General features: G+C 39.9%; 3 protein-coding genes, 1 long non-coding RNA gene and 1 pseudogene across 4 annotated transcripts; 4 read left to right on the forward strand and 1 right to left on the reverse strand.

Annotated features, from left to right (window-relative positions):
* The first annotated feature begins 5,952 nt into the window (after window positions 1-5,952).
* LOC122141020 lies at window positions 5,953-6,925 on the forward strand (annotated as a pseudogene).
* A 10,002-nt stretch (window positions 6,926-16,927) lies between these two features.
* On the forward strand, window positions 16,928-18,106 carry LOC109089510 (trace amine-associated receptor 4-like). Its single transcript, XM_019103575.2, has one exon. It carries the CDS (start codon window positions 17,087-17,089, stop codon window positions 18,104-18,106), a length of 1,020 nt encoding a protein of 339 aa, XP_018959120.2. The 5' UTR covers window positions 16,928-17,086.
* Window positions 18,107-37,106: 19,000 nt separating this feature from the next.
* Window positions 37,107-38,199, forward strand: LOC109061247 (trace amine-associated receptor 4-like). The gene has a single exon (XM_042747135.1). The coding sequence runs from the start codon at window positions 37,107-37,109 to the stop codon at window positions 38,121-38,123; it is 1,017 nt and encodes a 338-aa protein (XP_042603069.1). The 3' UTR covers window positions 38,124-38,199.
* Window positions 38,200-43,149: 4,950 nt separating this feature from the next.
* On the forward strand, window positions 43,150-45,073 carry LOC109061240 (trace amine-associated receptor 4-like). Its single transcript, XM_042746955.1, has one exon. It carries the CDS (start codon window positions 43,918-43,920, stop codon window positions 44,935-44,937), a length of 1,020 nt encoding a protein of 339 aa, XP_042602889.1. The 5' UTR covers window positions 43,150-43,917; the 3' UTR covers window positions 44,938-45,073.
* Window positions 45,074-64,927: 19,854 nt separating this feature from the next.
* On the reverse strand, window positions 64,928-66,228 carry LOC122141076. The gene is made up of 2 exons (XR_006157528.1): window positions 65,604-66,228; window positions 64,928-65,491 (listed from the first exon to the last, which is right to left on the reverse strand). It is a non-coding gene; the product is annotated as an uncharacterized LOC122141076 (long non-coding RNA).
* Window positions 66,229-72,089: the final 5,861 nt, after the last annotated feature.

Raw genomic sequence — 72,089 nt, forward strand, 5'->3', positions numbered from 1 at the left:
GTACCTCTTAACACCTCTTTTAAAAAAAAAAAAAACTAACAAACAAAACAAAACACAGATCATAGATCATACATTTTGTCTATAGCCTATAAAACAGCTTTGTATGAAGATTTCACTACATGAGGATTCTGAATGTCAGACACAAGACAGGAACACAGAGGTAGGTGAACGTGTAGCAGTATTTATTGTGACAGAGGTTTCAGACACAGGTGAAGCAACAGGAATAGTCTTGACACGAAGATGGTTGGAACTTAGCTCTGGTTGTGATGGAAGTAGATGACTCGCGACTGAATCGGAAGGCGGCACAGAGGAACTGACAAGGAAGGAACAACAGGTATCCAGGGGAACAACAATGGTAGCGAGGATTCAGGTAAGTACATGTGGGTCAATGCTAGATCAGACAAGGAGTGAGGGGAAGTGATAGTCCTTATATGAGAGCCTGGTGATGATGGACAGGTGCTCAGAATTCTGGTGATTGTGAACGAGTAGGCGTGGCATGTGGAGAGGGTGTAGGCTGTGACTCCGTGACACTGAATGGGATTTTTTTAGGGAGCCATTAAATGACTTGAGACTCGACTCGGACTCATGACCAAAGACTTCAGACTTGACTCAGACTCCAGGTTAAAGACTTGAGACTTGACTCAGACTCCAACTTAAAGACTTGTGAACATCTCTAACATGAGGATGAGTAAATGAGACAGAATTTCCATTGGGTAAATGAAACTTTAACGGTATTTTCTCTCAGCATAGTCCCAATCAGAATCAGTTTATTTTTTTTATTTTTTTAAGGTGCTGCTGTTACATACATACATACATGCATACATACACATCTGACATGAGAACAGAATAAAAATAAAATAAAATTAGTAAGACTTAGCAATAAATAATGCGTATGAATCTGGAACAGTAGATTGATTTATGTACAGATATGTGCAATTTTACTCTATATAGAACTGTATAAATATAGAGATATGCATATGTGTTACATAATACTTGAGAAAGGCAATCATTTAAGATGTCGAAATGATTTCGGAAAAATCAATTACAGAACACAGGTATGATATCATAGTACTGAGAAAACGGTTTTATCCTAGATGTCTAGTGCAAGAGATCTATAGCGTCTGCCCTGAGGGGAGAGTGCAACAGGTTGTGCGCGTGGTGAGAGGGTGCCTTTGAGATGATTTACCAGTTGCGCCGTTTCTTCACTCTGGGTTGTACATTCCTGAAGACGGGCAGGTGCCACCAATGATCCCTTTCTGCTGTCCTAACAGTCCGTTGCAGTCTTCTTCAATGTGATATGCAGGCTCTCCCAAACCTGACAGTTATAGAAGAGGCCACATAACTCAACTCATAATAGCCAAGAAAACTTTCCATCTGTGCCTGTGCAGGTTGAACTTTTTCAACTGACAGGAAGGAATAACAACCCTTGCTTGGCCTTTGTCACAATGGAGTCAATGTGAATGTCCCCATTCAAAATACTGATAAGATGGTTGTGCCCGGAACCTTAATGACGACCCACTTGCAGCCATCAGTAAACTGTTATCGATGGTATTGCATGGGGGGAGAGACAAGGGGTTTCTCCTGAGGCCACGATCATCTCCACTGTTTTTAAGCGTGTTGAGCTTCCAGTGTTGAGACTACACACATTACACAAACAGGCCAGCTCCTTAACATCCTGGCCTGTAAACAGACTCGTCGCCGGTCCTGGATGAGGCCGATTAGTGTTGTGTCATCTGCAAAAAACCCCTTCAGGAGCTTTGACAGAAGGGGCTTTAGAGGTCCAGTCCATTTGTGGTAAAGGAGAAGAGCAGTGGCTAGAGCACACAGCCCAGAGGAGCTCCTCGGTGCTGCTGAGTGCGGGTGTTTGAGAGTGAGGGTTCCCAGCCTCACTAGCTGCTTGCCTGTATTATCCACTGCCAATAAATGGATGTGGGTACAGAGGAGCTGTGTGATTTAGGGTTCTGAAGTGTGTCGCGGGATTATGGTGTTGAAAGCAGAGTGGAAGTTCCACAAACCAGATCCTTGCATAAATTCCTGGTTTGTCCAGATGCTTGGAAGATGTAGTGCAATCACATATTGCACTGTGCATCATCCACAGACCGGTTTTTTGCTCTGTAGCACACTACAGGGTGTGGGGAAGGTCCAGCAGGGTCCAGTAAATTCCCTTCAAGTGCCACAAGCACCATCCCGCTCGAATAACTTCATGACCACAGAGTTTAAATCAATTGGTCGGTAGTCAGTAAGATCAACTGATACATTTGTTGGTCTTGGGTACAGGGATGAGGTGGAGCCCTTGAATCAGGATGGGGACTTACAAAGTCAGCTTACAGAGACCTGTTATAAAGAATCAATGTGAAAATTGATGAATACTGACAGCAGCACAGGCTTTGAGGGCAAGCTGGAGAGACACTGTCTTGGGCCTTTGGCTTTCCTGTAGTCGTCTTCTTTTCCTGAATACTTCACATTTCTCATCCTCTTGCACAGATCTTGAGTACAGTCTTGAGAAAACAATAGGGGTAGGAGGTAGAGGGTGTTGATGGCTCTGCTAATGCTGTGAATTGGGCCGAGCGTGTGGTGAGTATCAGACCCTGGGGCTTTTTGCTTTTCAAACCGCGCGTCGCGCTGCTCTGACAAATAACGCCGGATTTCAGGTAGTCAGCCAGGTGTGTTGATTGGCCTCAGTGCTGGTGGCATGGCGGGTCTTGTTAGCGGGTGAGGGGCTTCAGAGCCATTCCACACTGATGTAAAACTCATTACTTTGAAAGCTGTTTGGTTATTAGCATAGGATCAGAGCAGTTTTTAACTTTGCCACTTTTATCTCCCTGTTCCAGTGTTGTATTTTACCTGTTTGTACGAGTCTTTGCCCCACTAACCATCCGTAGTCATCCTCTTTGGCCTGGCCGAAGCTGTTTTGAGCTTTGCATTGCATCTGAACCAGGTTTTGGTCGTGGTTAAAATTAAATAAGTCTTGTGTGGGAACACACTTCCTCACAGTGAACTGATGTAGGATGTCACGGTGTCAAGTAAGCTCATCCAAATCAGTGTCTGCAGCCGTCAAACTACTCCAGCTCGTATAGTTACCTAAAGCAGGACCTGTAACTTTGCGCTGCTATCATCAGCAGGTCCATCTCTTACAACAATTTTACTACTGGCCTTAGCAGTTTTCTGGAGGTAGGCTGTAGAAGATGAACGAAACAGGTAAGCAAGTAATCCCCGTGCAGTCTCTTGGGAGAGAGTGGTATGGCATCCATTTAAACAGTGGTAGCAGTGGTCCAGTATATTGGCTGTCTCTGGGTTGGGGCACTGTGATGTTCTGTCTATTTTATAGACGTTCACACGGGTGAGATTAGCTTCATTATAATCACTCTTGAGAATGATCATGAAAGAGTCCAGATAACATTGTTTTGTGTGTGTGATCTGATGGGGCCAACAGTTTTTTTCTAGCGCAACGCTCACACGTGCCTCAAGAGTTCATGTACACACTCACCAGAATAAATGATATGAAAAACTCCCGCTGTGAATAAACCAAGGCTTGCAGTTAATGAAGAAAGCTTTCCAAATTTGGCAACCACATCTTCTTTTAAGAACTGTCACATCTGTACACCAGCCTTCACTGACTATGAAAAAACATAATCCACCGCCCACTCTCTCTCCTCATCGTTTTCCCGATGACGGCGGGTGACGACGGTCTGCTCTGAACATGCTGGAAAGCCCGTTAGAAGTAACGCACTGTCTGGATTGCTCCGTTCAGCCAGTTTTCTGTGAAGCAGAGCACAGCGGAGTTTAAAAAAAGTCCTTGTTTTGTGCGTGTGAGTGAGGTAGTAGTTCATCTGATTTATAGGGAGCGGAGATTCACCAGATGAAGCTCATCGGCGCGGCGTCCTAAAATCCCCACTCTCAATAATTTAACGAGCATGCCGGCGTGCTTCCCTCGCGCTGCGTCGCCTTGGAGCGGTTGTATAGGAACGCAGCACCTCGGACTAAACATGTCCAGTATAGTAAAAGCATCTGAATGCTCGCAAATGTCAGCAGAAAGTTATTTGTTGTGCTATCTCTGATGTCCAGGAGTTCGTTCCTAGTAAAGCTGATCGGGAAAATATTGCTTAAAACAGGACAAACTAACAAAAAAGAGTACCAAGGACCAACTAACCATGGCTTTCCATCTGCGGCGCCAACCAGAAGACCTAAATGATGCTTTACGTCATATTTCATCCATAAATGGAAATTATATCAATCATTTACTCTTCCTCATGTCCTTCCAAACCTGTATGACTTTCATTTTTAGACCAAGGAGGGTATTATTGTGTTGTGTAAAATGGGCTCTGTTTTTTTTTTTTTATATACATTGAAAGTCACTGGGGTCTCATGAGGTGTGGACATAATCTGACGAGTCTTTATTTCTCATGCTAAACACTATCAAACAAAAGTAAATGCACCCCCAGTTGAATCTGTAATAATAGTATATAGGCGAAGCCAGTTTGCATCAAAGGTTTCTATTTAAATGTTTGAAGGAAATCATTCTTTTGATCTCTCTGAACACAATGACCAATTCAGAAGTGTTTAAGTTAGAATCCACTTGATACCACTCAAATCGTTGGTGTTTTTGACTGGTTCTTGCACACTCATGAATCCTCTCATTATAACAAAGTGGTAGACACAATGTAAATAATAGAAATCATTGCACAGTTTAGAAAACTTCATTGCTTAAAACATGGGCTTCGTTTTACATTTTGGCATTAACATGCGACCTGTTATCAGAATGTTGTCCACATACACATTGAAAAGACAAGTGTAAACGCACTTCAGAAAGGAATGTTATCCGATCAGCGTGTCCTGGTCCAGAGGGTAGTGATCGGATCTCGGTGTAATGTAAACGCAATCCAGCCATCGTGTCTGCATTTCGCAGGGTGGGACGTCACGCAAACGCATGCCCCCTCTCTTGCGAACTGTCAGAAAACAAAAGATGGAGAAACACCCGTGTGGAGGACTAGTGAGACTCCTACACTTCTCTTTGATTTGTTAAAATATCCCGTGACTGAAAATGCTTTTCAAAAGAAAACCCACCACTTCAGGTTGACATTGCACTGGGCAATTCTCTGCAGACTTATTTAAATATTGCATGGGAAGGACAGATCCGATCGTTTATCTAGATAGAAAAGTCAGTTGATGTTGCCAAGTGTAAACGCGCCGTGTTCTGACTGACTGATGATCCGATTGTGTAAACACAGCCATAATGTCATGAGATTGAGATGTACTAAGATTTACAGTTTTTTTAGTAATTGTAAAGAGAGCACTTTTTGTGCGCTTTCTAGGCCCATACAATCCCATTCAGAATTTTAATAAAAAGTTGCTTTTTATGGTGGCAAGAGGACCAACGGCCACATACATGCTGTGAAGTTTTAGGTGCGGACATCTGCATGTGAATGTGGGATACGCTCTCAAAACTGCAGTGACTGACATAGTGATAGTTATACCAAGGGTGGGAAAAAAAATAAATGTCCGAATAGGTTGTACACCCTCACTAATGGTTTAATGATGTCTCCATCCCATTTATTGATCTTCAGATCAGGCACACAGTTGAAATATGAATTTTCTCATTTTAATTTCCTGAGATCATGTTGTTTTTGTAAATATGGGTAACAGTGACAGGTTTAGGGAGGGTTACCTCAAATCTGAGAGTGTATATATATAAACAAATCTGAGATGCTCTGTGTGCATTTTGAGAGTTAAACTAGTTGGGGCATGTACTATATATATGTTCACATTTCTCTTTGGATATTGGTCTTTACCAAACTATAATCTGCAAAAATTATTCTGTTTTATACTTTGGTTTATAGTTAACTGCCTTTTTTTTACAGTAACAAAGGAGTTTATCTCAGCATCTAGAGTGGATGTGATGGACTTCTAATGAACTGACACTCAGATTGTTTTTCTCTGCTATCCCCTCCGACCGGACTCCTGTCTGAAAGTACCTCGTTATGTCATGGTTAAAGTGGCAATGTATGCTTTCTTGGTGCTGATGATCCTCACAACAGTTTTTGGGAACCTGCTGATCATCATCTCCATCTCTCACTTCAAACAGCTTCAGTCTCCAACTCATCTGATCGTTCGCTCTCTGGCTGCCAGTGACTGTCTGCTGGGCTCTCTTTGGTCAGCCGTACAGCATGGTGTGATCTGTTGAAGGCTGCTGGTATCTGGGAGAATTTGTATGTAAAGTTCATTCTACTTTGGACATGACCTTTTGTATCTCCTCAATACTGCATCTCAGTTTAATATCTGGTTGACAGGTACTGGGCCATTTATATGACCCTCTGAGGTACAAAATAAGGGTCACAAACAACACTGTGACTGTATTTACTACCTTCATTTGGCTGTTTTCATTTCTCTACAGTTTTTCTATTGTGTTTTCAGGTGTAAACAAATTGGTTTGGAGTCGTTCATCATGCCAGTTTTTATTGTGCGGGAAGTTGGTTTGTTTTGGTTTTTAACAAGCAATGGGGGTATTATATGTCCAATCTCACATTTTTCCTTCCCGGGGACGATTATGAGCTCTCTGTATATGAAAATCTTCTATGTTATGCACGAAAACAAAGTTATGTCAAAAAGAGTGACTGGAGGGTTGAAGAGCCAAAGCTCTGCTCACAGAGAGAGAAAAGCAGCTAAAACTCTGGCCATTGTCATGTGTGTTTTTTTGTTCTGCTGGCTGCCGAATTTTACTGCTGCTGCTCTTGACCCTTTTTTTTAATTTTTGGACCCCAGCTGTTGTTTTGATGGCTTTGTTTTGGTTTGGATATTTCAACTCGACTTGTAACCCCTTGATTTTATAGATTTTTCTACCCTTTGTTTTTCAGAAGGCTTTTTAAGATTCTTCATATCCACTTATATTTGTGGCATCAAACATTCTAACACATTGATATTTGAATGAATACTGCTCCCACACTTATTTCAGGCATCACAATAAATAATTTATTTTCATGTAATTCTTTTCAATTTCATATATGCTGGAACAGTTTTGCAAATATGTTTTACTGGAGGCAATGATTTTTAAGTAATCTGGTGTAAAAACCATGCATGCACAAAATATATTCCATTTATTATGAAAAAAAAAAAAACATTTTATTATTTTTTTGTGAAATAAACATTATAAATTGCTTTTAATACATTCAACACTTTGGACCATATTTCAGTGGGTTTACATTAAAACTGTCTCCCTTTCAAAAAACAGTCTTGATTGCCAGAAAACCAGTTATAATTTGACAGTTAAAATATATAGAAATTTTATTAAAGATATCACCTGTTGAGTGTGTGTAGATGGTCTATTTAGTTGGATGTTGGAGCTCTAAAAAAAAGCAATTAATTGGCTCTGAAAGAATTTTTTTTTGACAGTTACAGAATTAAAAAAAAAAAAAAAGTGTGTGTGTGTGTGTTTGCGGGGGGTGGATAAAGAACACTAAGCTCTTAAAAAAAGAGAAACTCTTATCACAAAATGGTTTTTCAGGACAGTTTGAGTCTAAATAGGTTACTATTTGCAGAGAGCCTGTCACAGTCATCAGCTGGTGTGCTTATGACAGCCACCAGAGGGCACTCTTCAGGATCATTGTTGGTTTGTTTTTGGACTTCAGTTCCCAGTCACCCCTTGCACTGATTATTGTTCCATTACCTTCAGCTTTTTGTAATTTTTTCTATTACAGTAGCTCTCACCGTTATATATACCAATACATATTATATATGTAGCTCACCTAGTCTTTTGTTTGCTGGAGTATTTCGTTCTATTACTTTCTGTTTTTTGTTTGTGTATGTTCCTTAAACTCAAAATATTAATAACCAAAAAACATTACACAATTAAACACCACAAATCATTTTAAATGTTGATTTTTTTTATTTATTTATTTATTTAATTTTTTTGCATTCCATGAAATTGGTATGATTTGGACTTTTAGATTTTTTACCAAAAAATATTACTTTTTTGAACACCCCACAGCATTAATGACATATTTAACTTCCTGAAAAACATATTTTCCCACCTCAGGCATCAAATCCCTATTATTGGTAATTATTTATGGGCACTATAAATCTTCAACCCGTTATGGACACTATGGGAGCACTCTGAATACGATCACAAAATGAATTTGTAATGAAATCACCATTTTCCTATGAATCAGATGTCCCTCACACTAATTCAGTATTTGCAAATATAAAAGTTACATAAAATCTCACAGTTTTGCTATACTAAATCCTGAAATGGAATTTTTTATGACAGCAACCTCATCATTTTTGATCAAAGAAGTGGGTTAACTTCAGAATTTGAACTAAAATTAGTTTTTTTATGATTGCTCTGAACATTTCAGACTGAGTTCAACAAACATTAAATTACTTTTTCATGAACTTAAAAAAATAATTAATAAAAATGTAGGTTTGACGGGATTGAGACTAGGGTAACGGGGTTGAAGATGGTAAACGGGGTTGAAGAGACAAATACATCTTAACATGTAAGTAGTTGTTTTTTACTCAAATTCCCTGTAAGATTTTCACACTGTATTTTATTATGTGACCAAGAAAGACAACAGATATAAATTGCAATTGAACTGAGTTTTATTAACCCAACTGCAGGAAAAACAACAATAACATAGTACATATTAGAAGATTATAAACTGACTGAATAGGTCTTCAAAATAAAACATATAACTTGTGTGGCATTCAATATCTGGCCCACACCTCTTTCAAGATCTCCACATGGAGAAGCACATGAAGCACACAGGCTCTGGTTTCCCAGCAACATACAACACCCCTATACAGTGTATCCGGAAAGTATTCACAGCACTTCACTTTTTCCACATTTTGTTATGTTACAAACTTGTTCCAAAATGAATTAAATTATTTTCCACAAAATTCTAAAAACAGTACCATAATGACAATGTTAAAGAAGTGTGTTTGAAATCTTTTGCTTATTTATAAATCACATGTACATAAGTATTCACCAGCCTTTTGCCATGACACTCAAAATTGACCTCAGGTGCATCCTGTTTCCACTGATCATCCTTGAGATGTTTCTACAACTTGATTGGAGTCCACCTGTAATAAATTCAGTTGATTGGACATGATTTGGAAAGTAAAACACCTGTCTATATAAGGGTCCCACAGGTAACAATGCATGTCAGAGCACAAACAAAGCCATGAAGTCCAAGGAATGTCTGTAGACCTCCAAGAGAGGATTGTATCGAGGCACAGATCTGGGGAAGGGTACAGAAAAATTTCTGCAGCATTGAAGGTTCACAGAAGCATGTAGTCTCTGTTACCCTTAATGGAAGAAGTTTGAAACAACCCAGGACTCTTCCTAGAGCTGGCCTCCTGGCCAAACTGAGCAGCTGATGGAGAAGGGCCTTGGTTAGACTGGTGACCAAGAACCTGATTGTTCATTCCATCTCCATGATCATATGTGGAGATAGGAGAAACCTACAGAAGGACAATCATCACAGCAACACTCCACCGATCTGGGCTTTGACAGTTGGCAAGACACAATCCTCTTCTCAGTGAAGACACATGAAAACACATTTGCCATTTGCAAAAAAGCACCTAAAGAACCCTCAGGCTACCTCAGGCAAGATTTTATGGTCTGATAAACCCTCAATTTCAAGCATCATGTTTGAAGGAAACCAGCTCTGCTCATCACCTGCAGAGTACCATCCCAAAAGTAAAGTGTGCTGGTAGCAGTCTCATGCTGTGGGGCTGTTTTTCAGCGGCAGGGACTGAGGGACTCGTCAGAGTAGAAGAAAAGCTCAATGCACCAAAATATTTGAGATAGAATTAAAGGGATACAGCACCCCAAAATGAAAATTTTGTCATTAATCACTTACCCCCATGTCGTTCCAAACCCGTAAAAGCTCTGTTCATCTTTGGAACACAATTTAAAATATTTTGGATGAAAACCGGGAGGCCTGTGACAGTAAATTAGACTGCCATGTTAATAACCAGTGTCAAGGTCCATAAAAGGTATGAAAGTTGTCGTCAGAATACTCCATCTGCCATCAGACGTGCTATCTGGGTTATATTAAGTGACAGGAACACAGAGCAGACCGTTGACAAAGGAATTATTGAATAAAGTCATTATTTTTGTTTTCTTCACTTACAAAAAGTGTTCCCGTCACTTCATATAACCCAGATTGCACATCTGATGGCAGATGGAGTATTCTGATTCGACTTTCATACCTTTTATAGAACTTGACACTGTTATTTATTTGGCAGTCTATGGGACAGTCACAAGCCTCCAGGTTTTCATCCAAAATATCTTTAATTGTGTTCCGAGGACGAACGGAGCTTTCACGGGTTTGGAACAACATGGGGGTAAGTGATTGACAAAATTTTCATTATGGGGTGGAGTATCCCTTTAATGAATTGATTGAGATAGCATTAATGAAAATGATTCAGAATCTCTGACTGGGCAGAAGGTTCACCTTCCAACAGGACAACAACCCTAATCACACAGCCAAGATAACAAAGAAGTGGGTACAGGACAATTCTATGAATGTCCTAGGGTAGCCCAGACTAGAACCCAACTGAACAACTCTGGAGAGATCTAAAAACCAGACTCACCGACACTCCACATCCAACCTGATGGCGCTTGAGAGGTCTTGCAAAGGAGAATGGGAGAAACTGTCCAAAAATAGATGTGCCAAATTTGTAGCATCATACTCAAAGACTTGAGGCTGTAATTGCTGCCAGAGGTGCTTCAACACAGTATTAAGCAAAGGCTGTGAATACTTATGTACATGTGTTGTGTGTGTGTGTGTGTGTGTGTGTGTGTGTGTGTGTGTGTGTGTGTGTGTGTGTTTTATAAATTTGCAAAGATTTCAAACAAACTTTGTTCAAGTTGTCATTATGGGGTATTGTTTACTGAACACTGACACACACACACACACATACACACACAACACGCACACACACACACACACATACACACACACAAACATAGCTTTGACATGGACATTACTACATTCAACATATGCATGTGGTATTAGATTCTTGATCAAATATAATAATTTATTTAAATTACTGGATAACTTCAGAATCAAGGTGTTAAGAACATAACTCCATCACAATCTCACAACCCCGTTATGATCAAATAAATAATGGGGTTGAGTGTGACGGGATTGTGATTTTTTTTTGCCTCAAAACTGCCCCTGCCCTAAATGTAAGTGAATAAACAGGAGAGCATATGGTATCATGTATATTGTTAAAATAACAAAGATAATTTTCACAAGTAATCGTTTTCTATCTTTATTAGATGTAACAGGGTTGAGTCATTAAGCTTGACAATCACAATATCACAATATTGATAATGTTATGGTTATAAAGGAGGTGGTAACTTGCCTATGTCTGCTCACAATGTTGCTCAGAAGAGTTATATGGTGCCACTTCCTATTAATGATGTCACATAAGGATCAGTTCATTATTTTTATGGGGGGAGAATGATTTGTGTAACGGGGTTGAGGGGTTACTGAGGTACGGAACTAAATAATATTATTTTATTGAATAACCATGAAATTTACAGTACAAAAAAGACATGAAAAAACAAAAAAACACAAAAAAATAATAAAAATAATAACATAAAGTATGGACTTTTTTCTAATTTTATTATTCATATCCCAAGTACACTTTTATAGAAGGCCATGAGGGAAAAAAGGTGGTGTCCACTGAAAAAAACAACATAATTTCTAATATATAGATAAAATGTATGTCATGTTTTTAAAACCTATTAAAGGAGACATTTCAATTAATACAAAAAGATTTTAAAAATAGATTTTGGTGACCCAATAGATAAAATACACTTAAAAAGGTCAGAGGGACTCAAATTGTACCGATTTTGTGGAATGACTCAACTGTTGTATTTTTTTAATGTACTTCTATTCTTAGTCACATCTTTTAGAAGAAAAGGGCTTTTGTGTCCCACAGCAAACAAAGTAAATATTACATGGCAAGTAATGGTTAAACGATTACAGAAAAGATTTTCATTTTAAAGTTTTAAATTTTAGTCTTGTTTAACATTATGAACAGACAAACACAAAAATTGGTTCTTCAGCAGTTCTTTGTGGTGGTTAAGGTGCTATATAGTACCACTGCCATACAAAGAACCTACTAAGGCCCTGCATAGTTCTTTAAAGGTTCTATATCTCTCAGTTTAGTTGGGGAAGGGGTTAAAAACAACATTAAAATACAGTGTATTTTCTGAAGATAACGTGGTTCTCAACCTTTTTGCCCCCAAGGCCCCCCATAAGGAAATATTCCAGGGCCCCCACATGAGACTTTTTGACCTCAGAAAAGCATAAGTGATTCACAACAGCTTTTGCTGTATTCAAATCCTGTTGATAGCAAAAATATAAAAAAGTGTAGTAACACATCTAAAATTTAAGGAGGAGAATGGGGTTCCTCTTATGGTTCTACATAGCACCATCTTTAAAGATAGATGCTAAATAGCACTAAAAATGGTTCCGCTATGATTACGTGCCAATGAACCAATTTTAGAGTTATTTTGCACAATTTTTTTTAGAGTGTATTCTTTAACTACGAGTTGGCAGCAGAAATCACACAAAACAAAACGAAATGGTATCATTTCATATTAAGCATAAATGAATAAACATAATTTAAAGGGGTCATATGATGTTGCTAAAAAGAACAACATTTTCTGTATTTGGTGTAATGAAATGTGTTTATACGGTTTAAGGTTCAGAAAACACATTATTTTCCACATACTGTACATTATTGTTGCTCCTCTATGCCCCGCCTTCTGAAACACATTGATTTTTACAAAGCTCATCGTTCTGAAAAGCGAGGTGTGCTCTGATTGGCCAGCTATCCAGCGCGTTGTGATTGGCCAAATGCCTCAAGCATGTGACAGAAATGTTATGCCCCTTTACATACTGTGATGCCGTGTCCTAGCGCGACGAGACAAAAACATTAAAACCCATTATAAATGAGGCATTTGTTGCATCCAGTGGGGACATAATGCGCGAATTCAAAAAATACAGCCAGAAGAAGCCTTACATCAGCCATTGGCTCTTGTGTGTCTCATGACCGATTGCATCATGCTACGGGAGTATCTTTTTGAATGATGTGATGTGAGTGCGTTAACAGAGTGGGATCATTTTAAGCAATTAAAACCTTATGTTTTACTCTTTTCTTTCTCATAAAGATATCGTATGGCTTCAGAAGACTGGGAATGCAACACAACATGATTGTAATGCTTTTATACCGCTTGTTTATGGTTGGTTTTTGCAATAAATACCTGTGACTGTACTTTTATTTGCCTGTTACAAGTTTTATATTGTTCAGAAGTGGATAGGTTAAGGGTAGGGGTGGGATTACATGCTCCAATGAAAGTATAAATTTATATAAAATTATTTATATTTAATGCAAATGCATGAAAACCATTAAATTAAAACAAACAACCAAAAACAATGGAAGACCCTGTGCTTCGAGAAATGACGCTAAAGGTGTACCTTGAGCATCAAAAAGGGATGCCAAGGGGTCCTGACCAAGCATCAATATATGATGAGTTGGAGTGAGACTGTGTTGGGCATGGACTAGTTTTATCTTTTATAAAGAATATCTCTTTGGATTTGAGACTTTAGTTTTTGCAACTTTACAGATCTTCTTTATGAACCAAGAGCTTGTAACACCCCAAAGAGAAAGGAAAACTTGAAATCACATCAAGTCAAGTTACAAATCACCACAGCACATGTGCCTTGGTGAGTGAAATTCTTGGGAGCGTGCTCCAGAAATTGCAGAAACAATTAACAAAGAAAAATTAACATATAACCATACAGACTTTAACAGATGACAATGTGCAATATGCACATACATATAGTCAGTACACACAGTGTATTATTAGACATACTTACAGTTAGCACTACACATTATACGCAATATGTACATACATACAGTTAGCACTACACATTATACACTACACAGAATGTACACATTCCACATTATGTAAACATATATACGCATGAAAATATGCTACGGTGCAACAGAGTATATGTGAACTGGATAAAGAAATGTCATTGATGTGCATCGGATGGTATCCAGTGGTAACGGGTAGGTTATTGTATTAAATGCAGTGTGTATGTATAGTCCAGTGTTGAACTGTTGAAGTTAAAGTGCAGTGTGTTGCATACCATATTGTGGGAGTATGCTGTAAGGTGTATTAGTTCTGACTGTTCATTAGTCTGATAGCCTGAGGGAAAAAGCTATCCCTCAGTCGGCCAGTGCGAGATTGGATACTGCGAAGACGTCTTCCTGAGGGCAGCAGAGAGAGCAGTGTGTGGGACGGATGGCTGGAGTCACTGATGATCCTCCGGGATTTCTTTATACACCGCCTGGTGTAGATGTCCTGGAGGGAGGGAAGCTCACCTCCAACAATGTGGCTGGCAGTTCGCACAACCCTTTTCAGAGCTTTATGGTTGCCAGCGGTGCTGTTTCCAAACCAGGCAGTGATGCAGCCCGTCAGTGCAAGTGTAGAATGTTCTGAGGATGCTGGGGCTCATTCCAAACTTCCTCAGCCATCTCAGGAAGAAGAGCCTTCTTCAGCACTGCGTCAGTGTGTGTAGACCAGGTGAGATCCTCACTGATGTTAACGCCGAGGAACTTGAAGCTGCTTACCCGCTCCACAGGTGTCTTGTCGATGGTGATGGGTTTGTGTTTTATGCTCTGTCTTCTGAAATCCACCACCAGCTCCTTGGTCTTGTCGATGTTAGTGAGAGGTGGTTCTCCTGACACCATTTAGTCAGGGTGCTCACCTCCTCTCTGTAGGCCGTCTCATCGTTGTTGGTGATCAGGCCTATCACCGTTGTGTCATCAGCGAATTTGATGATGACGCTGGAGCTGTGTGTGGCTGTACAGTCATGTGTATACAGGGAGTACAGGAGTGGGCTGAGGACACAGCCCTGAGGAGCACCAGTGTTGAGGGTGCAGCAGGGATGAAGTGTTGTTGCCCATTCTGACCACCTGACTTCTGCCTGTCAGGAAGTCCAGGATCCAGCTGCGCGGAGATCTGTTTAGTCCCAGAGTCTGGAGATTTGCAACAAGTGTGGCGGGCACTATGGTGTTAAATGCTGAGCTGTAGTCCACAAACAGCATTCTCACATAGGTGTTCTTATTTTCCAGGTGGGAGAGAGCAGTGTGTAGGGTGAAAGCAATATCATTGTCTGTAGAATGGTTGCTGCGATATGCAAATTGTAGCGGATCCAATGAGGCAGGCAGCACAGAGCAGATGTAATCTCTGACAAGTCTCTCAAAACACTTACTGAAGATGGGTGTGAGAGCAACGGGCCTCCAGTCATTTAAGCACGTGATTTTGTTTTTCTTTGGTATGGGCACAATGGTAGATTTTTTGAAGCACAAGGGAACCACAGACAGACAGAGGGAGAGGTTGAAAATGTCTGTGAAAACACCGGCTAGTTGGAATGCGCATGCTCGGAGCACACGGCCTGGGATGCCATCAGGACCCGCAGCCTTGTGGATATTCCCCTGTCGGAACCTCTTCTGCAGCAGCCACGGGAGCACTTCCGTGTGGGCAGTGTTGTGAGACTCGAAACGAGCATGAAAGTTATTAAGCTCATACGGTAGAGAGGTGGCAATGTTCACAGTAGCTGGTTTATTCCCTTTAAAATCTGTGATGTTATTGATGCCCTGCCACATGCTTATTGCATCGTTGGTGTTGAATTGTTCTTCAACTTTGTTTTTATATTGTCTTTTTGCGGCTGAGATCGTAACTGGCTTCTTTGTGATCATCAGCGTTTCCGGATTTAAAAGCAGATGTCCGCGCTGACAAGGCTGCTCGAACATCGATATTAATCCACGGTTTTTGGTTGGGGTAGATGCTGATTGTTTTTGTCGGCACTACAAAAACAATGTAAACAGCTGTGATTGTGACCGCTGTAAATTCCTTCGGTAGCCAGAATGGTCAACACAGATGCATATGAAATTCCAGATCAGGGGAGCAGAAGGATTTAATAGAGTGTAGGTTCCTTTCATCACACCACGAGTTGTTGATAAAGAAACAAACGCCCCCACCTGAAGAACCCCTGTGCACGGAGAACCCCGTAAGCTTCGACGGCTGAGTCTGGAACCACTGCAGACATCCAGGTTTCTGTGAGGCAAATAATGCAGCAGTCCCTTGTTTCTCGTTGGTATGAGATACATGCCTGCAGTTCACAGACTTTGTTGTCTAGTGCCTGAACATTAGCCAGCAAAATGGTTTGAAGAGAAGGTCGGAGGGGACAACATCTGAGTCTGACAAGGATACTGGCTTTCTTCCCCCTTTTCCGGTGGCATTTCTTTTGTTGCGACTGTGCGGCCCAGACAAAGGGCTCTGATGCGGTGTTTGTAAACAAAGCGCCAGTGTTCAAGAACTCAAAGTCCGCACTGCTTTTCGCGACATAGGAACCTATGTTTAAAAGCATGTGTCTGTCATAGACAGTCATACAAACAACATCCAACACGTAGGACAACAAAATAACAAGTAAAACAAACGAAAAACTGCAAAGTTTACTCGGCACTCGCAACACGGCCACCATGCTCGCAGTCATCTTGGATCTATCCATTGCCATTAATATGACAACTGAATGCAATATAATAAAAATATTAATGTGCCAATTGCAGTATTCATAATAATTAATGTGTAAGTCTATAAAGTTGTTCATATATGAATAATTTACATTTTATGTGTTTAGATGCTGTAAATACATTATTATTGTACATTTCAGCATCTATGCAAATATAAGTAAATGTACATTTTATAGAACCACATTTTGCATAAAATACATGATACTCCCATAGTGTATCTAATGCTCACTTATTTTTTCATTTTAATCTCCAGAGCTAATGTTGTTTTTGTAACTATGGGTAACAGTGTCAGGAGTAGGAGGGTTGCTTCAAATATGAGGGTATTTATGGACAAAACTCAGCTGCTGTATATTTAGGGAGTTAAAATAGACGGACATGTACTATATATTTATATTTATCTTTACTAAACAAATGTTGATAATTGTCAACCTTTTAACAAAGAAAATCATCTCAGCATCTGGAAAAGATGATGACTTCAAATAAGACTCAAACTGAGAATATGTTTCTCTGTTATCCACTCCGGCCAAACTCCTGTCCAAAACTGCAACGTCTTACTGTTGTTAAAGTGGCAATGTATGCTTTCTTTGTGCTGATGATCCTCACAACAGTTTTTGGGAACCTGCTGATCATCATCTCCATCTCTCAATTCAAACAGCTTCAGTCTCCAACTCATCTGATCGTTCGCTCTCTGGCTGTCAGTGACTGTCTGCTGGGCTCTTTGGTCATGCCGTACAGCATGGTGCGATCTGTTGAAGGCTGCTGGTATCTGGGAGAATTCTTGTGTAAAGTTCATTCTAGTTTAGACATGACCTTCTCTATGTCCTCTTTACTGCATCTCAGTTTGATATCTGTTGACAGATACTGGGCCATTTGTGACCCTCTGAGGTACAAAATGAGGGTCACAAACAAAACTGTAACTGTATTTATTACCTTCATATGGCTATTTTCATTTGTATACAGTTTCTCTGTTGTGTTTTCAGGGATAAATGCAGTTGGATTGGAAATGCTTATATTGCAGACTTATTGTGTGGGAAATTGTGTTATGTTTTTTAACAAGGAGTGGAGTATTATATGTCCAGTTCTTTTATTCTTCCTTCCTGGGACGATCATGAGCTCTCTGTATGTAAAAATCTTCTATGTTGCACGAAAACATGCAAAAGTTATGTCAGAAAGACTAACTGGAGGGTTGAAGAGCCAAAGCTCTGCTCACAGAGAGAGAAAAGCAGCTAAAACTCTGGCCATTGTCATGGGTGTTTATTTGTTCTGCTGGCTGCCGTATTTTACTGCTGCTGTTCTTGACCCTTTTTTCAATTATTGGACCCCAGCTGTTGTTTTTGATGCTTTGTTTTGGTTTGCATATTTCAACTCAGCTTGTAACCCCTTGATTTATGGTTTATTCTACTCTTGTTTTCAGAAGGCCTTTAAGATTCTCATATCCACTTATTTCTGTGGCATCAAGCATTCTAACACATTCATATTTGAATGAATTCTGCTCTCACACCAGTTTCAGGCATCACAATAAATATTTATTATGTGTAATTCTTTTTATTTTATATATGCTGAAATTATTTTGCAAATGTGTTTTACTGGATGCAGTTTTTAATATTTTTACTAATCTGATGGAAAAGATGGGCACGCATGCACGGTTTGCACTATATTCAAAATAGATTTCAATCATTATAAAACAACCTAAATAGCCTGCATTTGCAATAGCCTGCAAATTGATATTATAAATTGCGTTCAATACATTAAACTATTTTTATCACATTTCATTGGGTTTTACATTAAAATAGTACAAAGTACTAAAATATTAAAAGGTATTAAATTAAAATACTTAGAAAAGCAGTCATATTTTAGGAGTTTGTTTGGTTTAAATTTCCTGATTAAGATCCAGATGAGTAAGGGAAGTGTTCGGTTTAAAAACTGAAAAGAGGAAAAAAGACATGGCTGACAGAAAACCAGTTATAATTTGAAAGTTAAAATGTATAGACATTTTAAGAAAGATATCACATAGCCTACCTGTTGAGTGTGTGTTGACGGTCTCACAGACTGTAAGTATGTTCACATGTGTAAAGGATTTGCCACTGATGATTCAAATGCAAGTTTTGAGCAGTGTAGAGCTGCTGTTCTCAATTCTAGTTCTCACGCCTCTTTGCTCTGCACACTTGTATGTTTCTTTTATCGCTTCAGACGTTTGTTCTATTCAAACATATGTGCCCTGCAAAGCGGACATCACAGGGTATTTCCATGATTCCAGTTCGAAGCGATTGTATATGTTCCATTCAAAGTGTACTGAAGTGTGCGAGATGTGAATTTTAATTGTATTTATTTACAGAAGTACATGATTTCACACTTGTCAGTGTGTGAAGATGTTGCACAGCACAAATCTGTGAATGAATGTTCCGAAGTGAAGTAAAATTCAGATTTACCCTGCTCAGTGAGAAGGGAGCAATGAACACTGTGTACAGACCATGTCAATCGGAACACAGTTCATGCATGGAGCTCACTTCTAACAAGCTGATTATCTGAATCAGGTGTTTTAAGAAAGAGAGACAAAATGTGCAGAGCAATGGGGGTGAGGACTGGAATTGAGAACCACTGGTTTAGATTATGCTTGTTGTTTGCCGATTCTCCGATCACATGCAATGCAGCGCATAAAAAGACAGTATAAGCAGGTCCACATGCGCCACCAAAATAAAAAATGCGCTGTAAAAATAAGATCTGACTTGATTTAATAACAGCTGTTATTGCACAAGTACCATTTTAAATCGACAAACTGTACTATGTAAGATTTCTATTCAGCCTAAAAAAGCATCAATCTTTTTATGAAGCACAATGCAGAACTTGCGCGTATACTTACTTCCCAGCAACCCGCCAAAATAAAAGCCTGCTGATTTTAAGTTTGAAAATGATGAAAACGCTTTTATTTACTTTTTATCCAAAGTGACTTACAACTGGGGAAATACATAAAGCGATTCTTCTTATAGAGGCAAACAAATAAAGTAGTAGTAAATAGTAGCATTTTATTTTTTTAAATTTACTATAAAATAATTGTATTTGTATTTAATACTAGGCCTACTTTTTAATTTTAAATAGTTTTACCACACATTATTATTTAGTTTAATATTTTATTTAAAAACTAAATAAACTAAATAAGTCCAATAATAAGTATTATTAATACATTTTCATAGTTATATTTAATGTGTCACATTATATCTCCCCGGGTGCTCCAGCATAAATAGCTGTCCACTGCTTTGGTTGTGTATTCATGGTGTGTGTGTGCACTTTGGATAGGCTAAATGCAGAGCATTAATTCTAAGTATGGGTCACCATACTTGGCTGTATGTCACTTTCACATATGCAGTGTGAAGACCAAGCCAAATCTCCAGGTTCTCTTATTAGAACCAGGATTAAAAAGTTATGTGCACCCCTGAGTATACAGTCAGGTCCATAAATATTGGGACATCGACACAATTCTAATCTTTTTGGCTCTATACACCACAACAATGGATTTGGAATGAAACGAACAAGATGTGCGTTAACTGCAGACTTTCAGCTTTAATTTGAGGGTATTTACATCCAAATCAGGTGAACGGTGTAGGAATTACAACAGTTTGTATATGTGCCTCCCACTTTTTAAGGGACCAAAAGTAATGGGACAGATTAACAATCATAAATCAAACTTTCACTTTTTAATACTTGGTTGCAAATTCTTTGCAGTCAATTACAGCCTAAAGTCTGGAACGCATAGACATCACCAGACGCTGGGTTTCATCCCTGGTGATGCTCTGCCAGGCCTCTACTGCAAGCTGTCTTCAGTTCCTGCTTGTTCTTGGGGCAGTTTACCTTCAGTTTTGTCTTCAGCAAGTGAAATGCATGCGCAATCGGATTCAGATCAGGTGATTGACTTGGCCATTGCATAACATTCCACTTCTTTCCCTTAAATAAAACTCTTTGGTTGCTTTTGCAGTATGCTTCGGGTCATTGTCCATCTGCATTGTGAAGCACCGTCCAATGAGTTCTGAAGCATTTGGCTGAATAGGAGCAGATAACATTGCCCGAAACACTTCAGAATTCATCCTGCTGCTTTTGTCAGCAGTCACACCATCAATAAATACAAAAGAACCATTTCCTTTGGCAGCCATACATGCCCACGCCATGACACTACCACCACCACCATGCTTCACTCATGAGGTGGTATGCTTTGGATCATCCTTTCCTTCTCCATACTCTTCTCTTCCCATCACTCTGGTACACGTTGATCGTTGTCTCATCTGTCCATAGGATGTTGTTCCAGAACTGTGAAGGCTTTTTTAGATGTTGTTTGGCAAACTCTAATCTGGCCTTCCTGTTTCTGAGGCTCACCAATGGTTTACATCTTGTGGTGAACCCTCTGTATTCACTCTGGTGAATTCTTCTCTTGATTGTTGACTTTGACACACATACACCTACCTCCTGGAGAGTGTTCTTGATCTGGCCAACTGTTGTGAAGGGTGTTTTCTTCACCAGGGAAAGAATTCTACGGTCATCCACCACAGTTGTTTTCCCGTGGTCTTCCGGGTCTTTTGGTGTTGCTGAGCTCACAGGTGCATTCTTTCTTTTTAAGAATGTTCCAAACAGTTGATTTGGCCACACCTAATGTTTTTGCTATCTCTCTGATGGGTTTGTTTTGTTTTTTCAGCCTAATGATGGCTTGCTTCACTGATAGTCACAGCTCTTTGAATCTCATATTGAGAGTTGACAGCAACAGATTCCAAATGCAAATAGCACATTTGAAATGAACTCTGGACCTTTTATCTGCTCCTTGTAAATGGAATAATAAGGGAATAACACACACCTGACCATGGAACAGCTGAGCAGCCCATTGTCCCATTACTTTTGGTCCCTTAAAAAGTGGGAGGCACATATACAAACTGTTGTAATTCCTACAACGTCACCTGATTTGGATGTAAATACCCTCAAATTAAAGCTGAAAGTCTGCAGTTAAAGCACATCTTGTTCGTTTCATTTCAAATCCATTGTGGTGGTGTATAGAGCCAAAAAGATTAGAATTGTGTCGATGTCCCAATATTTATGGACCTGACTGTAAGTCATTATAATTCGTAATTATGCTCAAGAAAGCTAAAGTACCTTCTCAGTGAAAGGAATGAAATTATTTCCGTACAAAATTAATTATTTGTGAAGCCAAACACTCAGGAACTCTCGCAATGCAAATGCCATTCCACATAACAAATGGCTTTGATCTCTTTGTGAAGCCAAACACTTGCTCCATCTACTCTTTGGTTCCACTTACGAGGGGGTGTGTTCCCCTTTTAGTGGTCTTTGAGAGTCAGGTGTGACCCTGAAGTGATCACGGGAAACTAAAGAACCAAATTGACTTTTTTTTAATGTTTTTACAACTGATTTGAAGATTTCTTTGTTGTCTGGTCTGAGTATTTAAGGGAAGTGACACAACACTACTGGATGATTCTGTTGTCAGATCAGCCCGTTGTAACACAAGGACTCGGGAACAGAAGGTTAAAGCGGGTTATGTTTATTGAAGGGGTTTTGAGCAGAGTATGGGAGATATGCAGAGGATATGGTAACTGATGAAGCGGGTTCCGGCAGGATGGACAGGATGGGGGTTTCTAGAACCGTCGGTTGGGGTGACCAGGGGAACAGACACGTTGCACACACCTCAGGGTTCGCGCAGGAGAGGAGAACTTGGGGAATGGATCGCAGGAGACACTCGGGAGGGACGCTGGAAAGACACTGGAGAAACACAGGGGTCTGGGAGAAGGAGTCAATGAAAGGTAAGTAGCAAGGTTTGTAATGAGTCAATGCAGGTAGCTAACAACAGGAGCGGTTCCGCTAAGCAGCTACAAGATTGGACGATGAGAGTGACTGAGTTGTGTGCTTTTATGTGGAGGTGAGCTGATGGGTTGATGGTGAATAGGTGCTGGTGATTAGATGATTGGATGGTGAACAGGTGCTGGAGATAAATGCATGAGTGAGGGAGTGTGCAGAGGGTGATGAGCCTGACCGACTTGTGACACCCTTAGTGTGGCGTGTATTTCATATGCCCTATACTATGTATCTTCCTGAAGTCAGGTATATCATTATTTATTCAAAAATGTAATTGTGTCAAACACATTGTGCCCATAGAGCACACTGTATAGTTGTTTGTGCTACTACCAGTGCACATTGTCTAGTTAAGTTTATTCTCTTAAACACCTGAGTGCTTTGCTATGCATTTTAGACCATGTGTCTTAAATTGGTATAATTGTTACATGTGTAACTATGTTAAATTCGTTTGTCTCCTGCGTGGATCAGTTGGTCGTTCCCCATATGCCTACAGTGTCTATGTGCAGGAGCAAGGTTGCCACGCGACTACATTGTGATTCACAATTGCACTATCCTTTCTAACTTGGCTTCTTTTTTGTGTGTGCTTGCAGCGCAAACTTCAATCCATGTATTCCACCGATATACTAGCGGATTATACAATGCAAGGTTATGTCAGAAAGAGTGACTGGAGGGATAAAGAGCCAAAGCTCTGCTCACAGAGAGAAAACCAGCTAAAACTCTGGCCATTGTCATTGGTGTTTATTTGTTATGCTGGCTGCCTTTTTTTACTGTGTCTGTTCTAGACACTTTTTTTCAATTTTTGGACCCCAGCTGTTGTTTGTAATGCTTTGTTCTGGTTTGCATATTTCAACTCGACTTGTAACCCCTTGATTTATGGATTTTTCTACACTTGTTTTCAGAAGGCCTTTAAGATTCTCATATCCACTTATATCTGTGCCTTAAAGCATTCTAAAACATTAATATCTGAATGAATACTGCTATCACACTTATTTCAGGCATCACAATAAATATTTATTTTTATGTAATTCTTTTTGTTCCATATATGCTGAACCCATTTTGCAAATGTGTTTTACTGGAAGCTGTCCTACTATTTTTAGTAATCTAATTAAAAAGAGGGGCACGCATGCAGGGTTTGCACTATATTCAAAATTTATTTCAGCTATTATTAAACAAACTAAATAGCCTGCATTTCTGTGAAATTAACATTATAAATCGCTTTTAATACTCAAACTCTTTTGATCACATTTCACATTAAAATAGTCTCCCTTTAGAAAAGCAGTCATATTTTAGGAGTTTGTTTGGTTTAAATTTACTGATTACGATCCAGATGATTAAGGGAAGTATCCTCAACTGAACCAACCTGGTCACACTTACATCTAATGTTTAAAAACTGAAAAAAGACATGTGACAGAAAACCAGTTATAATTTGAAAGTTAAAATGTTAAGAAAGACATAAAATGTCTATAACCTACCTGTTGAGTGTGTGTTGACGGTCTTTGCAGTTGGATGGTTTGGAGTTCCAAAAGCTTGATTATGAAGTGGCTCGTTTTGTAACTATGTTGCATTATCTTTATGTATTTTATGATTCTATTGTCATTTAAGAGAAAATGGCTAGATGAACATAGTAAATATTGCATGATAAGTAATGGTTAAATGATTGTAGAAGTGATTTTCATTTATCTTGTTTAGGGTTAAATGAGTTTAAGCCCCCTCCCCCCCCACTGATACAATAGCTATTACAAACATCACATTTACATTAAATCATTTAGCAGACGCTTTTATCCAAAGCGACTTACAAATGAGAACAATAGAAGCAATCAGAGCAACAAGAGAACAACAACAGTATACAAGTGCCATGACAAGTCTCAGTTAGTCTAGTTCAGCACACGTAGCCAGGTTTTTTTTTTTTTTTTTTTTAAGAATATGATAGACAAGAAAAGAAAAGGTAAGTACTAGTATTAGTTGGCTAAGTGCTGGTGAAAAAGATGAGACTTTAGATGTTTTTTGAAAATGAGTAAAGACTCAGCTGTTCGAATTGAAATCGGGGGGGTCATTCCACCAGCTGGGTCCAGTCCAGGAAAAGGTCTGTGAGAGTGATTTTGAACCTCTTTGGGATGGCACCACAAGGCGTCGTTCACTTAAAGAGCGCAAACTTCTGGAGGGTGCATAAGATTGAACTAATGAGCTTAGGTATGTTGGTGCCGTGCCAGTGGTCGTCTTGTAGGCAAGCATCAGTACCTTGAATTTGATGCGAGCGGCTACTGATAGCCAATGTAACCTGATGAGGAGAGGAGTAACGTGAGCTGTTTTTGACTCATTGAAGACAACCCTCGCTGCTGCATTCTGGATCAGTTGCAGAGGCTTGATAGTACATGCAGGAAGGCCCACCAAGAGAGCATTACAATAGTCCAGTCTGGAGAGAACAAGAGCTTAGACAAGAAGTTGGGTGGCTTGCTCTGACAGGAAGGGTCTAATCTTCCTAATGTTGTATAAGGCAAATCTGCAGGACCGGGTCATTGTAGCAATATGGTCTGTAAAGCTTAACTGATGATCCATCACAACTCCTAAGTTTCTGGCTGTCCTGGAAGGAGGTATGGTAGACGAACCCAGCTGTATAGAGAAGTTGTAATGAAACGATGGGTTAGCTGGAACCACCAGCAGTTCTGTCTTAGTAAGGTTGAGCTGAAGGTGATGGTCATTCATCCAGCTAGAAATGTCACTCAGACAGGCTAAAATGCGAGCAACTACCGTTGGGTCATCTGGTTGGAATGAGAAGTAGAGTTGAGTGTCATCAGTGTAGCAGTGATAGGAAAAGCCATGCTTCTGAATGACAGATCCTAATGACATCATGCAGATGGAGAAGAGAAGTGGTCCAAGTACTGAGCCTTGAGGAACCCCAGTAACAAGTTGTTGTGACTTAAAAACTTCACCCCTCCAAGACACCCTGAAGGATCTATCAGAAAGGTAAACCACTGGAGTGCGGTTCCAGAGATGCCCATCTTTCTGAGGGTGGACAGGAGAATCTGGTGATTAACGGTGTCAAAAGCAGCAGACAGGTCCAGCAAAATTAGTACTGAGGATTTTGAAGCTGCTCTTGCCAGTCGCAGGGCTTCAGTAACTGAGAGCAGGGCAGTCTCAGTTGAGTGGCCACTTTTGAAGCCAGATTGGTTGCTGTCCAGGAGGTTGTTCTGTTCGATGTAGTCCACAGATATTTTAGAGGAATAGCAGTCTTTGTTACCGTGCAGATCAACAAGAAACACAACACTGCTTTGTGAAAGGAGCTGGATTGGACATACAGTGTGGGTTCAGTGACTTGCATGGATGCAATCTGTGTGTCAGCTGAAGGTTTTACTGAAGATTCAGTCACTGTGTTCCAACATGCTGCTTCAGAGTCTCAATCTCAATCACAATGCACTAGATACCTGGCCATTCAGAGAACACCTCGCTTTTCAGACCGATGAGCTTCTTAAAAAACTATGTGTTTTAGAAAGGCAGTGCATAGAGGTGAAACAACAATAGTCTGTCCTTAACTTCAGGTACGCCACGGCTGCCGTGATAGGCTCCCCTGGAGGTCCATATGCCGACCACTAGATAGCAGTCTTCTTATCTCTGAACTTAAACAGTGACAGGAAGTACTAGCACTTAATGCTAGCATTAATACAGTTACTTTTATCCAAAGCATCTTAAAGTGCAATCAAGCTATAAATATTTTTTTTATTTTTACTAGTATGTGTGTTCTAGGGAATTGAACCTATGACCTTTTGTGCTGCTAATGTAATGCTCTACCACTGAGCCACAGGAACACAACAGGATAACAAGCTTGGACATCACAAGCCACTGAATCTTTTGTAACAATAACAGCGCATTACATAATGACTGAGTGGAATTTGTTCTTGTATGTACTACAGACAAGAGTGACGCATGACAGCCACATGGGGGATAACATTGCAGAATTACTAAAGGAAGCTGTCACTAAATGGGAAAACATCCCGTGATCATAACAGACAATGCATCAAATATGAATGTTGCGACTGAACTTGCAGACATGACCCACATACAATGTTTCGCGCATAGCCTGAATCTCGCCTCACAAAAAGCACTGAAATTACCAGCTGTGAAGCGACTATTTGGCAACTAAAACACAAACACGCCCTGCTCCAGCTTCCAAAACACAGGTTAATCACAGATGTTGTCACAAGGTGGAATAGCTCTTATGACGTGATAGAAAGATTTTTAGATTTTTTTGCAGCACTACTTTCAAGTCAGAGTCAGAATGAGTAAAAAGGATGTCTTCACACTGAATGAGGCTGACATCACATGTGCTGAGGAAGTGCTCAAGGCACTTGTGGGTGGGGGGAGTGCATGTACAGTTCTCTCTCCACCTTCAATACCATGACTTAGGTGCCCTTGAGCAAGGCATCGAACCCCCAACTGCTCCCCGGGCGCCGCAGCATAAAATGGCTGCCCACTGCTCCGGGTGTGTGTTCACAGTGTGTGTGTGTGTGTTCACTGCTCTGTGTGTGTGCACTTCGGATGGGTTAAATGCAGAGCACGAATTCTGAGTATGGGTCACCATACTTGGCTGAATGTCACGTCACTTTCACTTTTTTTCTTTTTTTTCACTGAAGTCAATGAAGAATGCCACATTGGTAATGTCAGAAAAGAGTATGCCCACTCTTTCTGTCATTGCACCACTTTATTCAAAGCTTGTCACAAGCACAGAAGAAAGCCTGGATGATACAAAGACAGCAAAGGACATTGAGGCTGCCATAGCGCAAGATCTGGGAAAGAGATATGCCAGTGAAAGAGAGACACTGTGCATGGGATCAGCTCTGGAAACAAGATTTAAGAATCTACCCTTTCTCTCTGAAATGGAGATCAAAGAGACCTACTCCAAAACTATTGATGCTGTGGAGGATGCCATAAAGAAGCAACAGAATTCGAGTAAATAAATGCAAATAAATTAGGCTACTTGTTTTCATTACATACAGGTGCATCTCAATAAATCTGAATGTCATGTAAAAGTTAATTTATTTCAGTAATTCATCTCAAATTGTGAAACTTTTGTATCAAATAAATTCAATGCACACAGACTGAAGTAGTTTAAGTCTTTGGTTCTTTTAATTGTGATGATTTTGGCTCAAATTGAACAAAAATCCCACCAATTCACTATCTCAACAAATTAGAATACTTCACAAAACCAATAAAAAAACATTTTAGTGAATTGTTGGCCTTCAGGAAAGTATGTTCAATTTCTGTACATGTACTCAATACTTGGTTGGGGCTCCTTTTACTTTGATTCCTGCCTCAATTGGGAGTGGCATGGAGGTGATCAGTTTGTGGCACTGCTGAGGTGGTATGGAAGCCCAGGTTCTTTGACAGTGGCCTTGTTACAAATTAGCTCAAAGTGAGATGTACATAATTAATCATAATGGGTTATTATTAATTACATTCATCTTCAGGAATTACTTGTAGCATTATAGCATTAATAGTACAATAATATGATTTGTTCAATCGTTTATTGACTTTAAGTAAAATAATTTCTCTGGCCACGAAAAATAATTTTACTACTAATACATTGCTCCCAGACCATGTAACGAAACCGGAACGTTAAAGTGACCTCGTCCTGTGAGCAGCAAACACAGACAACCAAGTGTGAATACATATGGATGTTTATTAAACTACACTACAGGGGAACATGCAACATCTGACTAGACACAAACATACACACATTAGAAATAGATGCCAATGCAAGGAAGACATGGATAGAGAAAGAGAGAGTGAAAGAGAGCGAGAGAGAGAGCGTGTGCACTGCAGAGAGAGAGCGAGAGAGAGAGAGAGTGAACGCACTGCAGAGAGAGAGAGCGCGAGCGAGCGCTCACGCACAAGACAGTGGAGAGTAATGGCAGTATTTACTCATAAACTAAATCACAACCTGTTAAGAACCATCAAAGAATCTCATCACCTTAATTAAAAGGGGTCAAAGCCTAGAAGTGCATCTAAATAGTTAACAAGCGGTTACTTGCATTGGTTCTGTAGTTGCTGAGTAAAGTGTCCCGGTGCATGTATAATGCGTAGATTCCTGTTGAATCCTGTCAGGAGTGCAACCTTCGTCAGTTCATTCATGGGTTGACTGCTCCGAAGTGAATCAACAAAGTTGCTGAAAACTGCCAGAAGATCGGACTCCCCCGGAAGGGGAGTTGCGAGGTGTCCAAGGTGATGGGTGTGTCCAGGGAACCACAAGTTAAGAGCCGCTACCTTCTTCTTCTTCTTCTTCTTCTTTTAGAGTTTAACTGGCGGTTGGCAAACCAACTTAAGGTGCATTTAAGGTGCATTTGGTTAGATTGACCAATAACAAGGCATATAGTTTCAGCGGGAAAGTGTTTCTTTGTCTTAATGACACCTGATTTGCATATTTTATGAATAGTGTGATGAACTGGGTATCTGATAACCCAAACTATGGTACAAATAGTATGATGCATTTTAGGCTCACATAGTGTACATAATTGTTTGGGGAATAAAAAGCATATCATTTTGATACCAAGGACAACATATGTTGAAGATCTTAAAGAAGAGATCCACTTATATACCTGAGTATAAGCATTGAGAGTCTAACTTATACAAATCAAGAATGGTAACTAGGCTACTACCATAGTGAAACATACAAACAATACATGCATATACCAGATACATTTGTAACTGATTAATTATAGTTTAAATTAATAAAATGTGTGTGTGTGTGTGTGTGTGTGTGTGGTGAGAATGTGAGTTGGCTGCTCAGCCGGGCCCATTAGGTGTCTGGTATCGAGGGCTATCTAGTTATCTCGGAATGTGTTTGAAGTTGGAAGGTCTGCTCAGTATCTTCCAGATACTCATATAAATGTTTACTATGGGGCCAGATTCTGTAATTTATATGCAAATGTCAAAAGGCTAAAGGAATCCCTACAACATAAAGCCCAAACGATCGTACATGATCTTAAGCAGATGCTACAGCCTTAAGCTCATCTGCATTTTTTGATCTCTTATTTCTCATTTTCCTCTTGACAATACTCCATAGATTCTCTATGTGGTTCAGGTCTGGTGAGTTTGCTGGCCAGTCAAGCACACCAACAACATAATCATTTAACCAACTTTTGGTGCTTTTGGCAGTGTGGGCAGGTGCCAAATCCTGCTGGAAAATGAAATCAACATATTCAAGAAGCTGGTCAGCAGAAGGAAGCATGAAGTGCTCCAATATTTCTTGGTAACAGGTGCAGTGACTTTGGTTTTCAAAAGACACAGTGGACCAACACCAGCAGATGACATTGCACTCCAAATCATCACACACTGTGGAAACTTAACACTGGACTTCAAACAAGTCAAGTCAAGTCAAGTCAAGTCAAGTCTGCTTTATTGTCAGTTCTTCCATGAACATGTTGTAATTTGTTTAGATAGTGAATTGGTGGGTTTTTGTTAAATGTGAGCCAAAATCATTGCAATTAAAAGAACCAAAGACTTAAACTACTTTAGTCTGTGTGCATTAAATATATTTAATACAAAAGTTTACAATTTGAGTTGAATTACTGAAATAAACTTTTCCACAACATTCCAATTTATTGAGATGCACCTTTAAAGTAAAATATTGAGAATTATAATGCAGTAGTGTTGTGAAAAACACGAGAACTGCATACAGGCTGAGAGAGGATAGGCTGTACATATGGGACTGCAGGTTCAAATAATCCAGAACAGTGATCAGAAATACCAGCACTGAGTACTTCACATGAGTGTACAGAGAGACCACGTGTCAAAATAAGATCTAGTGTGTGACCTAGGTTATGAGTAGGAGAAGAGACACACTGTACAAAATTGAGGGAGTCAATGAGACTTGCACGTGACATATGATTTGACAGGAAGTCTGAAAACTCTTAAATAAATGCTTAAATATGCAAGAGTTGTGCCTCAAAACTAGAAAATGCATCTACAGACAGTAGTCAACCTTTAAATAAATTATTGAAAATTGTAGCTAGACCACCACCAGGTACATTTGGCCTGTTAGAACTGTAAAAAGAACAGTCGTCAGGAGATAGTTTACCCAAAGACGAAAGGTCGTCAGGTTTCAGCCAGGTTTCAGTAACAAACACAAAATCCAAATGTCAGATGAGAAAAAGTTGTTCATAATGAATGTTTTATTTGACAATGACCTAGTGTTTACTAGAGCCATTTTCAATGAAGTCTGAACTGTTGCAGAGGAAGTAGTAGCTGGCAGTAGAGCCCTAAAAACCATTCACGTCCTCGTCCTTTTATGAGCCAATTTTTTAAAGCTTTCTCACTTCTCAAGATGGCCACCGTCAATCACATAAGCATGGCTCTTTAATTACGCTCTAGTGTCTGATCAAACACGCTTATACCACTGTAGCCTAATGTAACTATGCACATCATAATGTTTTAGGCAAGTAGGCTACCATATTATGACAAAATATTTTAACAAGACTTAATTTGTACTTAACCTGATCACATTTAATAAAAAGACATTATAAGTTTAATTATAATGTTGCATGTCCACGATTACTTAAGTTAATTATACAGCAAGCGAAAGAACAATTACATTATCAAAGAATATCACTGAATTCAGTCTAGTGGGAGTGTAAGCACTCTAAAAAAAAAAGCTATAAGCTATAATCATTGATGTTGCCTGCAGTGTATGATGAATAAATCTCTCGTTTACATCCCATATATACATACATATGCGCACTTTGTTGTTTCTGATGAGAGAATTCGCCAAAATGCACTGACCAAAACTTTTGCATACCAGCGATGCTAAGATTTAGTAAAATCCCCTTAAATTATAAAAATATTAATGAAAAAATTATTGAACTATAAATCACAAAAGCAAATATTGGTTCGCATTTAACTCTGCCTTCATTTGAATGTTAATCTATAAGAGTTTGATCTGATCAATATTAGGATTTTGTCAAAAATCCCCCACCATTGCCCCGCACTTCAACATCAAGCCCCGTCCCCAGCAGCCCCTAAATAAAGTATGTTTCTGCAGCTATGCTTGGTTACATAAGCACTCTGGAGAGACGGCCCTGTCATGACTAGACACAGCAGTGGCAACCATGACAGGACAAGTGTAACAAGGAGTCAGAGACGTTCAGATCCATATGCAGTGGTTTAATAAAGAGTTCTGTGTGGAAGAGGAGTGGCCGGGGACCGGGGCAGAGCCAGCAGAGAGGAAGCCAGGGTGGATCAGGCAGAACTGGAGCCCTTCCTGGGCTTAACTGGGGAACAGGAGCCCTTCCTGGGCCTAACATGGGGAACAGGAGCCCGCCGTGGGCTTAACTCGGGAACAGGAGCCCGCCGTGGGCCTAACATGGGGAACAGGAGCCCACCAGGGCAGGAGCAGGTGGTGCCGGAGCCCACCAGGGTGGAGCCAGAGCCCACCAGGGCAGAGCAGAGGACCACCAAAGCCGAGCAGACGAGACCGAAGCCCACCAGGGCGGAGCAGAGGACCACCACAGCCGAGTAGACGAGACAGAAGCCCACCAGGACGGAGCAGAGGACCACCACCGTGTAATCCATGGCACAGGAGAGCAAGTCTGGTTAGGTGGGACTGGAACAGATAACAAACAGATTAATGGTGGCCTCTGTGGCCATAAGGCAGGTTGAAAGTTCACAGATGGCCTCCATAGCCATGACAGGAATGAACGAGAGTTCATAGACGGCCTCCATAGCCGTGACGGGACAGGCGGGGAGTTCATGGATGGCCTCCGTGGCCGTGACAGGACAGACAGTGAGTTGGTGGATGGCCTCTGTGGCCATGACAGGATAGGACGAGAGTTCATGGATGGATAGTACTGACACCGCCGAAGGTTCTGCAGCAGTTGCTTCCACCTCTGGAGGTTCCACAGCGGTAACAGTCTCCTTCACAGCAACACAACAGGCTGAGAGAACATTGCTGGGTGCAACAGACAGGATGTGACGAGGCTCTGGAAGTTCAGCTGAGATGTTACGAGGCTCTGGAAGTTCAGCTGAGACGTTACAAGGCTCTGGATGATCTGTTGTGGTATGATGAAGCTCTGGAAGATCTGTAGAGATGTGATGTTCTGGAAGATCGGTAGTGATTTGACTGGGCTCATAAAGATTAACAGTGACTTGACTCATGAAGTTTAACTGTGGTTTTACTTGACTCATGGGTGTCAGCGGTGACTTGACCTGACTCTGGACGGTCAGCGGTGACTTGACCTGACTCTGGACGGTCAGCGGTGACTTGACCTGACTCTGGACGGTCAGCGGTGACTTGATCTGACTCTGGACGGTCAGCGGTGACTTGACCTGACTCTGGACGGTCAGCGGTGACTTGACCTGACTCTGGACGGTCAGCGGTGACTTGACCTGACTCTGGACGGTCAGCGGTGACTTGACCTGACTCTGGACGGTCAGCGGTGACTTGACCTGACTCTGACTTCAGCTACCCAGACTCTGACTCTGGGTAGCTGAAGCGGTGACTTGACCTGACTCTGGACGGTCAGCGGTGACTTGACTGGACCTTGATTCTGGGAGCTTGACGGTGACTTGATCTTGTTCACGAAGATCGACGGTGACTTGACTCATGAAGTTTAACTGTGGTTTTACTTGACTCATGGGGGTTAATGGTGACTTGACCTGACTCTGGACGGTCAGGGGTGACTTGACTGGACCTTGACTCTGGAAGATCAACGGGGACCTGACTTGCTTCTGGAAGATCAACGGCCTCTCCCACAGTGAAAGGAGAACCACATAACAAGAGAGCATAGTCCATTATGTCTCTTAAAGCTGCAGTCGGTAACTTTTGGGGCTCGCGTCTGGCGGAAGAACATTGTAGCCGGAGCTACTTCTCTCCAATATAAACAAAATCCACCGCTCCTGGCTCTTCTGGTCCAATCAGTGCAGGGCTGTGCCACAGTGTTTTTTTTTTGTGTTGAAAATGTAAAAAAATATATATAATGAGCGAGTACATCATGAATCCATTTTCCAAACCATGTTTTTGTCTTATCCTGAATCACTACGGTACACCTATAATATATTTTAGTCTGGTTGGGGTCAGCAATGCTGCAGAGTAGCACAGTACCTGTGTGACTCGCCATAGATGTAAACAGAGAGAAGTAGCTCCGGCTACAATGTTCTTCCACCAGACGCGAGCCCCAAAAGTTACCGACTGCAGCTTTAACCTACAGATAAATTCCCCTCCAGGTAACATTGATTTAATTGGTTCACTGAGTCCAAAACGGAACAAGTCCTTAAACAAAACTTCATCATGAGATGGTATTTGATAAGACAACTCACAGAACTGGTGAACATACTCCTCAACAGATAGGTCTCCTTGACGAAGATATAACAGCTGGTCTACTGGGTCCATGGTTGTGCTGGGTAGCTGAAACGCTGACATAGGGGTGGGAAAAGATATTTCAGAAATGAGAGGATACCAGGCTGCTGGATCCTGGTACAGCAAAGTCTTCTGTAACAAGGAGTCAGAGACGTTCGGATCCATATGCAGTGATTTAATAAAGAGAATGGTCAGACAGGCAGTAATCAGAGCACAGCGTCAAGTATGTCAGGGATATCTGGAATCAGTAACAGTGACAAGCAGAGGTCGGGGCAGGCAGCAGAGAATCACAGTCGGTATAAACAATCCAAGATCAGACACGGAAGGAACAAACACAGGAAAACCGCTCGGAAATGCCAGACAGAACTAAACAAGACTTCACACTATTAGAGAGTCCAAACACAGTTTATATAGGGGAGTGGTAATGGGGAACACCTGGTGGTTATTAGCCCTAAGCACGGGATTATGGGAAATGGAGTTGGCAATGGAAATACAAGATGCCAGAGTCCTGAGTGGAGTGCTCTCTATAGGAGTTAATGGGCACTCCAGCTGATGATCGTGACAACAAGACTCTGGACTTAGAACCACTGGACGCAAAAGCACTGAGTGCACAGGGGTTGAGACCACCTAATGAAGCATCAGAATCCATGGTTGGCCATGCATCATGGCTCTGTAGATGCAACACCATACTTTTATTAAGTTAAAATGATCGTTTAACTGTGTCCTTTGAGATTTTTAAAGACTGTCTGTTCAAGTTTCAGCATGCTGCAAAATTAGCTAGATCAAGGTATTTTTCTGATTTAATTGCCACACATCTTCATAGGCCTAAGATTTTATTTACCATGATTAATTCAATAATTAATCCGAGTTGCCTATTTCATGGGGAACCTTCTGCTGAACTTTGTTATTAATTTTTAACATTTTTTTCTGATAGCCATCCGTTCTTCCTTCCCTTTACAGTTCCCAGATCTGACTTTGAATTTGTTGGCTTCTTCGGTATGCTTTTATAGTTTTCAACATGTTTCTTTAAAGGATCTGGGTGATCTGGTCAACCAAATGAAAATAACTTCCACCTCACTTGATGTCCTTCCCTCAGAGATTATAAAAGCATCTTTCTCTGAAATTGGCCCCAGTATCCAAGTGTTTATAAATTCATCTTTGGATGCTGGGTTAGTGCCAAATTGTTTTAAGCATGCTGTTGTTCAACCTTTGCTTAAGAAACAGGGTTTGGATGAGGGTTCTTTAAATAATTATCGCCCTGTCTCTAAGCTGTCTTTCTTGTCAAAGTTGTTAGAGAAAGTTGTGCAATCACAATTGATCTTGTTTTTAAATTCAGCAAATTTATTGGAACCTTTCCAATCTGGCTTCACTGCTTATCATAGCACAGAGTCTGCTTTGTTAAAGGTATCTAATGATATTTTACTTGCAGTTGATGCTGGTAAAAATGCTGTTTTAATGCTACTTACAGCTGCATTTGATACAGTTGATCATGATGTACTTCTATGGTGTTTAGAGCATTTGATTGGTATCGGGTACCGCCTTACAGTGGTTCACTTCATATCTCAGAGACAGGTCCTTTTCTGTATCATTGGGCAAATTTTTCTCTTCTTCAGCTCCTATTATTAGTGGTGTCCCTCAGGGTTCCATTTTGGGCCGCTCCTTTTTTACTTACTGTATATATGCGTCCATTAGGGAATATTATTAGAGGGCACAATGTTTCATTTTATCTGATACCCAGTTGTATATTCCATTGAAAGCTGATGATTCCATTCAACAGTTGTTGGACTGTCTTGATGATGTCAAGAAATGGTTGAAAAATAATTTTCTCCAAATTAATGAAGCCAAAACTGAAATTATTGTTTTTGGTCCCCCGAAATTAAGAAACGGGTTTATTAAGGAACTTGGCAATCATTTCCCCTCAGTTTCTTCTCAGGTCAGGAACCTAGGTGTCATCTAAGACTCTGAATTATGCTTAACCAAGCAAATAAATTTGGTTGTTAAAAATAGTTTTTATCAACTACAGATTATTTCTAAATTTAAATCATTCTTGTCGTTTCAAGATTTGGAGAAGGTCATTCATGTTTTTATCACATCGCGTTTAGATTATTGCAACTCCTTGTATTTGGGCCTTCCTCAGTCAACCATTTCTCGCCTCCAGATGGTTCAAAATGCAGCTCCAAGGATGTTAACCCAAGGCAAAGAAATTTGACCATGTCACCCCGATCTTAACATCGCTCCATTGGCTCCCAGTCCAGTTCAGGATTCAATTTAAAATTCTTTTGTTTGTTTTTAAAGCTCTTAATGATCAAGCCCCCTCTTATTTAAAAGATCTTATTATCCCACATTCATCTAGTAGATCCTTAAGGTCTGCTGATCAGTATCTTTTATATGTCCCTCGATCACGTTTAAAAACCAAGGGCGACAGAGCTTTTTCAGTTTCTGCCCCTCCCTTATGGAATCAGTTGCAACTGGATATTCGCCTTGCACCTTCTATTATCATTTTTAAAAAGAGGCTGAAAACACATCTTTTCTCCCAGGCATTTTAATCTAATCTTAGTACTGTTTTTTTTTAGTATATTGTCTTCCATGTTGTTTTATTCTTATTTTATTTTTATTTATTATTATTGTTTTTTAATACTCTGTTCAGCACTTTGGTCAGCTACGCTGTATTTAAATGTGCTATATAAATAAAATTTGCTTACTTAAAATTAACCTAATAACCTAAAATTAGATAAAAATTTAATTGTTTCTTTATTGCTCATGAATTTACCTTTTAGGTCATATTTTTATAAGTTTTTGTTAGGCTTAATTAAGCCACTCTTCTTTAAAACATGATGATGTTTTATTTAGCACATCATTGCATTTACATTGCGTTGAACTGGTTTGACTGCAGCCATTAAAATATTTGATTTCTACAGCGACTGATTGGCGTACATCATCTGTCCTCTGTACTTATTCATTGACAAAACCTCAAAACCATTTCAAGACAGAAATAAAGTGGGATAATTTTTCCCCCATTTTATCTCATGTTGAGTTCATGTAGTGTTTGTAACTATGGACAACAGTGACAGATGTGGGGAGGGTTACCTCAAATCTGAGAGTATATATGAACAAATCTGAGCTGCTCTGAGTCCATTTAGGGAGTTAGAACAGCATGTACTATATATATGTTCACTTGACTTTGGATATTGATTTTTACCAAACTATAATCTGTAAAATTATTCTGTTTATACTTTGGTTTATAATTGCCTGCCATCATACAGTTATAAAGAAAATCTCAGCATCTGGAGCAGACGTGATGACTTTAAATGAAACTCAAACTGAGAATGTACTTCTCTGCTATCCACTCCGACCGGACTCCTGTCCAAAACTGCATCGTCTTACTGTTGTTAAAGTGGCAATGTATGCTTTCTTTGTGCTGATGATCCTCACAACAGTTTTTGGGAACCTGCTGATCATCATCTCCATCTCTAACTTCAAACAGCTTCAGTCTCCAACTCATCTGATCGTTCATTCTCTGGCTGCCAGTGACTGTCTGCTGGGCTCTTTGGTCATGCCATACAGCATGGTGCGATCTGTTGAAGGCTGCTGGTATCTGGGAGATTTTGTGTGTAAGGTTCATTCTAGTTTAGACATGAGCTTCTGTATCTCCTCCTTACTGCATCTCAGTTTAATATCTGTTGACAGGTACTGGGCCATTTGTGACCCTCTGAGGTACAAAATGAAGGTCACAAACAACACTGTGAATGTATTTACAACCTTCATATGGCTGTTTTCATTTCTTTACAGTTTTTATGTTGTGTTTTCAGGTGTAAACACAATTGGTTTGGAGTTGTTTATCATGCAGGTTTATTGTGTGGGAAGTTGTGTTCTGTTTTTTAACAAGCAGTGGGGTATTATATGCCCAATTCTCACCTTTTTCCTTCCTGGGACAATCATGAGCTCTCTGTATATAAAAATCTTCCATGTTGCACGAAAACATGCAAAGGTTATGTCAGAAAGTGTGACTGGAGGGTTGAAGAGCCAAAGCTCTGCTCACAGAGAGAGAAAAGCAGCTAAAACTCTGGCTATTGTCATGTGTGTTTTTTTGTTCTGCTGGCTGCCGTGTTTTACTGTTACTGTTCTTGACCCTTTTTTCAATTTTTTCACCCCAGCTGTTGTTTATGATGCTCTAATTTGGTTTGCATATTTTAACTCCACTTGTAACCCCTTGATCTATGGTTTTTTCTACCCTTGTTTTCAGAGTGCATTTAAGATTCTCATTTCCACTTATATCTGTGGCAACAAGGATTCAAACGCTACAACGTTTAAATGAACAAGGCCAAATGAAAAGGACTTTTTCTGTAATTCTTTTTTTTATGGCAATGCATTAATTTATTGATTTATTTATTTTTATTGGGTACAACAGGGCTAAATACATACCTTAACCTGGTGAATCCTAACATATGAAATTATAGTCAGAAAAATATTTAACTTTTTTTTTGCCACTTTTTTTGGTGCATCCAGAGCTTCAGAAAAATCAGTAATCAAGTTGCACTGAAATTACTCTTTTGACATTTGTAGGTTGTGATTAATCTATAATTTTTTTTAAGTTGAATCTGTTTATTATTTTCTGATTTGTCCATTTATCCTTACCAACCACCTTAGTTAACCTTCCAATAAATAATAACCATAACTTCTGCCATTCTACCATCTTTCAAGCATTGATTTACAGTTCAGAGATTTATAAAATGATAAACTGCAGCCTTTAAAACTTTTTTTTTAAGAAAAGGAATGAGTCAAAATTCCATTGTCTTGTTCAGACTGTTAGTCCAAATCTGATTATTTGTGTATTGGAATCCGATTTAAATGATTGACTGTCCACACTGTGTACTGCTGTGTAACTGGGCTGTGTGTCCGTGGCACTCTTTTGTTTTACTGGATATCTGCATTGGTTTCTATGGCAACGAAGTTGCGTTAGTGTACCTACAATAAAAACAACAACAGCAATATTTACAGATATTGTCTTACAACATGACAACATGTTGCCATCGCACTGGGTTATATAATGTCTTAAGGGGTAGCAGCAGAAATGTAGGAAGCTGAAATGCACAGTTGTGTATTCTGTGCTGCTGTCTCTGCCAGTCTCGAAACTCAAAGAGGTGTGTAGACCAGCTGTATATTGTAATTTTTTCCTTGACTTGCACTTTTCACAACACAACACAATCTTGTTTCTACAAGACATTCAGCATGTTTTCTACAAACAACATCTGACATGTTTACATTTTCTGTAGCTTGAGAAAGTGAGGTTGTCGTGATTTTGCCAAGTAAGACATGTTCCTGGATCAACATCTTTCGATGATCCTGGATCAACATTATTGTCCAAAAATATAGACTTCACCCAATCCCTATCCCTGTGAACTGATAGCCGATTAACGAGGGTGTAGAAGCACATCTGACCCTGACTGTAACACTAAAACGGATATTTCCTGAAAAGTTAAATATCAGTTCTGACTAGATGAATCAAATGTTGTTCCTAGAACAACAAGGATGTTGATCCAGGAACATGTTGTACTTGGTGAAATCACGCTCACCAGAAAGTGACAAAGGCTAAAAATCTGCACAAAATCTGATCTGAAACAGATTTCCATAAAAGAAGTTTAAAAGAGTAATATTTCAAACCAAAAAAAAAATGTAGTTTGAAACAGATTTGTCATATTTCATGTGATGTTTTTATTTATTTATTAAATATTTTTGCCATTCATTCTTGATAAATATGATTGGATATATGATCAGATTCCGAACGGATAAGTTAGGCTTATGCACAAAAATCTGATTTGGACAGTCTGAACAATGGTTATTATATGGATTTAAAACATATAGATATATCAAACCTACCATCTTAATTGTTTAGATTTAGAATACATATTAGTTTCTTGTCAATCTACCAGTTCATATTTACAATTGTGTGTTTGGTGTATAAAAAATATGGCTTGATTTTCACATGGGTCTGAACAGAAACAGCAAACAGGCTTAATGAAAATCAATTCTCTGCCAGTAGGTGACAGAAGAACAGAATGGCAGTAATAGGGCAGTTTCCTCAGTAATGGAGGTACACAAATCAGTACTGCACACATAAACACTGCATTATCAAGCATTATATGCAGGCGAGATGAACATCAGGGAAGAAGCTATGCAAAATCCGTTCTGAGCGGTAAGACTGAAACAGATTTCCAGAAATGCAACTTGAAAGGGATTTTAAACCACATGAATGTAGCTTGAAACTGATTTGTAAAAATGTTTAAAAATCGGATTTCGTATGATTTCTTGCTGTTCGGATATGTGATTAGATTCCAATCGGATATGCACAAAAATCAGATTTGGACTGACAGTCTGAACAATCTTAGCCTTTTAAATGTTAATCCTCACATTAAGCCATTTCGTGATTCTTGTTTTTACATCTTCAAAATGAAGATTCTTGAAATTATAATGTGACGAGTGGGGCGGGGCCGAGAGCCGTGGGAACGGAGCGAGGCCAGTGGAGTGATTTGGAAATGAGCGACACCTGCTCCACTCACTGGTCTCGAGTCCCACGGAGGAGATCGGAAGGATACAAAAGAGGAGCGACGACAGTGAAGGACGAGAGAGGACCAGGCCTGGGCTTTATTTTGTGGTTTGGTTTTTGTTTGTGCGTGGCAGTCGTCCGCGAGGAGCTGTCGCGTTGTTTTGTGTTTATTTTATTATTAAAAGCTTAATTTGAATGTCCGCCAGTTGCCGCCTCCTTCTTCCCGTGATTGTGAGGTTGTTTTAGATTGGTACAAGATCTATTATTAAATATTAAGAAATTGCTAAAAAACAAACAAAAAAAAAACTGCAATATTACAACAGACTTGAAAGCTGATAAATTTCTAAATAAAACAGTTGTGAATAAATGGCAAGGCTGGGACTTTTTGGCCTTTAGATACAATATTTGTATCAATAATAAAACTTCCCAGTGAAAGGAGTGAAATTATTTCCTTATGAAATTTATTATTTGTGAAGCCAAACACACAGGAACTCTCGCAATGATTTGATCAGATAGAAAGATCTAGAAGAAAGACCATCTGCTCTTTGGTCCCTTCAACCATCCTTCCGACCTGGGTACATGGTCCAGGTCACTAAAAGCTGACAGAGAATGCCAAGAACTCAAGTTGCTATGCTCACATAAAATATTTACTATATCTTCAGGATTCATGATTGTAAAATTTTCATGCTTGGTGTCATTTTAAAGGTCTCTGCGAGTTATTTATATTATGAGAAAGATTAAAAACTTTTGTAGAATTGTGTTCCGCTTACGAGGGGGTGTGTTCCCCTTTAGGGGTCTGTGAGAATGTTTATCTCCAGCTAGGTGTGACCCTGATGTGATCACAGGAACCTAAAGAACCAAATGGACTTTTTTTTTATGTTTTTACAACTGATTTGAAGATTTCTTTGTTGTCTGGTCTGAGTATTTAAGGGACGTGACACAACACTACTTGGCGATTCTGTAGTCAGATCAGCACGTAGAGTGGAGTGTATTTCATATGCTACATACTAAGTATCTTCCTGAAGTCAAGTATACTATTATTTATTAAAAAATTTAATTGTGTTAAACACATTGTGCCCATAGAGCACACTGTATAGTACTTTGTGCTACTACATCTGCACATTGGCTAGTTAAGTTTATTCTCTAAAACACCTGAGTGGTTTGCTATGCATTTTAGACCATGTGTCTTAAATTGGGATAATTGTTACATGTGTGACTATGTTAAATTTGTTTGTCTCCTGCATGGATCACTTGGTCGTTCCCCATATGGCTACAGTATCTATGTACAGGAGCAAGGTTGCCACGCGACTGCATTGTGATTCACAATTGCACTATCCTTTCTAACTTGGCTTCTAATTGTTTCATTATGTAATTGACATGATACAATTATACTTGACTAATAATAAATTTTTCTATTTGATTTATCCTGAGCTCTCCTGAATGATAGGAGCAGTAGGCATGTCATCTGAGACCTTCTGATTTCTGTGTATCGCTGATGTTAGCAGGTTGTATGGGAAAAGACTAAATAAACTACACTTTTTGTCATAAGCAAGCAGTAGACAGCAGGCGAAACATGTATAAGTCTATCTACATCCTCTTACTAGCATCAGACTTGCAAGTTTGTGATCGTAAGATCCACATAAGGCCAATGTGAGACTTAAAAGAGACATTAGGTCCCCAGTGAATGGATAATTGAAAGTATAGTGAGTCCGGAATAATCAAATATCTAAATTTATACCTAATCGACCTTTGTGATCTGTTTTTAATTAGAAAAATTGTCTAAATTCAGTGATCACTTAAAACTGGAGTCAGATTGAACACGGAGATAGACTAAAATTTACACTAAATCTTGATAAATGCAGAAGCGCAAGTAAAAGACCAATGTGTAATATGCATTACACCCTACAACACCCCTATAGACCACACTTTTATATTTCTAGCTGACTCTTACACCATTACACCAATAATATATATATACACATCTTATACACTGTCATTATGGTCACCTGAATGTGAGTGTATCCTCAGCTGTTCATTCATACAGATATGTATTTTAAACAAAATTCAGTTAATTCTTACAGATATGTATTCAACTTAAGTCTGCTGAATCAGGATTTCCATGGGTCCTTAAAAAGTCTTAAATTTGGATTATCAAATTTAATGCTTTAAAAATACTTAAATTCCTTAAATGGTACAAGAAATGTCTTAATTATATGTAACAATATCAAAACTTCACAATCACGGGAAGAAGGAGGCGGGAACCGGCGGACATTCAAATTAAGCTTTAATGATAAAAATAAAAAACACAAAACAGCGCGAAAGCCCCTCACAGATGACTGCCGCGCACAAACAAAAACCAAACACAAAATAAAGCCCAGACCTGGTCCTCTATCATCCTTCACTGTCATCGCTCCTCTTTTGTATCATTCTGATCTCCTGCGTGGGACTCGAGACTGGTGAGTGGAGCAGGTGTTGCTCATTTCCAAATCACTCCACCCGCCCCACTCGTCACATACCCCCATCGCCCCTCGCAGGCCTGGGGTACTCCCGAGACTGCGCCCTACTGCCCCCCTCCCTCCGGGGGGGGACCGCTCACAGTGGCTGCGGGAACCTGGGGGTAAGGACAGACAGACGAGGCGAGAGAAAAGGAGATGGAAGGATGAGGAGTGACAGAGGGGAGAGAGGAGAGAGAGAAAAAAAAATTGTTCCGGTTCCCATACACACTGGCGCTTGGCCCCCCTCCAGCTGTGTGAACTCTTCCGTGGTGCCTGGTGGTGGCACTGGATGGCCCTCGGTGGACGGCACGACACTCCTCCGCCGCCCGGTGGACAGCGACAGCTCGTCCGCTTTCGGGCAGCCGGCGGGAGTCCCCCGTTCCCTGCTCCTCCCCATTCTTGGTGGCCCCAGGCAAATGGCACCGACTCCTCCGCTCACTCACAGATGGCAGCCGTACCTCCACATCGCGGGCGGCTGGCAGCGAGTTCGTCCGTCCCCGGCAACTCACTCCAGCCCACCCTCCTTGAGTGTCCACGGCGGCAGACTACTTCGCCCTGCTTGATGGCACCGCGGATTCACCACAGCAGTGAGGGATCTTCATAACAGCAGTTTATATGTCAGCTAAGCTGTAGATAATTTTCCATTGTTTTGGCACAAAATGCACTACATTACACTACACTACACTACATTTTTCACTACATTTACATTTTTCAAATTACATGAATTCTTTCCTCACTTATATTATATAACCACCTTTTGTAAAACTCTTTATTCTATGTTCATGTAATGTTTGTTGCTATGGGTAACAGTGACTGGTGTAGGGAGGGTTAGCTTAAACCTGAGAGTATATATGAACAAATCTGAGCTGCTCTGAGTCCATTTAGGAAGTTAAACTAGATGGACATGTACAGTACTATATAAATATATGCTTCTTCTTCTTCTTTTTTTCTTTGGCTAATTGCTGTTTATCAAACTATAATCTGCAAAATTATTCTGTTTATACTTTGGTTTTATAGTTAACTGCCTTTTTACAGTTACAAAGGAATATATTTCAGCATCTGGAGCAGACATGATGACTGCTAATGAAACTGAGACTATGGATGTGTTTCTCTGCTATCCACTCCTGCCAAACTCCTGTCCGAAATTGCATCATCTTACTGTTGTTAAAGTGGCAATATATGTTTTCATGGTGCTGATGATCCTCACAACAGTTTTTGGGAACCTGCTAATCATCATCTCCATCTCTCACTTCAAACAGCTTCAGTCTCCAACTCAACTGATTGTTCAGTCGCTGGCAGCTTGCGATTGTCTGCTGGGCTCTTTGGTCATGCCGTACAGCATGGTGCGATCTGTTGAAGGCTGCTGGTATCTGGGAGATTTTATGTGTAAAGTTCATTCTAGTTTGGACATGACCTTCTGTATCGCCTCCTTACTGCATCTCGGTTTAATATCTGTTGACAGGTACTGGGCCATTTGTTACCCTCTGAGGTACAGAATGAGGGTCACAAACAACACTGTGACTGTATTTACAACCTTCATATGGCTTTTTTCTTTTGTGTACAGCTTTTATGTTGTGTTTTCAGGTGTAAACACAATTGGTTTGGAGTCATTCATCATGCAGGTTTATTGTGTGGGAAGTTGTGTTTTGTTCTTTAACAAACAATGGGGTATTATATGCCCAGTTCTCGTATTCTTCCTTCCCGGGACGATCATGGGCTCTCTGTATATAAAAATCTTCCATGTTGCACGAAAACATGCAAAGGTTATGTCAGAAAGAGTGACTGGAGGGACGAAGAGCCAAAGCTCAGCTCACAGAGAGAGAAAAGCAGCTAAAACTCTGGCCATTGTCGTGTGTGTTTTTTTGTTCTGCTGGCTGCCATATTTTACTGCTGCTGCTCTTGACCCTTTTTTCAATTTTTTCACCCCAGCTGTTGTTTTTGATGCTCTAATTTGGTTTGCATATTTGAACTCCACTTGTAACCCCTTGATCTATGGATTTTTCTACCCTTGTTTCCAGAGTGCATTTAAGATTCTCATTTCCACTTATATCTGTGGCAACAAGGATTGTAACACTTTAATATTTGAATGAAACAGTAAACTCACAGTAAGTGTTTTTTTTTATCATGTAACTATTTTAAATGGTATAGTTCATTTTATTTTTATTTTTTATTACTGGGGACAACAGAGTTAATGACAAAAATTAACCCCATTAAGCCTGACATAAGAAATCAGTCATAATCATATTTTTTTAATAAAAACTTTCTTAAAGATTTAGACAAATATATATATATATATAATATATATATATATATATATATATATATATATATATATATATATATATATATAAAAAGAGTTTCCATGCAGTGTATATTATACCTCTTTTTTATATTATACCTCTTTTCCATGCAGTGTATATTATACCTCTTTTTTGACTCATATAATTTGATATAGTGAGAACTTGAATAATGAGGCCTAAACTGAACAAAAATATGAAATTGTTGCTGATATTTACAGTATATTAAGTAGTAAGGTGAAATTCTGATTTAAAAGATCTTTAGAGCTCTGTAGTTTCAAAAAATATAGTGCAATGCAATACAATGATAACTGAGAGATTAACAAATAAACGTTCCTCAAAAGCCTCATGGATCATATTTGAGACTCACATTTAAACATATTTTTTCTAAAAAATGATTGTATAAATGATGTTAAATGATGTATAATCAAGTAAATGAGTAAATAGTTGTGTCAGTCCAGTAAGAGTTCATCTTAAAATATGACTGACAATGATGGAAGTTATTCTCATGTTTACTAAATACAAATACTAAAAAGTATAAAACAATCAATCAGAGGACATGAGGTGTGTAGTAAGTTTTTCAGCAAAGTTTTGATCATGCTGTTCATTTAGGGAACTTAAGGGCTTCATAGGTTTAAGAAAAGTTAACTTTTTAATACTCTTATAGTGTAATTGCGATAATAAAAATAGATTTTATTGAATGCTGATGGAGCAACACATTTTATGGGAAAATATCTATTATCACTTCTGTATGAAAATTGTCATAATTTAGAAATAAAAGGCAATTTTCTACCCTGACTCTGTTGTTAAGAATGTGTCTGCTGTGAAACTTGTATGAAATAACTATTACGTGTGGAGCTCTCTCAAAAACTTTTGCTATGTTTTTACTTTTACAGTTTTCGAGATTACCTAATCATGAAAAATGCTGCATACATCATTATATTTAGACCTACAGTACTCCCATCGCATGAAAGGTTCATTGTAGACTCTTGAGCAAATGAATACAATGATTTCGACATTGCAACTCGAGTTCTGCAATCTCACGAATGCTTTCATCATAACTAGCACTGCAAACATGAGGTAAATAAGAGATTCACTGTTCAGTGTAGACTGAGTCATTGATTATAGTCTTGTGCTGTGTGATTGACAGCTCCAGCCATCATAAAGGGTAATTCTTTGAATGCTTTCTTTTTACAATTCAATCACGAATTAAATCAAAGAGAAACAATGTGAAGTTGACGGTTTAGTCACTGGCTTGATTTAGTGATTTGAAAAAAAAAAAAAAAAAAAAATACATTCCTATAAGAATATTACAGTATCAGATTGGCATCGGCAAATATTCAATACACAATGGCTGTGTCCGAAATGGCATACTCAATGAGTAAGTTAGGTACTTAATTTCAATAAGTACTTACTTAACGAGTGCTAAAAGAGTACGTACTCTACAGTCAAATCTCGTTGAGTATGAATGCGATCCGCCATGTTTAAGTTATCATGTGACCTTTGACGTTATAACAAGCATAACAACTTCAAAGATATGACTGACTGACACAGGTTTAATGTATAACATTACTGTCTGTAAATATTTTGATGAAATTTGCTCCATTTTTGGTTTTGTTGAAGAAACAGTTGCTCTTTTATTGTCATTGTAGTATAACCAATACATTTTGTGTTGATGTAAGTTTTTATATTTTTAACTCTACTGAAAAGACCCAGTTTAATCCTTAAAGATTAAACACCTCATAGTATCAGTAACTCCACAGCCCTACCTCGTACGGTTTTCCTCAGCGTTTGGAATTTTTGTAATATCTGCACAAAAGAGACGTCGATCAGTTGCTTGAAGATCTTGACTTTGGAGAAGACAAGTGTTGATTTTACACATGAAAAATGTAAGTATTACTAGGCCTACTTAGACATTAAGATTACCTCAGAAAGCATTTCTAGCCCACCACAACACTTAACAATAATAATGATAAATGGTGACCAATAATTCTATATTTTTTGTAAAACAAACACATTTTAATTAGTTTTTTTATTTTTTTATATGCCATAGCTATGCATGACTTCACACTTGACAAATGCAGCCAAGATGAATACATCTAAATATTCAGACAAGTAATGAATGAATGCATGTGTTAATGAAACAATTCTAGAGTGAAATGAAAAGGCTATATTTTATTTAAGTCAAGTCAAGTCAAGTCACTTTTATTGTCACATCACCACAGCACATGTGCCTTGGTGAGTGAAATTCTTGGGAGCGTGCACCAGAAATTGCAGAAACAGTTAACATATAACTGTCATGAGTCCGGACCCGGTGTTCCTCCCTGTCACCACCCAGAGGGCGCCACTTCCATTCTCCCGGACTCATTAACTTCACTCCGCTCAGCTGTGTCACCCACTCACACACTTACACTCACACCTGGAAACTAGTTCGACACACCTGTCACATACTCATACACAGCTGTCCCCCATTTGTTCACTAGTATATATTCTCCACACTCCCACCTCTCGGCCTGCCTGAATTAATGTTATTTGCTATGTTTGTTGTGTCTTGACGTGTCTCTAGTGTTTGCATTTCCGGCTTGTTCCTGTGATTCGTTTCGGTTTTGTTTTTGCCGTGTTGGCCTTTTGTTTATTAAAAAGTAAGTTTTCCCCTGCGTTTGGACCCAGACTCGGTTTCTTCCACAGCGCCCTTTACCGCGCCGTGACAGAATTCAGGCAGCAAATATGGGTCCAGCAGGGAGGTTCCTCGATGTCCGCCAGGGAGATCGGAGCATAGAGGATTATGCCTGGGACTTCGTCGGGGCGGCTCGGTTTTCCGGCGACAGAGAAGACCTGTCTTATGGTCTTCTTTTGGGGAGGACTGGCCGAGCCCTTTAAAACTTTAATGCCATACTGGCACCCCGACGAGACGCTGGAGGACTACATTAACCTGGCTCTGCAGCTGAGTGGCTCAGCCGTCAGGGTGGGGGGGCCGACCCAGGAAGTTCCCCGGCGAGGCGGCGGGGCTCGCTTCCGGCTTTCACGAAGCGGCCGAGCCCGCAGATGTTCCCTGTGAGGCAGCGGGGCTTGCTTCCGGCTTTCATGAAGCGGCTGAACTTGTGGATGTTCCCTGCGAGGCGGCGGGTGCCGCTCACAATTCTCCCGAAGTCCCCGAGGTGGCGGCGGTGGCCGCTCACGACTCTCCCGAGTCTCCCGAGTTCCCCGAGGCGGCGGCGGTGGCCGCTCACGAGTTTCCCGAGTTCCCAGAGGCGGCGGCGGTGGCCGCTCACGACTCTCCCGAGTCTCCCGAGTTCCCCGAGGCGGCGGCGGTGGCCGCTCACGACTCTCCCGAGTTCCCCGAGGCGGCGGCGGTGGCCGCTCACGACTCTCCCGAGTTCCCCGAGGCGGCGGTGGCCGCTCCCGAGTCTCCCGAGTTCCCCGAGGCGGCGGTGGCCGCTCACGACTCTCCTCCCGAGTTCCCCGAGGCGGCGGCGGGGGTGCCGCTCACGACTCTCCCGAGTCTCCCGAAGTCTCCGAGGCGGGCGGCGGGTGCCGCTCACGAGTCTCCCGAACTCCCCGAGATGGCGGTGGCCGCTCACGACTCTCCCGAGTTCCCCGAGGCGGCGGTGGCCGCTCACGACTCTCCCGAGTCTCCCGAAGTCCCCGAGGCGGCGGCGGTGGCCGCTCACGACTCTCCCGAGTCTCCCGAAGTCCCCGAGGCGGCGGCGGGGTGCCGCTCACGACTCTCCTGGGTCTCCCGAGTCCCCCGAGGCGGCGGCGGGTGCCGCTCACGACTCTCCCGAGTCCCCCGAGGCGGCGGCGGGTGCCGCTCACGACTCTCCCGAGTCTCCCGAAGTCCCCGAGGCGGCGGCGGGTGCCGCTCACGACTCTCCCGAGTCTCCCGAACTCCCCGAGACGGCGGTGGCCGCTCACGACTCTCCCGAGTTCCCCGAGGCGGCGGTGGGTGCCGCTCACGACTCTCCCGAGTCTCCCGAAGTCCCCGATGCGGCAGCGGGTGCCGCTCACGACTCTCCCGGGTCTCCCGAGTCCCCCGAGGCGGCGGCGGGTGCCGCTCACGAGTCTCCCGAGTCCCCCGAGGCGGCGGCGGGTGCCGCTCACGAGTCCCCCGAGGCGGCGGCGGGTGCCGCTCACGAGTCTCACGAGTCCCCCGAGGCGGCGGCGGGTGCCACTCACGACTCTCCCGAGTCTCACGAGTCCCCCGAGGCGGCGGGTGCCGCTCACGACTCTCCCGAGTCTCACGAGTCCCCCGAGGAGCAGGCGGGTGCCGCTCATGATTCACCGAGGCGGCGGTGTCTGCTCACGATCCTGGTACTGCCCTGGGTTCCCACCCCACCGGCTCTGCCTCAGTCCCCTGGTCCCCCTCCTGCACACGGACCTGGACCTGGACCTGGACCTGGACCTGGACCCAGACCCCCCCCTCGCGCACGGCCTCCTCCCTGGGCCCGGTATCCACCCCAACCACCACAAACAGTTCCCCACATCCATTCTCCTGTCATGAGTCCGGACCCGGTGTTCCTCCCTGTCACCACCCAGAGGGCGCCACTTCCATTCTCCCGGACTCATTAACTTCACTCCGCTCAGCTGTGTCACCCACTCACACACTTACACTCACACCTGGAAACTAGTTCGACACACCTGTCACATACTCATACACAGCTGTCCCCCATTTGTTCACTAGTATATATTCTCCACACTCCCACCTCCCGGCCTGCCTGAATTAATGTTATTTGCTATGTTTGTTGTCTTGACGTGTCTCTAGTGTTTGCATTTCCGGCTTGTTCCTGTGATTCGTTTCGGTTTTGTTTTTGCCGTGTTGGCCTTTTGTTTATTAAAAAGTAAGTTTTCCCCTGCGTTTGGACCCAGACTCGGTTTCTTCCACAGCGCCCTTTACCGCGCCGTGACAATAACCATACAGACTTCAACAGGTGAAAATATGCAATATGCACATACATATAGTCAGTACACACAGTGTACTATTGGACATACTTACAGTTAGCACTACACATTTTACGCAATATGTACATACATACAGTTAGCACTACACATTATACATTATACACAGAATGTACACATTCTACATTATGCAGACATATATATGCATGAAAATAAGCTAAGGTGCAACAGAGTGTACGTGGGCTGGATACAGAAATGTTATGGATGTGCAATGGATGGAATCCAGTGGTAGCAGGTAGATTATTGTATTAAATAGTTTGGTGTTGAACTGTTAAAGTTAAAGTGCAGTGTGTGGCATACCATATTGTGGAGTATGCTGTAGGGTGTATTAGTTCAGACTGTTCATAAGTCGGATAGCCTGAGGGAAAAAGCTATCCCTCAGTTGGCTAGTGCGGGATCGGATACTGCGAAGATGTCTTCCTGAGGGCAGCAGAGAGAGCAGTCTGTGGGAAGGATGGCTGGAGTCACTGATGATCCTCCGGGATTTCCTTATACACCGCCTGGTGTAGATGTCCTGGAGGGAGGGAAGCTCACCTCCAACAATGTGGCTGGCAGTTCGCACGACCCTTTTCAGAGCTTTGCGGTTGCCAGCGGTGCTGTTTCCAAACCAGGCAGTGATGCAGCCCGTCAGGATGCTCTCTATAGTGCAAGTGTAGAATGATCTGAGGATGCTGGGGCTCATTCCAAACTTCCTCAGCCGTCTCAGGAAAAAGAGGCATTGATGTGCCTTCTTCAGCACTGCATCAGTGTGTGTAGACCAGGTGAGATCTTCACTGATGTTAACACCGAGGAACTTGAAGCTGCTTACCCGCTCCACAGGTGTCTTGTCGATGGTGATGGGTGTGTGTTCCCTGCTCTGTCTCCTGAAATCCACCACCAGCTCCTTGGTCTTGTCGATGTTGAGTGAGAGATGGTTCTCCTGACACCATTTAGTCAGGGTGCTCACCTCTTCTCTGTATGCCGTCTCATCGTTGTCGGTGATCAGGCCTATCACCGTTGTGTCATCAGCGAATTTGATGATGACGTTGGAGCTGTGTGTGGCTGTACAGTCATGTGTGTAGAGGGAGTACAGGAGTGGGCTGAGGACACAGCCCTGAGGAGCACCGGTGTTGAGGGTCAGCGGGGATGAAGTGTTGTTGCCTATTCTGACCACCTGGCTTCTGCCTGTTAGGAAGTCCAGGATCCAGCTGCACAGAGATCTGTTTAGTCCCAGAGTCTGGAGCTTCGCAACAAGTGTGGCAGGCACTATGGTGTTAAATGCTGAGCTGTAGTCCACAAACAGCATTCTCACATAGGTGTTCTTATTGTCCAGGTGGGAGAGAGCAGTGTGTAGGGTGAAAGCAATAGCATCGTCTGTAGAACGGTTACTGCAATATGCAAATTGTAACGGATCCAGTGAGGCAGGCAGCACAGAGCAGATGTAGTCTCTGACGAGTCTCTCAAAACACTTACTGAAGATGGGTGTGAGAGCAACAGGCCTCCAGTCATTCAAGCATGTGATTTTATTTTTCTTTGGTATGGGCACAATAGTGGATTTTTTGAAGCACGAGGGAACCACAGACAGAGAGAGGGAGAGGTTGAAAATGTCTGTAAAAACACCCCGGCTAGCTGGAATGCGCATGCTCGGAGCACACGGCCTGGGATGCCATCAGGACCCGCTGCCTTGCGGATATTCACCCGTCGGAAGGATCAGGTTACATCCGCGACAGAGACGGAGAGTGCACAACATCAGGAGACATGAATAAATGAGTAAAAGATTAAATAAAAGTAACCATCAAAATAAATAAATACAAGTAAACAACACACAAAACAAAGCTTTATTCAAACATTGTTCTGTTTTTGAAAATTTACAGGCAGTAACCCACATCTGTCCATCACGTCCCTCACTGCTGCAGTCAGACCGAATCTGATCATGGATGGAAAAGAGACGTCGAGGCTGTCCTTGTCTGAGTGCACAGAGAGGATGAGGAAGACCATGATGACACCCCTGAACCACACAACCCTGAACAAGGGCATGAGAACATGTGCGGGACAATCTGACTGCTGCTGTGTCTGCTCCAAACATTCATGTGCTGCTCTCCATGAGCACCACTACCTGTAAAACATTTACACAGAGCACTTTACACTTTATTTCTCATGTTGTTAGCATTCTATTTATTGCTAAATTTAATTTCATATTTTTACAATTGCATGCTATTTTTTGATAAAGCTTCATTACTTCTGTGGTGTAGTGAACTGGATTGGTTAGAGGAAGGTTGCTGGATCAATCTTTGCAGTGTGTGTTCAGCAAGCCTCTTTTCTCCAGGTGGCTCCAGAGGGATTGGGGTCCCTGCAATAAGAGCACAGTAAGTCACTTCAGATAAAAGTGTCTGCTAAATCAGGGGTGGTGAACCTTTTTTCTATCAAGGGCCATTTACATTTTACTAACATCCTTTAAGGGCCATACTAAATTATTGAGCACATATATCACTAACCTCTCTAATGCAATGGTTGGAACTGCTTCTCTTTTGCCAGGCGTCTGATGTCAGATGGCAGTGATGACGAAGCTACTCGCAGCTGGTTTTCCAAGTTTGGATCAGTCAGTCTTGAGTGGAATCGAGTCTTTGCAAGAGTCAGTTTTGAAAAGAACTGCTCACAGCAGTAGGTCGTCCCAAACAGAGATGCAAACTTCAGCACATGTCTCCTCAGAATGGGAAAATCTTCAGAACGTACAGTACATACAGTACAGTTTATAGAACTCAAGCAGAGGGAGGTTGTTGTACGTACTTTGCTTTGAGCTCGTCATTGCTTTGTAGCTCAATTATTTCATGTTGTAGGTTGTCAGGTACTTCAGATGGTTCCACATTAAATGACATAGCAAATATCTTCAGTTCATTTTGTTTACTTTTCATGTCCTGAAACCTCTCACAAAATGCCTGAAGCAATTTTGCACACTCACCAGCATACTCAGCTGTCATAGCAGGCTTTTGTTCTTGTAGAGTAGGAAAATGCACAATGTTACCCTGTTCTAGTTGAAATTGCCACAGCTTTAATTTCGCCTCAAATGATTTCACGTTTGGAGGCAGAGAGCTGAGAAGCTGGTTCGGACCTTGGAGTTTGACGTTCAGTTCTGACAGGTGCTTGGTTATGTCCATCATAAAGGCCAAATCACACAGCCACTTGTCATCACTGAGTTCCACAACACGTTTTCCCTTAATCTCCATGAATTGTTTTACTTCTTCCCTCAAATTGTAAAAGCGTGCGAGCATATCTGCATGACTCAGCCATCGCACCTCACAATGGTAAACCAGATCTCCATACTCGAGATCACTCAGTAACTCTTTGAACTGGCGGCTGTTTAGCCCTCTGCTTTTGATGAAGTTTATGGTGGAAACAACAGTTGTCATTACACTGTGAAGCTTTAGGGAATGTGCACAAAGACTCTCTTGATGTATGATACAGTGGCATACAACTAAATCACTTGAATCAAGCCTGAGACAACTCATTCTCTTTTTTGACCAATGCAGTTAGTCCCTTTTGCGGGCCAAGCATGGCAGGAGCTCCATCTGTTCCAATGCCACTTAACTTTTCAAATGGTAATTCAAATTTGTTCATTGCCAAAACAACTTGCTCAAACAAATCCTCACCTTTGGTAGTGCCATGCATGGCTTGGTCGTTTCAAACTCGGTGGTAATTCCATGCACAAAGATGGCTAGTTGGGCGGTATTTGTAAGGTCTGTTGTTTCATCGCAGGCCAGAGAGAAAAAATTAATTTTTTTTTGCGGTGTCATTCAGTGTTGTTTCAATGTCTTGCGCCATATCAGTAATTCGTTTTGCGACAGTTCTTCGAGATAAACTGACACTTTGGAAGAGTTTTAATTTGTCTGGTGCTAGCAGCTCTGCAGCGGCAACAAGACACTCTTTCACAAACTCTCCTTCTGAATGAGGTCGCAGTGTCTTAGCTATTAGCTCACTCACCACAAAACTTGTATGAACAACATTCTTTCTGTCAGAATGTGGTCTTGTGAAAACTGCTTGTTATGCATCCAAACTCCGCCGAAGACTGTTTACTTTATCCAAGTGCATTTGTCCTTGCAACTCATTCAGTTTAGCATGCTTTGAGCTGTAATTACGCTCGAGATTGGCTTTTTTCATCACTGCAAGCGCATCCCCACAAACTAGGGAGACTGGCTTGCCTTTGACTTCCACAAAAAAATTATCATTTGTCAATTTTTCTTGAAAAGCATGACATTCTGCATCTACTTTTCTTTTCTTGCATGTAGCCATGATGCTTATCATTGACGACAACCATGAATGTTACGTGCATATTGCATGTTCACGCAGACTGTGACCCGGACAGGCAAACCTGTTATACATTATTATATATTATCTATAATATTATATTTCTATTTTTATTTTATATGTTTTGTCATTTACTATCACAGGGAAAATAATTGCTGTCTAGCCTTATTTTTTTCTTGAAGAAGGAGGGAGATTTTGAATTCACAGATGGGCCGTATCAAACTGTCTCGCGGGCCACATATGGCCCGGAGGCCGGGCGTTCCCCACCCCTGTGCTAAATGAATAAATGTAAATGTGACTTTTGTAAATGTTTTTTTGTGTTGGGCACAAACACTTAATAAAGCTGTATTTCTTAAAGTTTTTTTTCTTCAAGGTAATACTATAATATTAATTCATGCATATATTTCATACAGTTTCTATTTGGGGCTTTAAAGGGTTAGTTCATCCAAACATAAATTAAGTCATTATTTACTTGACTCCATTCTGTTCAATCCTTGTGTGTGTGTGTGTGTGTGTGTGTGTGTGTGTGTGTGTGTGTGTGTGTGTGTGTGTGTGTGTGTGTGTGTGTGTGTGTGTGTGTGTGTGTGTGTGTGTGTGTGTGTGTTTTCCTGAACACAAAAGTTGATTTTGGTCAAGTTTCTTCTGCTGGTTGCTGGTTTGTGTTCATACAGTATCAGTCAATGGAGCCTTACTTTCAGATTCTTAATGACATTATTTGATGATGCTTTAGAAGCTTCTGAAACTCAGGTTTCATTGACTGATGTTGTATAAACCGAAACCAGCAGAACAAGCTTGACCAAAATCATATCCTCAATGGGCCCTATTTTAACGATCTAAACGCAAAGTGTAAAGCGCATGGCGCAGGTGCACTCAGGGCGTGTCCAAATCCACATTTTCTATTTTAACGACGGAAAAATGGTCCGTGTGCCGGGGCGCATTTTTGGAATGGGTTGTCCCTATTCTCTTAATGAGTAATGGGCGTAACGTTCAATAAACCAATCAGAGTGTCATCTCCCATTCCCTTTAAGAGCGAGATGTGCTCGTGCCATGGCGGATCGCTATTTACATGGTGGAATTTGTTGGCGGAAAAGCTGAACGCTTCTCAAGCGAAGAAACCGATTTGCTTGTGCGCAAAGTTAAAGCGCACGAGCAGATCATCTACGGGATAAGCAGGAATCCACCAAAGCTTCCCGATGTGAAGAAGGCGTGGGATAAAGTAGCAGTGATTGTGTCCTCATCTTCTGGCATCAGATGAACGGCTTTACAATGCCGAAAAAGGTACAATGATGTCAGGAGACAGGGAAAACAAAAGCTCGCTGCTAATAAAAAACAGCAGGTGGCCACAGGAGGAGGGCCACCTACAGCCACCCCAGACCTAACGCCAGCGTGGGGGCTTAGAGGTGGGCGTCCAAGGTAATGCAATGATAATGTGAAAATATGTACAAAACTTTCAAGCACAAAAATATTTTATATAGCAATAGTCATAAAATATATAAACATGAAATTTCATTCAGCTCCGCTGGCTGAAGATTGTGCGGCTGGACCCAGTAGGCAGGAGGAGGGGGCCGTTTCGGATGGAGAAGAAACACTGGAACAACCGTCTAGTTTGAGGGGAGAGGCGAGGCGACCCAGAGCACGATGTGAGAACGTCAGGCACGAAGACCACCCATTCCTGACACTCCAGCACGACGGCTTCAATATGCTGGAGAGAGAACTGGGTACACTCCATCAGAGTATGTGGAATGTGCAGAGCCGGACAGTAACGGAGTACATTTACTTGAGTACAGTACTTAAGTACAATTTTGAGGGATCTGTACTTTACTCGAGTATCATTTTTGGGGAGTACTCATGACTTTACTCAAGTACATTTGAGAGGCAAATATTGTACTCTTTACTCCGCTACATTTCTATCCATAACCGTAAGTACCCGTTACTTCTTCGGCCCCGTCCACACAGAGCTTACCCCAATCCAATCTTTTTTTCCCTCGTCTCAAGAAATATCCGCGTCCACACGAAACCGCAAACCGATGTAGTATACATGCCAGACCAGCATGTGGCGCTGTAATTCTGCCACAGAGATACACTAAAAACGGAGAAGAAGACTTGGACTGTGCTCATAAACCTTGCGCGTGGTACACAAACGAACATGAAACAATACATTTATTAATCTGTGTTAATGTTAGTTAATAAAAAGACAATCGTTCAGTGTTTGTTCATGTTTTTGTTGCTATCACGTGACGTAGCGATGTCTGATTAGGGCGAGACTTGGGCTGATGACTTCTTCATTTCAGAAAATATATGGATTCGCCGTCCAGACGAAAACGCAAAGGCGCCGTTTTCAAATTTATTCACTCTGGGACCCGGTTTCAAAAAACATCGGTTTCACTCTTCCAAAACGCCGGATTCCGTGTGGACGAAACGCCTATCCGATAAAAAAAATTGTGCGACGGAAATTTGTTGTTTCCCTCTCAAACGTGATTGGATTGTGCAGGCGCCACTGATTGGGACACAGCCTATCAACAATCACATTCAGCTATCCGCCAAAGACTTCATGACATCTGATTGAATTGAAGTACAGTACACACACACACACACACAAATACACACACAGAGTTGTCACACGTAGATTGTGTGTGAGAATGGTGTTATTCAGCTGAAAGTGTTTTCTCCTGCCTTTGCCTGTATGTCTATGAGAGGAAGGGGCTTAAAGGGTTAGTTCACCCAAAAATGAAAATTATGTCATTAATGACTCACCCTCATGTCGTTCCAAACCTGTAAGACCTCTGGTCATCTTCAGAAAATGTATGTACGGTATACTGTCCACGTCCAGAAAGGTAATAAAAACATCATCAAAGTAGTCCATGTGACATCAGAGGGTCCGTTAGAATTTTTTGAAGCATCGAAAATACATTTTGGTCCAAAAATAGCAAAAACTACAACTTTATTCAGCATTGTCTTGATCACAACACAGCAGTGTAGTGATATCCGGTTCGCGAACGAATAACTCGATGTAACCGGATCTTCTTGAACCAGTTCACCAAATCGAACTGAATCTTTTGAAACGGTTCGCGTCTCCAATAAGCATTAATCCACAAATGACTTAAGCTGTTAACTTTTTTAATGTGGCTGACACTCCCTCTGAGTCAAAATAAACCAATATCTCGGAGTAATTCATTTACTCAAACAGTGCACTGACTGTACTGCTGTGAAGAGAGAACTGAAGATGAACAGATAACGAACTCGTTCTCAAGTCAGGAACCGGTTCAAGAACCGCCTTCATGTTAAATACATGAAGTACTTTACCTCATGTATTTAACATGAAGGTGTTTCCATGTACTTCAAGTACATAAAATTTCTTGTTACATGTTCTACATGTACCACATTGCTTCCTTTTATGCAATATAAAATTTGTTATAATAAAGATAAAGAAAAAAGAAACATGAATAAGTCTCATTATTATCACAATAATTCTTATTAATAATTATGCATTATGTATTTACTTATGTGTATTTAACTTGCCTCTGACCCGCCCCAAACCCGACCCCCATCTGTCCCCACCCCCGCACTCACAACAGACCCGGAAGAGAAGATAATGCTGAATAAAGTCGTGGTTTTTGCTATTTTTGGACCAAAATGTATTTTCGATGCTTCAGAAAATTCTAACGGACCCTCTGATGTCACATGGACTACTTTGAAGATGTTTTTATTACCTTTCTGGACATGGACAGTATACCGTACATACATTTTCAATGGAGGGTCAGAAAGCTCTTGGACTAAATCTAAAATATCTTAAACTGTGTTCCGAAGATGAACTGAGGTCTTACGGGTTTGGAACGACATGAGGGTGAGTCATTAATGACATAATTTTCATTTTTGGGTGAACTAACCCTTTAATACTGTCACTCAAATTAGCTGAATTTTATTTTTCCTTCTTTGTACGCTGACCTAAACACAGCTGATTAGCTGATTTTCTTTAATCATTATTATTTTCTCTTCTATGCTGCGTGTATAACACGGTCAGGTTCAGAGGTGTGTCAGAACATTGCTATATTGCCTTCTTTGCTGATTTAGGTTTATTGATTTGATTGATGAAAAAACAGAGAAACTCACATGTACACACAATTCTGAATTTTCTTTTCTGATATTACACATTAATGTAAGCTGAGCATTTGCTTTGATGTTCTTGTGTTTAACACAGTCAGGTTCAAATGTGGGTGCAAAAATTCTATTAAAACTCTAGCAGAGGTTTGTCAGAGCGTTGCCATTGTGCGCAAGTAAGAAATGTTAAATAAAGCAACATGGTAAAAAGATGAAAATGACTTGATTTTACTTTCAATTCCTTTTACATTCTCCAAGGTATTAACATTAAAATTTTTCATAACTCCATGTAGGACGTTTCTTTACATAAATGTAAGCACTGTGGCAGTAGTAATGCAATATTTAGAAAATGTACTCTTGTACTCTTGATACTCAAGTACTTTCAAAAACAAGTACTTCAGTACTTTTACTTAAGTAGACATCTGACTGTGGTACTTTTACTTGTACTTGAGTAAAATTTAGCAGGGGGTATCTGTACTTTTACTCAAGTAATGAAGCTGTGTACTCTGTCCACCTCTGGGAATGTGAACACTCACTTAAAACACTTGGAGATGTTGCTGCTGCCCCTCGGATGCATCGCAGACAGTGTGGGAAGGCTCGCTGATGCAGTTGAGCGCATTACACCTGCAACATCTACTGCAACAACTCCTCCTTCTACCAGATCTTCTCTGTCCACCCGATCCATGTCCACGCTGCGCTCTTCTGCTCCTTTAACCTCCCGTCACCCGTCCCGCCGTGATGCTTCCCGCCTGCGAGCCCGAAGAGGAAGAATATAAAATAGTTGTTTATTATTATTATTATTAATAGAAATGGATTTAGATAGATATTTAGATAGATAGAAATTTTCTCATTAAAGGTGCCCCCAGTGATGGAGTGATAAGTATGGGTTTGCATTAAAAATGTGTATATTGAGATAGATAGATAGATAGATAGATAGATAGATAGATAGATAGATAGATAGATAGATAGATAGATAGATAGATAGATAGATAGATAGATAGATAGATAGATAGATAGATGATTTTGGTTAATTGGCAGCGGCACATACAGTTCATTTTCACGCCTTCTAAAGTCCTCTAATCTGTCCTCATTTATGTCTAAGAGACATCCATGGCGTATGGCAATGTTATGCAACACACAACATGCCACAATGAATGCTCTGACCTTCTGAGGGCTGTACTGCAATGCCCCCCCTGACTTATCCAAACACCTAAAGTGCATTTTTAGCATGCCAAATTTTCTCTCGATGACAGCTCGTGCTTTTGTGTGTTAACGATTAAAAAAACCTTCCCTTACTGTTGTAGGCATGATATAAGGTGTAATCAGCCATGTCTTTAATGGACCGTCCAGGAGCGGGTCACCCTGAAAGACCGCAGGAATGACAGAGTTGACCAAAATAAAGGAGTCATGGCTTGAGCCAAAATAATTTGCGAATACATGTGTAACCTTACACGTTGCATCGCAAATCACCTGGATATTAACGTAAATCAGAGCGTTCTCTGACAGGGCACGTAGTTGCACATGTGTACAATCTATCGCACCCAAAACTCCAGGGAACCCAAAGTTAGTCAAAAACTCCTCTTTACCCCTATTTTGGGTAGCAGGCATCATGGGGAATTTAATAAATTCATGCGCATGTCGGACTACGCTTGATATTACTGCATGTATGGCCGAACTTACGGCAGGTTGGGATATGCCTCCAATCAAACTCAAGGGATGTTGGAATGACCCACTCGCAAAAAAAATGTAGCGCGACAGTTATTTTAACAGCAATGGGGAGTGCATATGGGCAATATGACAGAGGTCTTTTACTGCCTGGCGGGATAGGCGAAGCTTCTGGCAACACTCCACCTCAGACAGGGACAGATATGTGGACCTCGGCTGGTAGATCCTATGCCTCCTCCGTCTTTCAATACTTTGGCTGAGCAGGTACTCCATTTGGCTGAACAATTCGAAAATACGTAACATTATAAAATACACTCACTTATTAAACACACTGATTAAACTGAGGAGTTCAATGATTGATGTTTTGCTGAAATTACCTGTTAAGTGGCCAGTCAATCTTTCAGTCATCTGCGTTGGATGCAGGCTTTCAAAATGAGTCAGTTAATATATATGTGTGTGTATTGGCACGATTGTTCAATTAATTAGCCAATTTACCTTCATCATTATTAGTAATAGGCTGGATTGCAAATAGGTAGCCTAATTCTAATACATGCAATGACTATCCATCATTACATTTTTATGTTTATATACACAATAATATTATTTTACACTGTAATCCTTTTGTTTTTAATATTTGGCATGTTTGTGTGATACGCATCCCTGTGTGTAATAAGCAAAGTCAACGCGCACTGTGGACCCGCCCAAAGGCACATTTTCTGCCAACGTGCTGGAGATATACTAATAAATCATAGGAGCGCCTTTACTGATGAAATGCGCATGAAAATCGCATTTGATTTTTTGCACATCCCTAGAGGACACAACCACAAATCAGTGGTTAAGTTATATTTACAACACTGTTCCAGAACAGTTCAACCCAAATATTCAGATGTGTGCAGCATCACAGTATGTTAAGGGGCGTAACATTTCCATCTCACGCTTTTATTTCATTTCATTTTTCATTTTATTGTTTATTTTTACAGGGACAATGCACAATTAGAAGTAATTGCACCAGAATTAGCTAATAGCTAGGTTACATCTGCTGTCCCTTGGCAGGTAAACAAATAAAATGACATACAATACATACACACCACATAAAACATCACAATACATACAGGTCCAGAAATATAAAATTTAAACCAGAATATAAAACAGATAATGTACAACACAGTCATTAGTGGTTGCAGATCTGTTGTGATAATAGCCAGTACTTAAGCTTATTTTTAAAAATTAAGAAGCTATTGAGGCTTCGAATGTTTGTAGGTAAGGAATTCCACAACCCCACTACTCCAACTGAAAAGGCTTTTTGCCCAAAGGCTGTTTTTCTGTACTGCGGTGTTAAATCTCCCCTGGCAGATGCTCTAGTCCTACCTGCACTTCCGTTATGGGTCACGCATCCCTGAAGAGGGATTGGAGCAAGATTACGAATACGCTTGAGGAAATCAGCCAATTACAATGTACTGGATAGCTTGCCAATCAGAGTACACCTCACTTTTCAGAACGATGAGATTTGTAAAAATCAACGTGTTTCAGAAAGGCTGGGCATAGAGGAGCAACAATAATGCACAGTATATGGAAAATAATGTGTTTTTTGAACCTTAAAAAGCATAAACACATTGCATTACACCAAATACACAAAATAATGTTCTTTTTAGCAACATCTAATGGGGCTTAATTTGTGCACTTTTTCTGTTCCTGATTCCAGGAATTATCATGAGCTCACTGAACATGAGCATCTTCAATGCTGTGAAAAAACGTGCCAAATTCCTTTCAGAGAAAGTGTCTGTTTCTCCCACTGTAGGAATTTCCAAAGCTCTTCACAGAGAGAGAAATGCACCTAAAACCCTGGCCATGGGTGTTTTTTTAATCTCTGCTGGCTGCCCTTTTTTTTTTTTTACTGCCACTGCTATTGACCCTTTCCTTAATTTCGTGACTCCTGGTGATAGGTTTAGGTTTTTGATGCTTTGGTTTGGTTCGGATACTTTAACTCCACTTGTAACCTGCTGATTTATGTTTTTTTTTTTTTTTATCATACTTATATCTGTGGCATCTGAGTCACACACCTTAACATTTGAATGAATATGAAATTATGTCAGCTTTACCACACACAATGTTATCTTTTAATAAAATACCTAGTCTATGCATGAATAAATACTTTTTGACACGTCAAGTTTTAATTCCAATATATATATATTTTTCATCCAGAATGAATATGGTCTTACTTTTTTATAACATGTATACATAAATAAATACTGTGCACAAGATTTTTGTTTTAAGATTTAACAACGAAGGCGATTTCATTGTAATGCATTTTGACACCCGTTAGTCCAAACATGATTAAATGTTTGCTTTTTTTAAATATTTTTCTTGAACACCATAATAAAATATATATTTTTGGCCCATAATAAGCATGTTGATGGGGCGTCCAGTCTGTTTTAATGTATTAGATGTAAGCTAATTTAAATCATTTATACCAATACCCCAACAAAATATATCTAAAATATATGTAAAATGTAGAGGTTATTCCCAGATATGGAAATACTATGTTCCTTTTTCAGAAGATGTGTTCTTATGTTCTTAATGACATTTAATTATACTTGACTTATATTCAGAAATATTTGAGCTATACTTGTGCTCTAAGAATCCATGTTTTCATTGTTAAATGAAACACAAGTGAAGAAGAAACCGAAACAACAGGGCTGTGTTCAGCCCAGACAAAAATGGTGCAAAATGTTTTATAAATGGAAACGGTGGTGCGTTGATCACCCTGTTCTGATGACGCAGGAGTTCTCTATGTTCTTTTTGAAGAATTTTCAGAGCTTGATGAAATCGGTATAAATATGGGTTTAATACTGCAGAAATATGCTTAATGTTACAGTCACTGCCCTTGCCATCCAGAATATAAGAGAACATCCCAATATCCCAACACACCTTTCTAAGGAAAGGACCAGAAGACATTGCAATTACTAAATGATATTTAGACAGACTTAAAGAAGTTCCAGATCTATACTCGTGCTCTTATTATTTTAGTTATTTTGCCTTTAGTGTAAATAAACATGTGCAAACAAAATACTTGCTCTTGTGAATTTATTATGGTGTTAATTACATTGTGCAGTCTCTTTAATACCGTGTGGTTTATATACAGATGGTAGACAACCAAAATGGTTAATGCCGCCGCGCGTACCGCCGCCACAGGGCCGCGGCGTTAACTGCAAATCAGACGCGTGTTAAAATCATTCGCGAAACTACCGACAGGTGGCGCAAAGGGACGGGTTGCGAACTGAATGTAAAACGAAAGGAAGACGTTCAACAACAATAACATATAATATACATTATAACATCCTTAAAAGCCATTAAAAATAGGATAGTCTTAGGCTACAATCTACTCATCAAAAAATAAAAAAAACCTTTACACAAATGCTATTGTTTTTAAACAGTCATTGTATATATATATATATATATATATTGATTAAAATGTTATCGAATTGCATATGGCAATTAATTAATCAATATGACTGCTTCATTTCGGTTCATTCTTGGTTTAAAAATAATAATAATAATAATAATCTTCAGGTTCCATTTGCAGAGCGAAATGAGAACGGTCCATCATTTACAAATAATTCTTATTAACTCTGTTATTCTTGATTTTTTTAAACTGCTAACACTTTGCATTTTTGAATTATGCCTTTACTGTGTGACCAATAATTGTGAATTGTGACTTTGATCGCGCTGGTGCCTCACGCGCACATATTCATTGGAAACAGCAGTCCTTCACCGAGCCATGCGGCGCCAGCAGCGGGCCACTTTGGCATAATTTTGCTAATTATGATTTTTTTTTTCGCCGATACTGAAACACGTGTGAAATCCAAAGCCTATTTGACCTAATGAATAAGAGTTTAGCTTCAAATGGGCAACATGTTTGGATTTGTCCCGAATGAGAGAGATAAAGCCCAACATAATGTATCGCTTTATATTATTTTTAATTATTATTATTTTTGTTGTTGTTTATAAGCCTATATTATTATATAGCCTGCTGCAATTATATTTATCCATTAGAATTATATATTTGTAATTCTTGTTCTGTTCTGATAATTTTTTTACATTTAAAGGATTTGTTGTAAAGTTAAGGGAACTAAAAATGTCCTGTTGGTACATTAGCCTATAGCATTATTAGGCCTGCCGTTATTATTTCTGAATGTAATAAAATGCAACTCTCACAAATGTAATTTATTTTTAGCGGGTTTTCGTGTTTTTATCCAGCTTTATTTTTCCATTGCATCTAAAAATGACTTTGTGCATCACATTCACTTCGTGAACAAACAAATATAACTTCAGATCTGCCTCCTGCGTTGCTCAGCTGTGGACGATTTCAAAAATGTTTGATATAAAGGTTGCTGTCACATTTTATACAGGAATTGTTCATTTAAAAAAAAAAAATCTAATTATATTGTTAGTTTTATGCACTGTAAAAAAAAATATGCCTCTCCAACATAAAAATTTCTAGTGACCCGTTGCACCTAAAATTGTTTAGTTTGCCCAACTTAAGTTGCGGAAACCAACTTTTTTGTGTTGTGCTGACTACCCCTGCATGTAGACTGAACTTGAAATAGAATGTTGTGTCAATTAAATATTTTCTGTTGACTAAACATAGCTTGTTGAGCCAACAAGCAGACTCAAATTGAAATAAAATGTTGTATTAAATATTTATAGATAAGTCTATTTTTCATTAATATTGGTCAAAATAGTCTATTTTTCATTATTTCAAATAAATTACACAATATGCTTCGAGATAAAGAACATTTTATGTATTTATTTAAATACATATGAACTTGCCTGTTAGGCTTAAGTAAAATATTACACAAGTATTCAACCAGAGCCGAAACAAGATCTGAGAGTTCAAGAAAGCATGACATATCACTCTTAGTCAATAGCTGTACTGGAAAAACAAATATCTGCTTTACAAAATGAAACTCAGTAAAACATGACAACAGCTTTGCCTGTAAACATTTGAAAAAAGTAATCAACAAGTTCCTGAGCAGTTACAAAAATTCAACAAAAAAAAGTCACTGGCATTAACAGAAACTTTTGCATGAAACCTTTGATACCTCAAAATACCTCAATGACTGACATGTAATGACCATTACACCTGTAATAACTTGTTTTTCAAGGACTGTATCCTTGCTGTGCACTCTTTTGTGAAGTCTCCCAGATTGTCCATGACAACTTTCTCCTCCAGTACTACAGCCACATTGACCACTGTGGGATATGGTCCTGAGTTGATAGAACTGTCAGTCACTTCCAGGATCCCCATTTTCATGGCCTTTGTGTGTGGCCCCAGTGCCTCAGTATCCTGTGAAACACAATAAATGACTTTAAGTGTCAGACTGAAAGCATAATGTCTTATGCAATCACTACTGCATCACAAACAGTAATACCATAATAAAGATATTCAAATTAATCACCTTAATAGTCTTTGAAATTGAAGCTGGCTCTCTCTCAAGTACAGGGGAAGACCACGAAGAACAGCAGACCTTCTATAAGTTAGATCTGTGGTCTGCCAAAAAGACAGGTCATCAATAAGACATTATCAAGTCACTTAACAAAGAGGTTACACATCTACTCTACCAACAGTTTAGGATCACCTACTCTTTTCAACATTGGGCTTCATTACAACCCTACTTCATGAAATAGTTACCTGAAATACATTAAGATTACAATCTGCGAGGGATAATCAGCTAACAAGTGCAGCAAGTCTGTAGATCCCTTAAAGAGATACTCCACCGAACAAATGAAAGTTCTGTCATCATATACTCACCCTTATGTTGTTTCAAACCTGTATGAATTTCTTTCTTCTGCTGAACAGAAAGGAAGATATTTAGAAGAATGTCAGTACAAAATGCAAACAGAATTTGAAAATATTGACCATTAAAAATATTAAACGGAAACATGTAATGCTTAACGTTAACCGTTGGCAAACTGATAACGTTAAACAGCTTACAATTCTGGTAACATTAGCAGCTATTCGTTTTCGTGTTAGCACAACTTTTTATTTATTTATTTATTTATTTTTATCGGACTGAAATGTTATTTCACTCTTGCAGAAGGAGGCTTTGTGCAAAGTACTAGCTCCTAACACGAAGGCACACGTGCTTTGAATGCCAACTAACTGTTAGAACTAACGTAAGCCTAAATTATCAGTCACTCTGTAATAGCAAAAGCGCAAGTTGTCAAGACTAGCTGTCTTTTACAGTCAATTATCATACATATCATAAGCCAAAATGCAAATGGAATTTGAAAATATTGACCATTAAAAATATTAAACGGGAACATGTCATGCTTAACCGTTAGGGTCAACGTTAAAATCACATGCCAGTTGGAAAGGAATGCTAAGCTTTATGAGTTAAACATGTGATTTTCCAGCACTGCTAATCACTGTAGCCTAGGTACTCACAATAAAGCTATTTCAAACTTTGTTGATAGACAATAGATATGTTCTTAACCTAAATTTGCTCATTACCTCGCAGCACTCACAACTGCAATGTCGTGACTCGTGGTGGGGGAAATTCCAGGGGGCGCCTGGTAGAACTCCTTTGCGCATGCTCAGACGATTGACGCTGTTCCCTCTTTCTCGGCCAACATAATATTTTTTGTGCAACGTTAAAAGTTCAGTCAACACAATTATTTATTTTCTCTTGATGAACATTTTGTAGTACAGTCATGGAAATCATGCAATCATTGACCAAACATATTTTTCTTTTTTGACACAACCATTATGTTGAGCCAACATGTTTTTCCTCATTTGTACAACTTTTTGCATCAGTAATTTTTTACAGTGTGCAAACATGCACTCAAGTCTTCGGATACTATACAAGATACAATTTAATTTAAGCTAGCATGCACTGTGACATTTTACCGTTTCAATTCATAAAATCCTTGAGATTTTAAAGTCAGTTTAATAGTATTGAAATTCATGTTGAATCTCGAAAAAAAAAAATTTTTTAATTAAATTATTTCTATGAATTAATAAGTTAGCATGACTTTTTCATCATAGCATTTTTTACGAGCTGTATTCGTTTTCTGAAACCAAGCACCCACTTTTTTCTTTTTTTTTAATCTATGAATCGCTCGCATATCTCCTACAACCTACAAATAAGGGCTAATAGAGGTTCTTTCTTTTATTATTTATTTATAATGTTTATTCTTGAAGAAAATAAGCATTTATTCTTTAATAAAATAAGGGATCCAAATATTTGTAATGTACAATAATATAGGCCTATATCTGCCTGCAGTTAAAACGTTATATTTTGTTTTGATTCATCCATTTATGTTACAATTAGCCTATTCTAAAAATAAAAATAAATAATGTCATAAAAAATGTCATCGGTCTTAATAAATTTTACCATTATAGAGTTGGGGTAGTAATTTAGGAGGTTAAAATACAGTGAAATTACAAATGGCATGGGATTTTAAAGCATGACAACTATGAAACATTTGATGCATTTTTTTAAAAAATGGCACTTAAAGTTTTCAACTAAAATATTACTATTTCAGCCATATAGCCTGTGAATAAATAAATAAAATGCATACTTTTCAGTGAAAGAACACTGAGAGTGTAGGTTGCTTCTGGTGTTTGGATTTGTACTTCAATATAATGAGCTCCAAGTTTAAGGATAGCCTACACTAGTTGTATATATATTTTTTTTTACTCTCTATTTAACAGCATTAACTTACAATGAAATACGTCTTCCTTCAGGCAGACTTAATGTTTTCCTGCCTAGCTAAATGTTGGGTCATTGAGCGCGGGTCCCGCGCGCTGTGAAGCGGGAGCAGCTTACGGAGGATTCCGCCTGGTCTTAAAGCCTTCCGCAAACGCCTACGTTCACAAATAACAATGATTTTGGCAAAAAATAATGATTAATTATCAATTAATAATTTGTTACTATTTTGGTCTAGTGAAAATAATAATATGGGCTGCGGGAAAATAATGAATAAAAAGAGAAGGGCTGCTGTGAGTGCAGGCATGTTTCAACCCAGTAACATGAACACACACCGTTCCTCACAGCTAAAAAACAGACCGAGTTCAGTTCAGCTGGTGGGAACAAAGGGGTTGTTCTGTATAGCTTGTGGGGGTCGAGATAAAGGTGTGAATTTCTTGCTCTTTCATATGGACAGTGCCTTATGAGGGTTTCAAACTTGCAGAACAGGTTTTAGGACAACTTTAAAGAAAGGTTTGATCACTTCAAATGTTGACTACTGTATAGCGCAATAAAGTGTATTAGTTATTATAACTTAATTTCAGAGGAAGTTGCCTTAACTTAAAAAAAAAAAAAAAAAACTGTTGCATTAGGGCTGGGCGATAGGCCTATGGCCTAAAAAAATCTCCGATCTCCGATTTCACAAAAAAATCCGATTTACAATTTAAATCGATTTTTTTTTGCCTCCCTACTGAAAATCAATATTCAAATGACAAAGAAATTGTTCAAAACAAGTTTTAATATAAAAATAAATTATTTTTTAATACTAGCCCATCATGCCATCCACTCGGCGTTAAGAGCTGTTCAGATTAAAACTGCCAGCTCCGCAGTGAGTCAGTGTCATGGACGGAGGACAGACCAAGTGTAGGCCTAAATCAGTTTTCTAGTCTATATTTTCATCTCGTTATGCCGCTGGTTTAGGTTATGTATTTATTTTTATTTCTTATATCAATTATTTGAAAATATAGCAGACACTGTCTAACCGTGTCTACACCGGACGGCCTTGTTCATATAGGGCGAAACATCTCTCTCACTCGGCAGTACAGTAGGCCTATGTGAGTGGAGTGGAGCAGCAACAATTTCCCTCTAATCACTAAGCTCCTGCGTTCATTGATACCAGAAACACTGCTCCGCCTTCACTCCGTGGCTAAAGTTGAAATGTTATGTTCATAGTAGCTTATAAAAATAAAATAAAAATAAATAAATAAATAAAATTTACAGGAGAGTTTCAAAGGGGATTAGGCTATTGTGTGCAAACTTTTTGTCCTACCAAACGCCAAAATAAAAAAATTGTCAGCATTAAAAGGTATAATTGCTGCTTTCTGCTGTGCAAATTTTGTTTGTGATGAAAATAACAGGTTTACATTTTCGTCAGTTATTTTATCTACAGATCGATGCATTTGTTACAGATTTCTGCTCATTCAAAATCAGATACAGATGAAGTAGCCTACTGTAAGATTACATTTGTTTCAATGCATTATTGCGACAGCGATTACGTGTGAATGTGCTGTATCTGTTTTAAATCACGCTTTAACCCGAAAATAATCAGTAAAATAAAGACTAACTCCTTGAGAACTAGCCTGTAACATCCCGCTCGACTATTGCCGTCATTTTCTGATCGGAGAGAGATATATCAAGATATAGCTAAATATGTTTATCATATGAATTCTTGCTAAATATGCAGTTATATTACGGGATGTTGGCATGAATTGTATTCGTGATGGAGCGGTGCTGGAGCGAGTGAAAAAAAACGGCGCTCCTGACTTTTAAAAAATCCCCTCCTCTTCAGTCAGAATCACTCCGCTCCGCTCATACTCTGCTCTGCAGCGTGTCTCAAACGCGCGGGGGAGGCTTGAGCCCAATCATTCTCAAAACATAAAATATTTATTTTATTTCAATTTTCGTTTTTGTGTTTCAGAGAGGAAAAATCAGTGTTAAGGCATCTCTCCATTACAGACCGTTCTGAAGGAAGAATTTATGCAAACGCGTAAAAAATTCTTTCAAAACTTTAACAGAGATGTCTAGATGGTATTTAATAGGTCTGCTTCCCACGTAAGATTTTTCTAGTTACTAGTCGTTCATTTGTCATTATTTCAACTAATCGCAAGTTTATATTAAATTTACAACTATAATCCAGCCTTAATATATTCCACGCTAAAGAACATGCATTAAGTTCGTCACAAAGCACAGGCAAAAGTAGCCTAATAATTATGAAAAAGTAGACATTTTAATTATTTATTAATAAACAAATGTTTTCTTGTCGGCTGCAAGATGAAATTCACAGTGCTGACTCTCTCCACATGGACGCGCCTTTTTAAACAGAAATACAACCTTCACAGATTACATAATGCTTTCGTTTTGAATTGATTCGTTTAAAAGACATTTCAAGCTTTCTGTAGATATATTTCTCATGTATGTGAGACGCCACAATTTTCAGTTATTTCATTATTAGGAAAAAAAATTACGTGATCGAGAGGGCGCCTCCCTGTCATGCATTACTAATTTTTGCACAAACACTTGAATATAAATAATAATTCACATTTTGCATATGCATTACAAAGTAAATAATTTTTTTACATGCAATTATCCAAAATAAAACCAAACAAGATTTGTAATGAAGATAAAATATGTAGACAAATAAGAATAAATGCTGCGTGCACTCAGCATCATGCAGACCAAATCTTGCACTGATATTTTACGGAATATTAGCCTATACAAACCTGCATTTAAATGGGGCTGCAATTTATTTATTTATTTTATTTATTTATTTTTACTTTACTTAAATTATATGAAAGCAAGCAAAGAAGACTCCATTTAAAATCACTGAAGTTGTCAAATAATGAAGCTCTTTTTTTTTTTTTTTACATCGTGTGCAATTTGTTGATAAGTGAGGACGTTTTATTAATCCATCCATTCTTTAGAGTTGCAATGATTTAGTTAAATCGTGCAGGTTTAATTTATTCGTTTCTTGTTTTAATTAGGCCTAAATAATGGGAGCGAAATTATACAGTGCCTTACGTTTTACTAAAATAAAGAAAATAATTTATAAAACACGCAAGCCTAGCTAACAATAGGCTATCACTTTTAATGCTCCGAGGCAAAGTAAACCACATTTTCTTTTTAATAATATAACACATAATTCATATTATATAAATAATACTGCACACTATTTAAATGTGTCTAATCTAAAATATGGTGTAGAGAAAATATAAGCACAGGCTCATAGGCTTGACATTTATCCTGCATGAATTCGTTCTAAGAAACGCACATATCTTCATAAAGACTAAACTTTCATCTGTGAATATTAAATATTTTTTCTTTCATTTTGCCCGACTGCAATCAAATATAACACTTCGGTGAGGCAAAGCTGACGTCTATTTGCGAAAATGTGCTTTGATGCGCTTGTTTGAAAAACTGTGATTAAAGCGCCACTCAGCGGTCAAAAGCTGCAAATGCACTTTGCAGACGCCGCGGCGGCGGTACGAGCGGCGGTAGAAACGACGTTTTGGATGTCTACCTACTGTACATGTTGCTGCTGATTGGACTGACATGTTTGACACACCCACCAAACAAGAGAAAACGCATCTCAAACCCCTTTGCACACCGTTTCCAGGAAACATGCCATTCAAACCGGAAACCATAGCAAAACAGTGCACACCAGTTTGAGCTTGAACTTGCCCCATGTGCTTCCAATAGTGATGGGAAGTTCGGAACATTTTACCTACTTGGATCTTTGAGTCTCGTTTAGCAAAATGAACGAATCTTTTTTCGAGTCATTTCGTTTATTTTATCAAATAAAATTGAAATCTTACGTGTTACTTCCCTAACATGTTTGCTAGTACTTACGCAAATGTTGATCACACTACAAACAATACAAAACTATAATGCTAAGGTAAACAGAAAAGATTAATTCATTGTTTATGGATTATGATTAGCTCACCTCACATGACAGTTTTGTGTAATCCAAAACAATTTGGAATTTTATCCCCAATTACTACTTTTTCAAATTAGGTGGTCTCCTTTTCCTATTGATCTGTAATTAGAATATGGCTAGAATCCCTTATAATTTATCTAAATTTCATAAACAGGCATTACTTGCATGGTCATTAATTAAGCACAATTTTTCCCTTCACCGGTGCTCCATTTGGAACAATCAAGACATTTTATATAATAGAAAAACATTTTGATTGTTTC

Source organism: Cyprinus carpio, chromosome B20, assembly GCF_018340385.1.
Source record: "Cyprinus carpio isolate SPL01 chromosome B20, ASM1834038v1, whole genome shotgun sequence".
NCBI lineage: Eukaryota > Metazoa > Chordata > Actinopteri > Cypriniformes > Cyprinidae > Cyprinus > Cyprinus carpio.

Bases quoted from the DNA above. Each gene is read 5' to 3' on its own strand.
- LOC109061240 (XM_042746955.1), top strand. From the start codon at position 43,918: ATGATGACTGCTAATGAAACTGAGACTATGGATGTGTTTCTCTGCTAT.
- LOC109089510 (XM_019103575.2), top strand. From the start codon at position 17,087: ATGATGACTTCAAATAAGACTCAAACTGAGAATATGTTTCTCTGTTAT.
- LOC109061247 (XM_042747135.1), top strand. From the start codon at position 37,107: ATGACTTTAAATGAAACTCAAACTGAGAATGTACTTCTCTGCTATCCA.